The sequence below is a fragment of the Ursus americanus genome, chromosome 9, assembly GCF_024610735.1.
Source record: "Ursus americanus isolate L20-20 chromosome 9, mUrsAme1.1.p, whole genome shotgun sequence".
NCBI lineage: Eukaryota > Metazoa > Chordata > Mammalia > Carnivora > Ursidae > Ursus > Ursus americanus.
The window spans coordinates 13120406-13191764 of record NC_142135.1 but is presented as its reverse complement, the minus strand read 5'-3'; the positions used below and the strand labels follow the sequence as shown (position 1 = coordinate 13191764).

The window sequence follows — 71359 nt, the reverse complement described above, 5'->3', positions numbered from 1 at the left end:
CCCTGACCTTGGTCTCATGGTCCTTCATGAATCAGTATTCACTGTTGTTCTGTAGATATTTGTTAAATGCCTACTAAATATTGGGCTCTGACTTATGGGTTCAATATAGAAGTGAAAAGGACAGACAAGCCTCTGCCATTGCAAAGTTTATATTCTAATAGGGAAACAGACAACAAACACACAGATAAGATGACCGATCTTCAGTCAAAGGGCAAAGTTTGATGAGTATTGCTTTAATTCCAGGGTAGTCTCAATTCTGGAGAGATGAATTGGTCTCATATCCTGACCCTGGAGGAAGATCGGTTTCTGGGGAGATGATGTTCCAACCTCCTACCTGAGATAGTGAGATAGTGAATTTGTTTTCGCCTTTGAGCTCTGCCAGCCATTCCTTCTCATTATCCAAGAGAGCAGTGGGACACAACGGAAAGAACCCCAGGCCAGAACTTCATGGACCTGGCTGGATTGGAGTCCCAGCTCTGCCCCAGTAAGCCATCCCTCTACTGTCCTCGTTTCATAGTTTAACAATAGAATGAACTGGGAGAGCCTGGCCAGCTTAGTCAGGAGACCATGCAACCCTTGATCTCGGGTTCATGAGGCTGAGCCCCACGTGTGGTATAAAGTTTGCTTAAATTTAAAAAAAATTTTTTTTAAATAAAATAAAAACAACAGAATGAACTGGGCAAGACAACGCCTATGTTCTGCGACTCCAAGAGCAATGTAAGCCATTCCCTCGTAGAGGTCTATCACAATTCCTGGTTCATGGTACACACACACTAAATATTTGCTGAATGGGGGCGCCTGGGTGGCACAGCGGTTAAGCGTCTGCCTTCGGCTCAGGGCGTGATCCCGGCGTTATGGGATCGAGCCCCACATCAGGCTCCTCCACTAGGAGCCTGCTTCTTCCTCTCCCACTCCCCCTGCTTATGTTCCCTCTCTCGCTGGCTGTCTCTATCTCTGTCGAATAAATAAATAAAATCTTTTAACAAATAAATAAATAAATAAATAAATATTTGCTGAATTAATTCTTAACTGACTGAGATGCTTAGGAAGATTACAATTTAATACCTCCAACATGAGAACATGGATAACAGGGAAAACCAAAGTTATATACTTCTCTTCAAATTCTTTAACGGCTGGGTTAATTGTGTATCTCTCTCCTGGCAAATTTCCGCAGAGGTGTCTGGTTTGTGGCTGGGGCGCAGGGCCCAGAGGAGACTCTGGCATGCAGACGGTGCGGCACGAAAGGGAGGCATGTGTGAATTAATACTCTCGGAGTTTACAACGTGAGCCAAGGAAGGTTTTCAAAGGCAACAGCATTTGACCAGACCCTAAAAAGATTCTTAGAATTTCAAAAGTGACATTAGAACTCTGCTTACGCAGATCAATGTCCAGTGCAACGTTACAATGGATTGTTGACCAAAAGACTAAAGTTGGAAAACAGTCCAGGAAATAACTTGGAAAAGCCAAATTCAGAGGCGTGAATGCAATGAGGAAGTAGTATATAGCAGCTATCTACTGGGCAAACCACTCCAAAATGCAGTGTCTTAAAAATAAAAATAAAAAAAAAAGAGTAACTTGACAATGGAGAAAACTGGAAAACACTGCTCTAACATCACCAAATGACGTCAGGTGGATCTCACGTCCCCCCTGACATGATGTGATAAGAAGGACTCTTCACTTCACATCTGTGATCTTTCTTTCCCAAACGTGAAAACTCCAGTCTAATCGTGAAAAAAAATCAGGCAAACCCAAGGTGAAAGGCATGCTACAACATACCAGCCAGTCCTCCTACAGCTGTCAAAGTCACGAAAACAAGGAAGACTGAGAAACTCTCACAGATCCGAGGAGATGGAGGAAAGACAATAGCTAAATGCATTGTGGCATCTTGGATTGGATCCTGAAATAGAACAAAGGCATTATTCCAAATAATACCAGCAGGTTAGTTCCATAATACACCAATGCTGGTTTATTAGTTTTGACAAAGAAATGTGCACCACAATAGTATCAGATGATAATGTGAAAGGAAATTGAAACTGGGTGATGGAGATATCCAACGCTTTCACAAACTTCGAATTATTCCAAAAAAAATTGGAGTGCTGTACATTAGCTCACAACTGTGTGGGGTAGGAGGTTCAGGCTGGACTCTGCTGGGTGGTTCTAGTCTGGGCTGGGCTCACGCATGCATCTGCAGTCCACTGTACGTCAAGCTAGTTCTGTCTCTAGGACATGGCTGGCCTTGGGCTGGGGCACCTTGACTCTGCTTCACCTCATATCTCTTCCTCCAACATTCCAGCCTGTTTGTCTGCATGGCAGCTGGGTGGGTTTCTAAGAAAGAGCAAAAAAACACATAAAGCTTCTTGAGACCTAGACTTGGAACTGGGACACCATCCACTCTGTCTGATTTTAACGGCCAAAGCAGGTCACCAGACCAGCCCAGATCCATGGGAGAAGAAACAGGTATGGTCGCCTATGGAAGGACTGCAGAGGCATCTTGCAGGAGGGTATGAATTCTTGCCACTTCTGCAGTCTTCATGTAGTGTCCTTAATCCCATTCTTCCTGAACCTTCCAGCAGTTGTGAATGCCCCAGAGAAGTTCAGTGAAACAGATTCTTGCCATCCGTTGACAGCCACTGGCAGGGAGAGCTCGGGGTGGGGAGGTTGAGCCCCAGTAACTCCCCTTAGGACTCCCAGGATCCGAGAAGGTCACAGACATAGGTCTGAATCCCAGCTCCTCCACTTATGAGCTCTGTTGTCTTTGCCAAATTTTACCTCCCTGCACCTCAATGTCTTCCTTTACAAATGGGGAGAAGAATAAGAACATTAGAGCATTGTTATAAGGATAGGACGTGTGTAAGGCAGTGCCTGGGCTCCCCTTTCCACTGCCCAGCCTACACCTCACTGTCGGAGAATGAAAACACTATGGTGTGACGTCACTGAGACGTCACAGCTCTGTTAGAAAGGGCAACCCGAGCAGCTTCCAGTCCCTTGAAGGACCAGACCATCCTCTGTAGAGTCGGAATGGGACAACAGCTAACGAGGCGCCAGACTTCAGGCTGCACTTCTCTTTTCTTTCTTTTTTTCTAAAGATTTCTTTATTTGAGAGAGAGAGAGACAGCAGGGGAAGGGGCAGGGGGGAGGGAAAGGGACAAGCAGACTGGTGCTGAGCACAGAGCCCCACCTGGTGCTCCTTCTCACAACCCTGAGATCATGACCTGAGCCAAAATCAAAAGTCAGATGCTTAACCGACTGGGCCACTCAGGTGCCCCTCTTTTCTTTCTTAAGATACCAGTTTGGGGGGTGTTACCATTCCTGCTTTATGGAGAGCCAGGCATGGAGAGCTTGGGGTCCCATAGCCATGGTGGGAGAGAACAGAGATTAGAACCAAGCCTACACTGGCAACTACAGCATATTGTCCCCATCCCTAGCTATGTTATCCTCCACCACCCAGCCCCCCACTTAATAACGGGCTCAATTCCGAACACTGTATTGTCTTCGATTGAGACTGAGGTGCCCCAGGGACAAACTCTGAGCAGCATTTGGTCACCAAGATTCTAAATTAAAAACTCCGACTACCCTTCACCCTCCCCAGTGGAACTATTTCCAACACTATTATTCCAACCCCCTTTCCCCAAGAACTACGGCTATTTAGAAGCCAAGCATTAGGGAGTAAGATAATGAGACTTCAAAATTGCCAACATTATTCAACCCCAAAACTCAAATAGAAGCATTCACAGCTTCCCATCCTTCCCCCTGATAGCCGGAGTCTCCAATTCACCACTGAGGAGCCCAGAGAGGTGTGAAGATGCAAAACCCTACACTTCCGGAACTGGAAAGGGGTCCAAAGCTTTTAATTGCACAGATGTGGCATGTGAAGCCCAGAGACACAGTGACGTGTCCACAGCGCTAACTGGAAACATAACTCCAAAGTGGTTCTCTGCCCAGGATTGCATTTGACAAGGACATTGTGAAGCAGCAGGACACATTCGCCTGTTTTTACAGAAGAGAGGCTGAGGTAGCAGATCCAGGGCACCCAGAGTGTCTGGACAAAACTGGGGGTAGGACCGCCTTTTGACTCCTAGTGCGTCCCATCAGCGACCAAGACTTGTCTAGTCCCACTTTGACTCTTAAGTGTGTATCTTTAAGTCAATCGTGACGTTCCAGACCTCAGCCTTCTCATGTGTGAAATGTACATAGGGATGATCATAGCACAGGGCTGCTGAAAAACTTAAAATGAAATCATAGCAATCATGCTCCTTGATATTTATCCAAAACAACTGAAAGCTTACATCCCCACAAAAACCTACACACAGATTTTTTTAGCAGGTTCTCTTCATAATTGTCAAAACTGGGAAGCAACAAAATGTCCTGTAGATAAATTGATAGATAGACTGCAGTCCATCCAGACAATGGAATATTACTCGGGGCTAAAAAGAAATGAGCTAGCAAGCCATGAAAAGACATGGAGGAAGCTTACATGCATGGCATTGAGTGAAAGACATCGCTTGGAAAAGGCTACATGCTGTATGATTCCAACCATATGACATTCTGGGTAAAGCAAAACCATGAAGATAGTAAAAATATCAATGTTTCTGGACAGGGGTTGGGGTGGTGGTGAGGGAAGGACAAATAGATAATACAGAGTTTCTTTTTTTTTTTAATGTTTTTTTATTATATTATGTTTGTCACCATACAGTACATCCCCGGTTTCTGATGTAAAGTTCGATGATTCATTAGTTGTGTATAACACCCAGTGCACCATGCAATACGTGCCCTCCTTACTACCCATCACCGGTCTATCCCATTCCCCCACCCCCCTCCCCTCTGAGGTCCTCAGTTTGTTTCTCATAGTCCATAGTCTCTCATGTTTCATTCCCCCTTCTGATTACCCCCCCTTTCTTTATCCCTTTCTTCCCCTACCGATCTTCCTAGTTCTTATGTTCCATAGATGAGAGAAATCATATGATAATTGTCTTTCTCTGCTTGACTTATTTCACTTAGCATTATCTCCTCCAGTGCTGTCCATGTTGCGGCAAATGTTGAGAATTCATTCTTTCTGATAGCTGAGTAATATTCCATTGTATATATGGACCACAACTTTTTTTTTTTTAAAGATTTTATTTATTTATTCAACAGAGATAGAGACAGCCAGCGAGAGAGGGAACACAAGCAGGGGGAGTGGGAGAGGAAGAAGCAGGCTCATAGCAGAGGAGCCTGATGTGGGGCTCGATCCCATAACGCCGGGATCACGCCCTGAGCCAAAGGCAGACGCTTAACCGCTGTGCCACCCAGGCGCCCCCACAACTTCTTAATCCAGTCATCTGTTGAAGGGCATCTCGGCTCCTTCCACGATTTAGCTATTGTGGACATTGCTGCTATGAACATTGGGGTGCATATGGCCCTTCTCTTCACTACATCTGTATCTTTGGGGTAAACACCCAGTAGTGCAATGGCTGGGTCATAGGGTAGCTTAATTTTTAACTTTTTAAGAGACCTCCACACTGTTTTCCAGAGTGGCTGTACCAACTTGCATTCCCACCAACAATGTAGGAGGGATCCCCTTTCTCCACATCCTCTCCAGCAATCGTTGTTTCTTGCCTTGTCTATTTTTGCCATTCTAACTGGCGTAAGGTGGTATCTCAGTGTGGTTTTGATTTGAATTTCCCTGATGGCTAATGATTTTGAACATTTTTTCATGTGTCTGTTAGCCATTTGTATGTCTTAATTGGAAAAGTGTCTGTTCATATCTTCTGCCCATTTTTTGATTTGTTTATTTGTTTCTCATGGATAATACAGAGTTTCTAAGGCTTTGAAAAACCTAGATGATACTATAATGATGGATACATGTCACTATGCATTTGTCCAAACCCTAGAAACTACAATGCCGAGAGTGAACGCTCAGGTAAACTGCGAACTTTGGGAGATCGTGATGTGTCAATGTAGGGTCCTCCTTGGTGGAAACTGTACCATTCTGGTAAGTGTTGTAGATCCTGGGGGAAGCTGTGCATGTGTGGGACAGGGAATATATGCAAAATCCCATCCTCTCAATGATGCTGTGAACATAAAATTGCTAACCTAAAAAAATGAAGTCTTCGGAAATATTGTTTAATTAAAAAATATTAATAAAATGAAATCATGGCGCATCAGGCTCTTGATTTAGAATTTAGAATGTGGCCAATGCTGCAGGAATCATTGCTGTTTATAAGACGATTTCAGTTCCAAAGCCCAATTTTAAAAAAAAAAAAATTACTTGGTCCAAAGCCTTATTTGGAGTTTCAGAGGATTGTGATTGTCTCCCTGGGCTCCATTCAACTCTTTTCCTTTTTTTTTTTTTTTTGTTAAATAAAAAAAGTGATTCAAAGTGTCGATTTAGAGACACAGAACTTTTGTTTGAGCTCTGATGTAATTTTTAGATGATTTATTCACAGCGGGTGATCTGCAAATTCAGGCACCTTGGTTGATGGCCTGAATTCTTTCCAATTCATTCAACTCAGCTTTAGCTGATTTTGCAGAGACAAGGTCTAACGGTGCATTCTATGACAGAGATCATTATTTTGGTTTTGCTTTTGCTTTTTCTTTTTTTTTTAAAGATTTTTTTAAGTAATCTCTACCCCCAATGTGGGACTTGAACTTAGAGATCAAGAGTCACGTGCTCGGGGCGCCTGGGTGGCACAGCGGTTAAGCGTCTGCCTTCGGCTCAGGGCGTGATCCCGGCGTTATGGGATCGAGCCCCACGTCAGGCTCTTCCGCTATGAGCCTGCCTCTTCCTCTCCCACTCCCCCTGCTTGTGTTCCCTCTCTCGCTGGCTGTCTCTATCTCTGTCAACTAAATAAATAAAATCTTAAAAAAAAAAAAGAGTCACGTGCTCTACCAAGCGCCCCAGAGATCCCGATTTTGACCCTAAGTAATGGGGAAGCTCTAATTTTTCCCTTTTGTTTTATCTTGCTCATCCTTAGCAGCTCAAAGGAGCACAGCACACAACCCATGTCAAAAAAGCCGCAATCCTGGGCGTCTGGGCGGGGCGGGGCTCAGGCCATTAGGCAGCTGCCTTCGGCTCAGGTCATGATCCCAGGGTCCTGGGATTGAGCCCTGCGTCAGGGTCCCTGCTCAGCTGCTAGTCTGCTTCTCCCTTGCCCTCTGCCCCTCCCCTGCTTGTGCTCTCTCTCTCTCTCTCAAACAAATAATAAAATCTTTAAAAAAAAAAAAAAAAAGAAAAGAGAAGAAAAGAAAAAAAAAGGATGGCCTGACTTCTGGGTGCTTCTGAGTCTGTGCTCTCAGTAGACCATGTGGCCACACCCCTTGTCCTGATCCATTTCTATGCTTGGGTCAGTTATGAAGTCCTATTGCTCAAACATTCTTACCCATCAACACATTTCAAGGCAAGGGACTTCGTAGCTAAAATCTTTGGCCTCAGGACTTTGTCTTATCCCCCTCCTGGGTCATCCTAGACATTTCCACTAACCCAATGAGTACAGGTGAGGCTCAGCAAACACCTCCTGAAAGAGAGGATAACTGCACGTTAACTGTGAGCATTGTCTGAGCACTTGTGATGTACCAGACAAAAGAAGCAGGTTGTATGCATGGTCTCGTTTATTCCCCCCAAGGACCCGATGACGTTTATACCGTTATTATCCCCATTTCAAAGCTGAAAGGACCTTGGCTCAGAGAGTCATCTGGATTTATAGAGCATGGACAGCAGGCTTGGAACCTAAGGGCCTCTGTTCTCTATCCATTTCCTGCTTCATGAGTTACGAGTATGGGAACAAACAAGTAAACAGACTGTTAATAGGAATGTTCCATTTATTTCTTCAGGTCCTGACCCTCAAATGGCTACGTGGGGCTCTACTGGCCCTCCTTGACATCCATGTCTTCTGCTTACTTCAAATGCTGATTTCATAGACATCTTTCAGGAAGCCAAGCTTGGCTAACCCCATTTTCAATGAAAATTCAGGTTTTTTTAAAAGTCAGGGTGTCCACCCCTTGGGCCAGCTGGGTAGGCTCAGTTGGTTAAGCATCTGCCTTCAGCGTAAGTCATGATCTCAGGGCCCTGGGATCGAGCCCCTCGTCAGGGTCTGTGCTCAGCTGGGAGTCGGCTTGAGATTCTCTCCTTCTGCCCCTCCCACTCATACTTTCTCTCTCTCAAATAAATAAATAAATAATTTTTAAAAGTCAGGATATCTACCGCAATGGACCGCATTTTTCCAGTGTCTATCCACTTAATCATAGTTCGTACCCTCCAATTTCACAGTCTCTATCCTGCCCTCTTCAGACTGCCTGTGTTTGAAGCTCTGCTCCACCCCTTCCTCAGTGTTTGACTGTAGACAGATTATTTAACCTCCTTGTGCTGTGGTGACCTCCTCTACAGGACGTAAGTACCAACGGTATCCGTCTGATGAGGTTACGGTGAGGACTCAGTGATTACGACGTGTTAAGTGCTCAGAGGAAAGTCAAAGGACAGAAATCTCTCCATCCCATCACGTGTCCCTGGGATCGCATTGGCATCTCATCTGGAGACAAGGGCCAACATCTCGAGGCCCTTTGTGAATGACAGAGGGAACCAAATGGCCCTCCTCCATCCCCCTTCTGCTCTCCCCCACCCGGCTCCCATGTTGGGATTTCACACAGAAATGAACGATTCCACCGGTCAATTAAACTGAACTAAAATGCTTGAAAACGCTTCACCTCCTGATGTTGGCCCAGCCTCCTCCAGTTCCAACCTTCTGCATCTTTAGCTCTGTCCTCTACGCCGGGAGCTGTCTCGGGCAGCTCTTACTGTCCACCTGCAGCGAGCAAATCTCTTTATTGCACGGCCAGGTGTAGCTCATTTGCAGGGGAGCAGCAGGCCTCTGCGCTGATAAGGCAGAAGAAACGAGCTACGGAGTAAGAGTCCAGCCATATGTCCTTCTGCCTTATCAGCAAATCCCATTATCAGCACTTTTATTGAGGCTGTTCGGGCCACTTCATTCTCTTATCCTCACCAGCAAACGCTCTCGTTCAGTCTTTTTCAGGTCTCCTTCAGGAAACCACACCAATAATGTAGTATCTATTTTTTTTAATTGGCCTATCAGTTAAGATGCGCTTCCATTGTTTATGTAATTATTACATTTTTCCCCACTGTTCATCAAAGAAACGCCAAGCAAAGCTTTTTTTAGAAAGATAATAAACCCAGTGCTAACACTGTCATATGTGTTCGGGGCAGTCTAGTTCACTGTACCACCTCCCTGCAAGGGCTTTAGCAATGTGCATGAAGGGCCTTACAAATGCTTCGGACTCAATAATCCCGCTGCTGAGGCTCTCCCCTAAGGAAATAATCCTACAGATGAAAGCTTTATGCCCCAAGATGTTCATGTCAGTGTTCTTTACCATAGCAAAGCAATGATAAAAATTTAAACATTTTTAAAGGGAATGGTTAAGGGAGCTATTTTATAATCACTTCCAAGAATATTTTTATAGCCACGTAAAATTATGCTTTCAGTTACACCACTGATTTTGTTAATACAGTGTTAAACTTTTTAAAAATGGAATACAAATGAACAGAAATAGCATAATTACAAGTGTACAGAACAAAAACCTTTTGTTTCAAAGAAAGACAAGAACATAGAAAGACACTAACCAATGGATGTGATTATGGTCCGTCCAGAGTACTACAAGGGCAAACAAGTGCCCAGAATTGGACTGGATGGGGTCAGAGAAGCCTCTCAGAGACTCAAGAAGGTGATCAAAAGTTAGCCAGGGAAAGACGGCTCAAGGCAGAGGAACAGCACATGCAAAGGTCCTGAGAGAGGAAAAGCATGCTAAATAGGAATTACTGAAGCACAGACGTTCTTCTTTTGAGATTTACTCTCCTTTCCAGAACCAGGAACTAAAATTCCCTTTTGTATAATAAGGATTAATTTCATCCCCCCAAAAGAAAGCTTGCAACTGAAAGTCTGAGCTTGGCATGTGTTAGGAAACATGGTAATAATCGTACTTATCTGTCAAGGTTGTTGTGGTGCAAAGAATTAGTGCACTTACGTGCTTACAACAGTGCTGGCAAATGGCCAATACGCCCATGAAAAGATGCTCTGTGTTGCTGGCCACCAGGGAAATGCAAATCCAAACCACCATGAGATACCGCTGCACACCACCAGCAGGACTATAATAAAAAATGTAGATAAGAGCAAGTGTTGGCGAGACTGTGGAGAAACTGGAACCCTCGTGCACAGCTGGTGGGGTTCTAACATGGCTCCTCTGCTTCGGGACATGGTCTGGAAGTTCCCAGATGGTGAAACATAGAGTTACCCTGTGATCCAGAGTCTCCATTCTCATGTATATATTCTCATATACACGCGTAGACGCCTGTGTCTATATACACATACCCAAGAGAAAGTAAAGCCTGCATCCACACAAAATTTGCACAGGAATGTTCCTAACAGCATTAGTTATAATAGTAAATTGTGGAAACAACCCAAGTGTCCCTCAACAAATAGAGAGAGAAATCACGTGGGATATAGCCACACACTACCATGTTACTCAGCAATAAAAAAGTAAGGTACTGCTTAGAGGCTGCATGAATGGACCTTGAACACAATACACGAAGGGAAAGAGGCTGTCGCACAGGGCCAGATATGGTGTGATTCCACTGATAGGAGGTAGCCAAAATAAACAAATCCGTCGAGGCGGGAAGCAGAGTCGTGGTTGCCTAGCGCTGGGTGTTGGGGGGAGATAACGAGTAACTGCCAACAGGTACAGGGTTTCTTCTGAGGTGATGAAAACGTCCTAAACGTTGGGGCGCCTGGGTGGCTCAGTCAGTTAAGCATCCGATGCTTGGTTCAGCTCAGGTGATGATCTCAGTGTCCTGAGATTGAGCCCTGCATTGGGTTCTGTGTGGGGCGTGAAACCTGCTTAAGATTCTCGCTCTCCCTTCATCTGCCCCTTCCCACCCCCACGCTTACACCTAGGAGCACACGCGCGCTCTCTCTCTCTCTCACTCAAAAAATAAATAAATAAACAGTATGGTGTGTGAATTTTATTTCAATAAAGCTGTTATTAAAAAAAAAAAAAAAGCGGGACGTCCGGGTGGCTCAGTCAGTTAAACAGCTGCCTTCAGCTCAGGTCATGATGCCAGGGTCCTGGGATCGAGCCCGCATCAGGCTTCCTGCTCAGCCTCTCCCTCTGCCCCACCCCTGCTCATGCTCTCCTTCTCTCTCTCTCTCTTTCGTTTGCTCTCTCTCAAATAAATAAATAAAATATTTTTTAAAGAATAGGGACAGGCACATGGGAACACAGTGTGTGCTTCATATTACCTAGTAGCATTAGTATTCAATAAACATTTCTTGCATACCTCCTTTCTAAGGGTGAAATCTTCCCTTCTAATCAGAGCTGTAGATAGACTGGGAAATTTTCTAAATCAGAGGTGGCAAACTCAAAGGCCTGCGAGGACCAGGCAGACGCCACGAAGGGGCTGTGAGTAAGCTGGGTGGGCTCTGCATCAGCAGCGGGAGAGACTGAAGCCGCAACGCTCGAGGATCTTCTAAAGCGGCGTCCGCTACCTCAGCCTCCAGCCTGGCGGGAAGGCAAGCCCAGGATTAGCAAAGCTGGCTTCTCAAGGGAAGCAGAAATTCAGACTCGTATGTGATATCTATTGACTTTTAAGTGTTGGCACCCTATTTTAAAATGTCATAAATGCTGAGAAGGTCAAAATCTACATCTGAGCCAACACACGAGCAGGCAAGGGTCGGTCCTCAAGCCGGCTTGCTCTCTCTGCTCGCGGCAACTTAGCCTGATCCCCAAAATGACCTCCGAGCCTCCACCTCACCACCCCCCAAAGCGAGGTCTACCCCTCACCACCTCCGCCAGAATTCACCCAAGCTGCGAAGAGAGACGGAAGAATTCATACATAAATCCAGAGACCCCAAACATTCTCGTAGATGCCAAAGTAAGGGTAGGGTGGCATGGAGAGGGCTTGGGGCACACCGGTTTTGATTCCTAATCTAATTAGAGAACCCTATAACAGGGTCTTTGTTCAAAGACCAAATTTAATTTACAATTGAATGTCTCCCATGAAGCCAGTTTTTTTAATTTCCAGCACAACATCCAGATATACTGGCCAGAACTTCAAGATGTTCTTATTTAGTGTTTAATCCTCTAATGCATTAAAATTAATTATTTCAGTTTTATGGCAAACTGTCTGCAGCCAGCATCCAAGCTGGGCAGCCCAAGCCTCTCCTCCCACCCAGTCAGCTGGGGAGGTGTCAGTATAATTATTTAAGGGGTTGAAAGGTAAAGGGCACAGAATGGGAAGGGAAATGAGCCTGCGATTATGCAGTAACGCTTCAACAGGGAAGCAGATGGCATTCCTTGCATAAATTATTATTTATCCACGGAATTCCCCTCTGCCTGTTACCAAATCAGCCCTTTTAAGAAATTCTTTGTTGGGCCTGTGAAGTTCCCTGGCCAGTGTCCAGCCTCTACTTCCCTCCCCCCATCCCTCCCTGCAGAGGCAGAGTGAGGGTGACAATTCCAAGATGGCCCACAGACAGCAGCCGAGGGTTTCCAAAGGCACGGATGTTCCCAGTCCGTTGGGACTGAGGGGCACAGAGAGGAGTCTACTCTACCTTGCAGACGGGAGGCTGGGTGCAAGCCGAAAGTGAGGAGCCCAGTCACCAGCCTGGGCTTACCCCCAATCATAAGACCTACCGCACGAAGACGCCCATCAGGATGCTGGCGAAGGTGCACACTTGGCACTGACCCTGCGTTCCCTCCCAGGTCCCTCGACGAAGCCCCAGAGCTAGGCCATGGCATTCCGATCCGAGAGATCAGAGAAAATGAAGAAATCGGACGCTCTGAAGCAAAGAACGTTCTCATCTTAACAACAAAGCAGCTATCATTTCTGAGGGTGTGTATTCCCATTTCACCTTCGAGAAAATTCTAAGCGGCGGTTATCACTGCTACAGAAACTGGAGAAACTGAGGCTCGTTTCAGGGAAGTAATATTTCCAAGGCTCCACATCCAGAGTCAGTGCTGGCGTTCGACCCTAATCTAATAGGGAAGCATGGGACGGCCAGGGCTTAGAGGACTGCGGGGCCGCGTCCTCTCCCCTGTGTACCACCCCTGCCCTTCCTCTGCCCTCATCCCCTCAGCAACACAAAAGTCTGCTGCAAAAGCAAAAATGTTGCTCACCTGCCTTATAGAATTTTCCAGGCAGAAAGAGAGAGAAAGTGTGCTTTACCAAGCGCTTTGGAGGGCAAGGACTGGTCCATTTCTGTGAATTCATTGTCTTGACACTCATGTTCTCTTTGACCCTCAAATGTCTTTGCCATTATGCACCACGGAAAGGGGTAGCCGTAAGAGGGAAAGGGCTCTATTTGATGCCTCCTGCATTTCCCACAGGAAACTTGGCCCAGTCGGCAGCAACAGCAGCGGAGAAATAATAATGCCTGGTCCCAGTGTCTCCCCAACTTGACGGTAGAGCAGATCCGGGAGACGCTGTGGAATCAGAAGGACTTGGAACTGCATTCCATCTCTAGCACTCTCTGTGTGAATCTGAGCAAGTCTTTGTAACACCTCCGTTGCCCGTCCATACAACGGAATGCCAATCTACACCTCACAGCGTTCCTGCAGGGATTTAAGGAGCACTCGCAGTGGCTGTCTGACGTTGTTAACTCCCAGTTAGAGATGATGCAGTCTGCCTCATGACCAAGTTCATGCAGAGAGACAGAGAAACAGAGAGAGACAGAGAAATGGGGGGTCATGAAGCTATACTTAGTCTTCAATGGCTTTGCTATTTTCTGTGCTAGTCCCTTTCTGTGACAAATGTTGATCACTGCCAATGACATTGCTTTTATGACCCTGGAAAGGGTCATCACTTTCCATGGGAAAACTCTGACAGCAGGAGCTTCTCCCAGCCTGGTACCTATCGCCCAATTCCCATACCTCCCTCCTCTCTTCAATTCCTGTGGATTTTCCTCTGGATAGGTTTATAACATTGTAGAGGGGGTGGTGTTTAAAGCTGCTGTGAACTTTGATTAGGTTTTTATTTTATTGCTTTTGGTTTTTTTAGCCAGTGAGTCCATTCGACTTCTCTGGGCTGGCTCCTGTCTTCATCCCCCTCCCTCCAACCATCTCGGGGCTCACCTGTCATCCAGGACACCTGCCTGTCAGTGGAACTGAAGCAAGGAGGAATTCTCAAAGCTTTTCTCTCTTTTGAATAAAACTGGCCTGGGCTGGGTATGCCTTTTCTTGTAAGCTCCCTCCATTTGCCGAGGGCCTATCAAGCACCAAGCACTGGGCTAGCTAGACCCTGTAGACCCATGTGCTCTGTGAACGGCAGCCCCAGAACGGTAGTGCAACACACTGGCTTGCTTGGTAGGTGCACGTGTGAATAAACCACAATCTTCCTTGACCCCAGAAGCTTCTGGTCAAGGAGTCAGACATGAAAACCCACCAAAGGAGTAAACTATTAGATTCCGTATCACGAAAGAATGAGGGGATGGTTAAAACCTCAAGGGAAGGGGGAAACCATCAGGAAAAGCTCCTAGAAGAGCACATTACTAAAACCTAAAAGCAGAGATCCCAGACTGGCAGCTGGAGGGCTGAATCCATCCCACAGACACATTTTGTTTCTACACACAATTTTTAAAATTAGTTGCCAACATTTTAAAACCTGAATTCCTACCTTCCTTGAGAAACTGGAAGACCCATATTGAAGGGGTTGACTAGCAGGCTGTTGAAAAGCAGCTGGCAGCCTCCCACAGACAAACATTCTCCAGTTTGGCACAGTCCCCACCGCTCCCTATTGTGTTCCTAATTTATATTCTTTGCTGCAGCCCGCACCCCCCCGCCCGCCCCGTCCCCGTAAGCATCTGAGTTAGCCGTCCTTGAACTAAAATCTGATAGGAAGAAATGTGGGCTAGAAGTCAACAGTTTCTAAATCTGGATGTGGGTCGATGCTTCGAAGGCAAAGTTTTTCTAGTGTCCAGGCCAGCTCGCCAGGGCGCGAAAGCAGATGCAGGTCTCAGCACAAGCCTTAACGAGCCGGGGACCGAGCTACTCCCGAGGGCGCTGCGTCTTCCAGGACCACTCCCTGGTGGTCAGCCCCTGGACAGCCACTGGACAGAGGAATTCCGTCAAAGGAGGGAAATTCTCACACAATGCCTTGGTTTGTATTAAATAGGAACAACGCATAATTCTGCTTCCAGAACTTCCAGAATTTTGCTCTCTCTGGATGAACAGGTCTATAAAAGGGCATACGCTTGGCATAGTAAATCCTGTAGCCGTTGCAGATGGGAGATGGGTGGGTCAGGAATGAGCCACCACACATCAGGTAATCTCTTTGTGATGCCAGACGTCACTTTCTCCTCTGTCCGATGACAAGCTTGACTTAGACCACCATTTTTCATGCTTGATGAACTGATAGGAGATCCAGATGTTATGCAATTGTCTGTGGGGCACCATGCAATGGTGATGCAGTAAACTTAAAATAGCTCGATAAACAATTTTCTGCTAAATCAAGGACCCACACCAACAACATTCACGAAGTACAGGCCAGGCACGAGGCTCTGTGCTAAAGGCACCAGCTCCTTCAGTTCCTGCAGCATCTTCAAGGAGGTAGGCGCTACAGTTACGGTAGTCCCATTTTACAGATGAGAAAAGTGAGGTTGGGGAGGTCATGGCACTTGCCGGATTTAGCAAGCCAATTCTCCAGCCTCTGCTCATATACTAGATTCTCATAGAGCCAAAACATAATTGAACAAGTCTACCCGTTAGATTTCTTCCCCAGTGGCACGTGAGTGTGCATCCATTCTCTCTAAAAGGATTAACTGATCCCTCACTTTGGGGCCAGATTTGATCCCCGACTTGTGACATTTGTACTCTCGTAAAGAAGGAGAGAAGAGGGCCCTTCTCTGGTGTCTAGAAAATGCCACACGGAGCCCATTTTCGCCAGGCGTCCCCTGGATCCCACTCTGAGAACAAACGTTCGTGTTTCCAAACAACTTAACTAGAAATTCTCCAACACTGCTTCCGGCTCCAAACTTTCATGATTCTGTCTGGTGGTCACCGGCAAGGGTAGTAAGGGGAGACTCCACAGAGAAATAGGGCTTTCTCTGCATCCTGGAGGAAAGGTCGTTCTTAGATAAACCAAGAAGAGGCAAGTGAGACTGGAAGAAGTACCTGAACAGAAGTGCTGAGTTGGGGACTCGCGTGTCACTCGGAGTGACTCTACATCATCTGTTTCTCTGAAGTGCAGGATTGGTGGGAAAGAGAAGGCAGAGAGCAGATGCAGGAGGGCCTGGAATGCCGAGCCCAGGAAGAGGAGCCTCAAACTCGATTTCCGGCCGTTGGAAGCCACTGAAGACTTTCAATACCAAAGAGAATGAATCGACACGCAAGGAAAAATGCAGTGTTACGCTAGGAGCTATTAGGAGTCCAGGGCAAGATGATTCCAGCGGCTACATGCCACCACATGTAGGAGAAAGAGCACCAGGGGGTCAATGACCTCAGCACAGGTGGAGTTGTGCCAGGGACTCTCAGCCTGACACACCAGCCCGACACCTTTCTGTGGTCGGGCGGTCCTGGGCATCGGGGGACATTCAGGAGTAAGCCCCACCCCTTTGTAACAACTCAAAATGTCCCCAGACCTTGCCAAGTATCCCCTGGGGGGCAAAATCACCTCCAGTTAAGAAGCATCATTTTATGAGAACCAAAGGAGCAATCATCTCCAAAAGCCATCAGTTTCCCTTTAAAGCAGCAAAGTCGAGAGGGACAAGGAGAAAAAGGTCATTGGCTTTGGTGATCCGAGGTCACTAGGTACCTGAGAGAAAGCTCCTTCGAATGCAGTTAGGGAAGGAAGAGACAATCTAAAAAAGAGAACAACGAAGGGTGAGCTACCCACGGAAAGTCAGAAGCCTTGGTTTGGGATTTCTACGAGTCCATAAAAGGAACAGACTCCTATCCCTACTGGCTTCCAAAAGAAGGTCAGAGATTAAGAAGCTAACATCTCCCCCCGCTCAGGGGGGAGAGTGTCCTTTACAATCGCCTCCACTTCCAACCCAGCTAGGGTCCATCCTGAGGACAGATGTTGCCCAAAAGGACCATAGCAAAGATGGGCCAAGTGAGCGACAAAGTGTGGAGACTTCTGAGATTGGCTTGGGGTTGGCACTTACAGAACAATAAACCGAGCCTTTGAAGAAGCTAATCAAAGGAGCCATTTGTCTACTCCAGCGGCTACAAAGGGAGGCAGGCTCGCGGAGGACTGAGGAATAAAAGAATGCCAAGCTGGAGACGAGACTAACGTTTAGTGGGTCGAGCCCAGGACCCTCCGCCAGGATCTGAAGTCAGTGGGTAAGAGATCAACCAGATATACTCAATGCAACACAGGGAATGTAGGCTCTAGTGTTTTAAGTTAAAAACGTCTATTTTTTTTTCCCTTCTTGGTTGCTTTAAGTGATGCAGTGTAGGGATGGGAGAGGGAGACAGCATCTTAAAACCATGCATTTTTTTAAAATGCACCAAGATTTTCTTCACTGCCTTTTTTTGTTATCATTCCTATGAATGAACGACTGGCCAGATTTCATCCGCTCTTCTTCTGAAGAGCTTCCCAGTGCTCCTCTCACTGGGACACATGGTTGGCATGAAAAGGCTGATGAGATCTTCCCTGCCTTTAACATTCCCTGGCCAGCTTGGGTTTGAATCTCATGGCCCTTCTTTCAAAATGATCTTTTTGCTGGAGATACAGGTTTATCATTTTCCCCTCTCTCCTCCCTCCTTGCCAGGCCCCACATGACTTCAAGGGGTTTTGAAATTACAAGCCAGCCTTCTGGGGCCGGGGAGGGGGGGGGAGTTCTGTCTCACCCCCACGTTGGAGCTGGTTGGATCACTGGGGTCCAGTTTCTGTCTACATTAGTCACTGCTCTTATCTGTCAAAGATCAACTCACTCGGTAGGAAACTTTTGGAGGGGTGGGGGAAGAGATATTCAAAGAACAGGGGAGATGGCGACTGGTGCCATGTAAGTCACACATTCTGAATATCTCCTTTTACATCTCTGAAAAGAGTCAAGAAAGTTGGATCAAATTGCTCATTCTTTCTGCACACCTCTCCTTTTCCCTAAGCCTAAAAGTGGCACCCACAAAGTCATCGTGAGAATATGAGTTTGTGAGAATTCATGATTCTTATTTATACCATCCTGGAGGGAAGAATGTTCCCCGCAGTGACACAGTGTTCTCTTCCGGGAGGCAATCTCACTGGACTGTTTACCTGCAGTCCCGACCCTGGGGGTGATAACAGAGCGGACCTTCTGGAGCCCTGCCTCTTCTTAGAACCCCAACAACACCCTAAAAAAAGGAGAGACACAGCCTTAGAGTGTCCCTAGACCAGCAAACCAGGAATGCTTGGTCAACAGACACCTACTACTGACTTCCAAAAGGAGGCAGAAAGACCAAATTGTCGCTTAAACAGTGTCCTTAAAAGATAAACCCCAACTATTACCCAGCTATCTCTGGGTGATTAGGATTACAAACTCTTTCCATTCTCTGAATCCTTATTTTTCTATTTGACTATTTTCCTTTCACAATGGGCACGTTCCACTTCGGTCATCTGCGAAGACATTATTCGTTTTCATCTCCCCAGCCATGTTCAACCTGGCAAATGTCTATTCTAGGTCAAGTGGTTCTTAAAAATTTCAAAAAGACATTGGCATCCCTGAGCCTGGTGGAGATCTGATTTTCTATTTCCCTGGCTATAAAATGGGAGGGCCCCTACTTCATTTGGAGGCAAGAAATAACACCCAGCTGTTACTTGAAAGTAACACACCAGGTGATGTCACCAATCTGGGGGAGAGAGAGTTTGAGTCCTGAAGCCACAAGCAGCATATCTGTCTGGGGTTCACACATCCTCAACGGTCCCACATCAGGCTGGCATAATTCAGTTGTCGGACATTAAGGCAGGGCATCCGTGCCCTCTTCAACTGCTTTCAAAAACTCCCCTCTGAAGTCAAGCTAAACCTACTTTTGCTGTTGTTTGATTAGGTTGGATGGTTTGGGGTTTTGTTGTTTTTGTTTTTGTGTGTCCTGTGGAGTGGAGTCAGTTAGCTTCCAGCAGAGCAAAGCCCAAAGTGCCAGATTCCTGGGACACCACCCAAAGAGGCCTCTTGCAGGAAGGATCTCCTGTTGCCAAATTTCCTGAGGATAAACCTAGGTGATCAGACACTGTCAAGCAACCTTCTCTCCTAAAAAGACTACTTGAGATATTCGAACCCCTGAAACATGCAATGTCAACTCCCTTCACATTTACTGCAACCTTTACTGTCCAGTTGTTTCGGTATGAAAACTTTTTAACAAAATGTTCCTTTACACTCTTTTCCAGTGGAATTTCAGACGCCCCTCCCCCATCACTATCAAAACATCTGGCTATTGTTCATCAGCGCTGTTTTTGGGGAAAAAACGTTTTTTTAAAAATAATAACAACAAAACACAAATACCTGCCAGTCTGCACCCGCATCCCACACCCACGCCTCTCACTCCCCCTCCCCTTCCACAGCTCCTGGTCTTCCCCAATGAATCCAAGATCTTGCTTTAAAACTCTACGGTTAGGAGATGATGGGTTTCTAAGAGTGCAGGCTAAAGGTTTTCTTGCTGCTTCAGAGTTTCGTTGGACATTTTTTTTCGTGTCTGTACTTGTTAATTATTTCGTGTTTTCCATAAATAGCATCAGTTCTCCATGGGGTGATGTTCATTGTCGATAAGTAGCGATGGATTTATTTTCACCAGTTTTTGCAGTCGAATAGCCGCCTCCGAGCTATTTTCCTTCCAGTGATTCCTCTTCCTTCCTCTCCTTTGCGTTGGGCCTGAAGGAGTCGGTAAGGAGGGAGCTGGAAACTCATTTTAAGGAGCCGCCCCGTCCTTCGCCCCGCAGGAAACCCTGCGCTCCGGACACCCCTGCCCCCACCAACCTCCCTCCCTCAGTCGGCATCCGGGCGCAGTGATCTCGGCTGCCAGTAGAGGGCACACTTACTTTACTTTCGCAAGCCCCACCGCGGGTGCCGTCCCGGGAGGGGGCGGGGAAAGACGCTTTGCAGCAAAACCTTGACTAGGGCTCGGTCGCTTCCCAGCGTTTGCGGCAAAGGCCCAGAGGCCGGAGAAATTTGCAACCCTTAAAGCCGAATTGCGCTGTGCGCTTGATTTGGAGGAAGTTGCTACTCATTTAACAATTGAACGCTGAGCTGCAAACTCAACGGGTAATAATTTATCTCGAACACGCTCTGCAAGGTCTTCTCCTCCCCCCTCCCCGAATTTTCTTCTGTTTGGAATGGGGCGGGGGACGGGCCGGGGGGTGGGGGGGAGGAAAACTTTACTTAAAATGCTTTAGGGTGAGCGACCCCGGTGGGAAGATTGCCTTTGTTTTTAATGCCCTGGTGTAATGCAAAATAGCAAATCCCGAGGGAATATATATTGTATATTAAATATAGATTCACTTAGGGAGCGAATAAATCCTGTGTCGTGTTGGGCAACATTCTGGGTTGAATGTGTACAAGAAATGTATATAGATGTACCAGATTATACCTAAGGACTTTCACTGAACACTGGTGATGAGAAAAAAATTTAGTCAGTGAACTAGGAAATTAATGCTTGAAATTTGGCCAATGTTTAATTGGCCCAAGACCCACTAAAAAGGCACGGAAGTAATAGTTGACTCCTCTACTTTGATAAGAATTGATGTATTTTTTAAATTTTTATTTTATTTATTTTTTGTGCATGATCTCGATTCCAATATAAAGTGGAAAGAAGACCCAGAAAGGAAGTGAATGTCCGGTTTGCCCGAGGAGGGAAGAGTTAACGGTCTTCTTCACCAGAGTCTCTGCAAACTCGCGAGGCAGGGTCCTCCAGCTCGCCTCCTCCCCCGCTTTCTGGGAACTGCAGCCCCGAGGCTTGCGCCCCCCACCAAAAACTTCTCGCGTCTAGCGCCTTTGATTTTCCCCAAACCTGGGAACCCCAGACTGGTGCAAACCGGCGCCACGGGGCGCAAAGAGGATTTGTCTCTTTACTGAAACCTGGCTGCGGAATTGGGAACTCCGAGTGAGAGGCGTGGGGGTGGGATGCGGGTGCAGACTGGCAGAAAGCGGGCGGGGGACGGTCCCCCGCCGCGCGCACCCGCAACCACGCTCTTCCCTAACTCCAGTTCGGGAGCACGCAGGAAAGATCTCAGGGATTAGCGCGTCCTGGGGGAACAGCCGGCTCCCGCCGACCCCACTGTAGGTCTGCGTGGGAGGGGCGGGGGCGGGGGTGTCTGCTGCTTAGGCAGCAAATTGAGGGATTCATTTGGGGTGGAAGGTAACCCAATCGCAATAGATAGCTGTAGGCATATAAGGCATAACACCGCCGACAAATGCAATGGGTGTTTATTCGTAACGCGCTCTCCCAAGTATACGTGGCAGTGGGTTGCTGAGTTATTTTAATATTCCAGGCATCATTTTCCTCCTTATATCTCTTATCATTTATCCCCGTCGACACTAACACCCCACACACTCAGAGCGCGCGCCCATAAATACCCCTGCTTCCCTCCCGTCTTCATAGGACTGATTTTCCAAACGCTGCCCTGTCCCCAGCCTTCGGGAGGCGCCCGTCCGCCCGGGACGTGCGTGGCGGGGCGGTTGGGTACACGGTGTATTCTGTGTTGAAGGCTCAGCTGTTCCGCCTGCGATGATTTAAGCACGCAGGACAAGTATGCGGTTTGTCAAACCGAGCGCTGCGCCAGAGCAGCGGCGGAGAAAAGGAGAGGGTTTGAGCGCGAGCAAAAGAAAATGGTAGGCGCGCGCAGTTAATTCAAGCTGCGCTCTGACTGTTTACATCCGGTAGCTCGGCGCACTGGAGTGCCAGGCCGAAAGGGCTGAGTCTCCTCCCCGCTCCCCCACCCCCGTCCCTCCCAGAATCGCCCCTCCTCAGTTCCCAAAGCCGAGGGCGGGGGAGAGAGAAAAAAGATCCTCTCTCGCGAATCCCCGCCCACCAGCCCTTTATATGCGAGGATCTGTGCGGCCGAGGACCCCCGAGCTGCGCTTCTCCCCGCTGCAGCTGCTGCCGCCACCGCTGCGCCCCGAACGCCGCCTGGCTCCCAGCCGGCCGCGGGAAGGGCAGGGCTATTCAGAGCTTGGCGGGAAAAAGAGAACAGAGGGGGGCGGGATCGTGCCTAGCAATATAAAACCCGGTTTTCGGGCTTTATCCGACTCGCTGTAGTAATCCCAGCGAGAGACAGAGGGAGTGAGCGGGCGCGCCCGCTAGGGTGGAAGAGCCGAGCGAGCCGAGCGAGCCGAGTGGCGCTCCGGGCGCCCGGGGAAGGGAGATCCGGAGCGAAAGGGGGCTTCGCCTCCGGCCCAGCCGCCCCCACCCCACCCGGCCCGCCGACCCCTGCCAACGGGGCGCAACCCCCGGCGCCCCCACGAAACTTTGCCCGTTGCAGCGAGCGGACACTTTCCCCTGGAACTTACAAGACCCGAGGGAGAGCGCGACTCTCCGGACGCGGAGAGGCTGTTCTGCTTATTTGGGGAGACACTTCTCCCCGCCGCTGCCCGCGACCGGCTGCTCTGAAAGGCGCTCCTCGCCGCTTTTTGGACGCTGGATTTCCTTCGGCTAGTGGAAAACCCGGTAAGCACCCCGATTTATTTGCCTTTTCATTTATTTTCCCTACCGCCTTAATGCAATGCCGCGACGAGTCGAAGTCGAATGCCCGAACTGGGGTGTCGTCTCAGCCATTCCTGCGCTATTGACACTTTTCTCAGAGTAGTTGTGGTAGCTCGGGGTGGAGTGAGGACGAACCAGAACTGGATGGGGGAGAGTGGCTTGTCAAGATGGGAGGGGAGAAGGCAGAGGGACAACGGGTGCGTTTCTAAAACTCGTTTTTTGAGATTTTTCCTTATGTATATTGACGCGGCCCCCGACCAGCTGGACATTCCTGCTTTATTGCACTAACTGCTTTTGCTTTGGGGGGGGTGCTGTGGTTCACGGTGGGCAGAGAGCCCTGTCCATCCTGAGCTCCTGGGAGTAAGAATTACAAATTGCGTGTGGGAGCCAGAGAGCTCCGCAGCCGCTGACTTTTCCGCGTCTCGGAAAGGGCATTTAAATTTCGTCTTACCGCATTTCTGACAGCCGGAGACAGACACTGCGGCGCGTCCCGCCCGCCGATCCCCGCGGCGTTTCCCATTCGCCCCCTGCTCCTTTTAAGAAGTTGGCATTCGGCTTTTTAAAAGAATAGTAAAATTAGGGATCTTGGGCTTCCGAGGTACTGGTTGGGACTGGGTGTTGGGGAGGCGCAGGGACCAGGGAAAGGGAGGCTGGGCAGGGATGTGTCCGATTCTCCCGGAATCATGGACTTGGGGGAAACGAGGGCAAATCTCTGCACCCATCCTTGGCTCCCCCGCCGCCGCCCCTGGTGTCCCCTCGCCCCTGAGATGCGGAGGGGCGGCAAGGAGCGGGGCTCGGGCTTTTCCAGAACAGCTGCTACCCTCGGCGGGTGAGGGGAAGACGCCCGGCTCCAGGCGCGGAATCGCAGCAGGGGCTCTGGCGCAGTTGCGTCGCCGTATTGGGTGTTGAAGGGAGGTGCCCCTGTTATTATCTAACACCCCCTTTTATTTATGGGGGGAAGTGTTACGGCCGGCGGCTGGGCTCGCCCCACCAGCCGCCGAAAGACACGGAGAAAAGCCGGCGGAGGAAGAAAGGGGGGCGCGCTGGGGGTGGGGATGGAGGGGCGGCGGGGGAGCTGGGAGGGGCGGCGGCGCCCGCGGGGGAAGGAGCGCGGCGAGGGCGCGAGTGGGAACGGGCGCGGCGCGGAGGGGCCCGGCGCGGGAGGGGGCCGCGCGCAGCCGCTCCCGCCGCGGCGCCTCTCGCCTTCTCCTTCAGGTGGCGCAAAACAGCGTGTTGGGGTTTGGCAGATTGTGTTCCCCGCTGCCGCCTCCCCCGGCCGCTTAAGGAGGCCAAAGCCGATTTCGATCGCTCGGCGGCGGCGGGGCGGACTCCCCGGGCTTCGCGCTCCGGGGGGGAAACGCAAGCTCCGCGAGCGCTCCGCAGCTGCTTCACCAAGCGTGTGTCCCACATAGCAGGGGGCCACCTGGAGGGGGTGAGAGGGTGCCCTTCCCCGCCACCCGCCCCTTCTGGGGCTAGCGCTGGAAGGGGAGCAATTCGGCATCGGGGCGCGCGCCGCGCCGGGCTGCGGCACCCACCCAGACCTTCTTAACTCAAGACCGCCCCCCCCCTTTCGTGTGCCCCCCTCAGCAGGCTGCCGCGATGCCCCTGAACGTCAGCTTCGCCAACAGGAACTATGACCTCGACTACGACTCGGTACAGCCTTATTTCTACTGCGACGAGGAGGAGAACTTCTACCAGCAGCAGCAGCAGAGCGAGCTGCAGCCGCCGGCGCCCAGCGAGGATATCTGGAAGAAATTCGAGCTGCTGCCCACCCCGCCGCTGTCCCCGAGCCGCCGCTCGGGGCTCTGCTCGCCCTCCTACGTTGCAGTCGCGTCCTTCTCCCCCAGAGGGGACGACGACGGCGGCGGCGGCAGCTTTTCCACGGCCGACCAGTTGGAGATGGTGACCGAGCTGCTGGGAGGGGACATGGTGAACCAGAGCTTCATCTGCGACCCGGACGACGAGACCTTCATCAAAAACATCATCATCCAGGACTGCATGTGGAGCGGCTTCTCGGCCGCCGCCAAGCTCGTCTCCGAGAAGCTGGCCTCCTACCAGGCTGCGCGCAAAGACAGCAGCAGCCCGAGCCCCGCCCGCGGGCCCGGCGGCTGCTCCACCTCCAGCCTGTACCTACAGGACCTGAGCGCCGCCGCCTCCGAGTGCATCGACCCGTCCGTGGTCTTCCCCTACCCGCTCAACGACAGCAGCTCGCCCAAGCCCTGCGCCTCCCCGGACTCCACCGCCTTCTCCCCGTCCTCGGACTCTCTGCTCTCCTCGGCCGAGTCCTCCCCGCGGGCCAGCCCCGAGCCCCTGGCGCTCCACGAGGAGACACCGCCCACCACCAGCAGCGACTCGGGTAAGCGGAGCCCCTCCCGGCCTGTCAAAGGGGGCGACTGGGTCTCTTCACGATTTTTCCTCGGGCGGCTCATTCAACTGGCCACTTCAGTTGACCCAGCCTTTTTTCTTTTCTCAGATTTGGGAAGGGAAATGTTAGATTTGGAAGGATCTTGGGAGCTCATCATCCCGGAACACTGGGCTTTAGGATTCCCTTCCCATCCCTTCGAAGACTGCCCCGGTGGCCAGCCCCCTCCTCTCCCTCCCTCCCCTTAGGAATTTCATTTGGGTTTTTAAATCTTCTGGCTTATCTTGCAACTCAATCCACTCCCTCTTACTTTTCTGAAGCATTTTAATTGCCCCGGGGTGGGGGGTGGGGGTGTGTGTGAAGGGGGATAAGAGAGAATTGATCTCTGTGACAGTGAATGAATTGCCTCTCTCTTCCCTTCTGAGAGAGAAGCTGTTGGGATTTCGTGGACCACAGATCCACAAAAAAAGAGGAGCTTCCCCTCCGGGCCCCGGGAACTAGTGAAGGTGTCTTAGGAGCTGATGGCTTGAGGAGCTGGGATCTGTTCAGCCTGTGTTAAACACTTAAAAGCAAATCTTTGCCAAAATTGGACTTTTTTCCTTCCCTCACCCCTACAACTTTTGGCAAAGCCGCAAGAATTTTTTTTTTTCTTTTTGCACTTCCAGTAAAATAGGGAGTTGCTAAAGTCCTACCAAGAGATTTGGAGCTATCATTTGCAACACCTGAAGGTTCTTGGTAGAATCCCTTAAAAGTAGGAGGTGCTTGGGAATGTGCTTTGCTTTGGGTGTGTCCAAAGCCTCATTAAGTCTTAGGTAAGAATTGGCATCAACGTTTTATCCTGGTGAATTGTAATTTTCTTGTCTGTGCTGTAAACCTAGCTGTCATTCTCCCTTTCTGACTTGCCTTTGTGGCCAGAAGAGCAGGGTGGATTGGCCAGTTTGTTCTCTGGGGATAACTTGGTGCCAGGGCTCTTTCTCATATAATAATGCCTTATATTTACACAGCATTCATTTAATCTGGTCATTGATTGCTTTAAGGAAACGTGGCTAACCGGGTGGTTTTCTATTTCCTTTCTTAAAGAGGAAGAACAAGAGGACGAAGAAGAAATTGATGTCGTTTCTGTGGAAAAAAGGCAGCCCCCTGCCAAAAGGTCAGAATCGGGGTCACCGTCGTCGGGAAGCCACAGCAAACCACCTCATAGCCCGCTGGTCCTTAAAAGATGCCATGTGTCCACCCATCAGCACAATTACGCAGCGCCCCCCTCCACCAGGAAGGACTATCCGGCCGCCAAGAGGGCTAAGTTGGACAGTGGCAGGGTCCTGAAACAAATCAGCAACAACCGTAAATGCGCCAGCCCCAGGTCTTCGGACACAGAGGAGAACGACAAGAGGCGGACACACAACGTCTTAGAACGCCAGAGGAGAAACGAGCTGAAACGGAGCTTTTTTGCCCTGCGTGACCAGATCCCGGAGTTGGAAAACAATGAAAAGGCCCCCAAGGTTGTCATCCTTAAAAAAGCCACCGCGTACATCCTGTCCGTCCAAACAGAGGAGCAGAAGCTCATCTCAGAAAAGGACTTGTTGCGGAAGCGGCGAGAACAGTTGAAACACAAACTTGAACAGCTAAGGAACTCTGGTGCCTAAGTCCACCTATTGGAGGGAGGAACTGGAATTGGTCATGAATTCTCATTTGTTACTAAGAGAAAGTAAGGAAAAAGGTTCCTTCTGACAGAACTGTAGCAATTCCTCATATCTGAACTGTTTTCAAATGCATGTTCAAATGCAACCTCACAACCTAGGCTAGATCTTAGGATTGAAAGGTTTAGCCATGATGTAAACTGCCTCAAATAGAACTTTGGGCATAAAAGAACTTTTTTTTATGCTTGCCATCTTTTTTTTTTTTTCCTTTAACAGATTTGTATTTAAGAATTGTTTTTAAAAAATCGTAAAGTTTACCCCATTTTCCCATGTAAATATGGCCATTAAATGTAAATAGCTTTAATAAAACGTTTATAGCAGTTATACAAGAATTCAAACCATGTATTATAAACCATAATTTTTTTTATTTAAGTACATTTTCCTTTTTAAAGTTGATTTTTTCTATTGTTTTTAGAAAAAATAAAATACCTGGCAAATATATAATTGAGCCAAATCTTAAGTTGTGAGTGTTTTGTTTCTTTTCTTGCCTTTTTTTTTTTCCTTTCCATTCTGTTTTCATCAGTTCCGATTCACAGAATTTGGCCCTCAAGGGAATGCGTTTACAAAGATGGGAAAAGAAGTTATTTCAAAAAGGGCAAGGGCTTTTCTTTGTTAAAATGGGTCGGGGGCCTAAAGGTCTTTATTTTCTCGGGGTTATAAGATGCTTCCTGGAGATTTGTGATAGGGCCAGAGTCGCTACGTGAAAGAATGAACAGGCAGTAGGCTGGTGAGGAGGCAAAGGGACACCAGAGGTTAGAGATAAGTTAAGTATACAAAGGGGGTAAGGGCTGGGGGTGGGAGAAAGATGAAGAAGAAACTCTAGTTGGGTTAACCCATGCTACTCCCCTGCTGCTTGACTGCTATTACCAGGTGCTAGGCCCTTTACAAGGATTATCTCCCAAGTCTCAATGGTGCTCCAGGAGGCAAGTTACTAACCCTGTTTCACAAAAAATGAAATATAGAGGCTCAGGGCTTTCGTAACTTCTCTGGGATCACACAGTAAAAGGCTGAACCTAAGGTCCCTGTTCCATTGAAAAATACCTAACACTTTGCTGTCATGCCTTAGTTCCTCCTGGGTCTAAAGTGCTGAGGTCAGGAATACTTTCGGTTTGGGGTCTGATGGACCAACTCAATAACAATACGAACCCGTTTGTGTGTCAGGCATTCTTAGAAGCATTTTCCCTGTAATAATTCCACAGCAACCCGATGAAGGAAATCAGCCTAATGTTGATTTCCCTACAATAGAAGGGGAAACTGAGGCACAGAAAGACTCAGCCAGGTGCCCAAAGCCCTCTGATGATGAACAGTAGAGCCAGGATGCAAACCCAGGCAGTCCACTCAACCTGTACTAGAACGCCCTGCCAACAAGCCAGTGGGAATAAACTGGTCGCTCACAAACCAACCAATCTAGCAGGTTACTGCCGTAAATCTCAACATTTAAGCCCTGTAGGACATCAATTCCCCTTTTGTTTGTTTCATTTCATTTTGTTAAAATTTTGTTGTTCATTGTTTCACGTTTTCTTTCTCTTTGAGAAACCCACAAGTCATTGACTCCTACCTTAGCCATTTGTTAAATGCGATTCACGATTCACCCGGTTGCTCCTGGGAAGCAGCCAGTTCCGAAGGCTACTGCTTGGATCACTAAATAAAACATACTTACTCTTTGTCACATGAGTCATTATTTTGGAAACTACAAACTCCCCTTCCTTCCAACCTCTTTGACACATGGACACTCATGACACATGGTCATCATTAGAACATGAAAAGGCATTTTTGAATGTAGACATTAATTATAAGCCTTTGCAAACCCAGGGTCTGAACCGGAAAGGAGAACATTACACAGGCAAATGGAAGTTACTCTCACTGCTCTAATTATCTCATTGTTCCAGCCTCAGAGTAGATCTTCAGATCCGGTACCCTTTTTTAGAACTTTAATCCACCACCAACGCCAGCACCAACCATCACCCATACATCGATAAATAATTACTGTCTTTGGTCCTGAACTCTAGAATAATTTACTCAAGCCCTTAATGTCTTTTTCTGGATCCTTTATTTTGGATCTCATGTCCCACCCTAGTAGTTCCATGTAGTCACGCCCTATACCCTAAATTCAAAGGGAGATAGAATCCACAGAAGTTGAATAGTTCAAAGTGTTAAAAAGCGGGGGCGATCTTAAAAGATTCACTCTTTGCCCCTTTGTGGCTGGAGTGCGGCTCTGGAGTGACTCACTTGAGAACAAGGAAGGTGTTAATTTGATCACTAAGTCCAGGCAAGCCAGCAGAATAGGAGAGAGGGTTCCTCATTGGGAAAACAATTCCCCATTCCGAATAATCAGGAAACAACTTAGGGATGCAGGGCTTGGCTGTGGGGATGGAAGGGAGCCATTCCAACTACCAATTAGCCGCCCCCCCCCTCAGGTTTATGAAGCAAGAGTGAGGTCAGAAAACAGAGCAGATGCCAACTTCTTTCCAGAAAGTCAGGCTGATCTTGACCCCAACACAAATTGGCTCTCAGAGCCAACCCAGGGAGTCCCCAGGGTCTGTGCCATTGTTCGATCTACTTTGTAGATAACCATAATCAGGAATTGGAGATGGAGGGGAGGAGCTTGCAATTTGGTCAAGAACATACGGGAAGGAATGAACTACCACGGACTATGCCTCTTACCCAGGATGCTGTCCAGGAATTAATGACTAACCCCAGGGGGATCTGGGGATGATTTTGTGTAGGGACGGAATGTAAAAAGAGGAAGGAAGTGTGATTTCAATGCTGCCATTTGGAAGCAACAAAGGAGATCCACAATATAAAAACAATCACATTTTTAAATGAACAAAGTTTTCAAAATCCCAGCCTAAGTAGAGTTCTCTCTGCTGGTCTTTAAGACAAAATCTGGCACAAAGCTTGGGAAAGAGGACAACAAGAGTTAGGGGGTTTTCTGTGGCTTGTTTGTAATAGCTTATGATTGGCTCAGGCAATAATAATTTTTTAGCACACACACTAGGGGCCCCTGATGCATTTCCTCCCAACGTAAATAATCCTTAGGCTAATGTTGAAGGGTATCCCACAACACGATCAGAAGACTCCTCGTTTAAGGTTATAGACCATTACAGGCCTATTTCAAAGGAGAAGGAGGGTAAAAACAAGCTAATAGGATGAGAACAGAGACGCATTTAAAAAAAAAAACAAAACTAAGAAGACTTTACACCCACCACTAAGACTGTAGCAATAACCTTTCTCTGGTCTAGATTCTTCAGGAGAGAATTTAGACTAATTCCAAATTTAGAAGAAACCCCCCAAAATATTTGCTTTGCCTAAATGGTTGGAGGTGACTCTCAATGACTCTTGAGTTGATGTCACATTTTGGTTTTAATTTTATTTCTTTCAATATTAGTCTGCGCTAAGAAGACACAGTTGAGGGGCACCAGTGTTAATGGGATGTAGATCCTCTGAGGTTAAAAGGAATGTTCTTTGTTTTTAAACAATGCCTGGGAGCTCAGCCACAAACCCCAACACTTTCTTCCCATTGTCACCCCATCAGCCGATCAAGAGATAAAACAAGCCCAAGCCAGGGGTCTCTGGGGGTGGGGAAAGGGGGAGCTTGGGGAGAGAGAATTAACCTTTCTTACATACCTACTGTCTGCCAAACCCTCCATCTCACAGACCCTCACAACAGCCCAGCTGGAGAGTGATTGTCGAATGTGACAACACTGAAGTTTAGACAAGTTCAATACCTCTCCCAAAGGCACACAAGTACCAACAATAAATACAACAACAATAGTTAATGTTTACTGCGTGCCAAACACTTCACATGCATTACCTTACTTAGGAGATGAATTCTATTTCTAATCCCCACTTTATACCTCAAGAGATGAAAATTTTGAGAGATGAAGTAACTTGCCTTCAGTCACAAAACAGGCAAAATGGTGACAGCAGGAATTATTCATTTGTTCATCAATATTTATTAAGCACCTACTGTGTGCCCGCAGCACTGTGCCACTGGTGGGAAGAGATGCAGAGATAAGGTCCTGGCCCTGAGTCACCTGTGGGCTGGTAGAGAACAAAGAAAACTGGTAATCAGACTAAGTGATTGTACAAACACTTTTAGAGCAAGATGGAGTTGAAGCTCTCTGCTGAAGACCCCACCCCTTCCCGCCAGGGAAAATGGAAGCAAGGCTGGAGGTCAAGAAATGCTGAAAGAGGAACAAAGGAGAAGAGTCATCAGAGGAATGGAGGGAAGGTGGAGGAAAATGGTGTCAATGAAGCCAGGAGGAAGCCCTCTGTAAAAGCAGAAAGACATGCATTGGGATGTGCAGAGAATGGTCCATTAGACTTCGCAACATGGAGGCATCTTCTCGGCCACGTCTCCTCCCCAGGATCCTCCCCCTTCTTCATGCCCTTCATTCCATTGACCACTTCAAACAACTGCCCACTCCTTTCCCCCACATCCTGCCCTCCTGCAGTACCTTCTCCAGGAGTTCCCAAAGTGTGATGCCTAGACCATTGGTATCAACATCACCCATGAATTTGTTACCAGTGGAAACACGTAGCCCCCTGAATTAGCACCCCAGGAGACGGGCCCCAGGAAAGTGTGTGCTAACAAGCCTTCTGGGGCTTGAGAAAGTTGGAGAACCACTGCCTTCCCCGTCACTGCCACCCCAGTGATTTTTCAAAATCACAAATATGAATAGGCTTCTCCCCTGCTTAAACCCCCTCAGGGGGTTCCCGCGACTGTTCAGATGAAGTCCAAAGCTGTTTGACACCTACAAGGTCCTCCACACACTGGTATGGAGGACTCCTCATCACTCCGGTTTCCCTACGTCCTGTGAGGTTTTTCAGACACTTTGTCCCCTCTGCTCAAAACACTGGTGACCCACCACCCACCCAATCCTCCAAACCTGAGCCTACAGGGCTGATGTTTTACTCATCCTTCATTGCTCACCTTCTAGTATTCTCTGACCGCTGAGACAAGGTTCCTTAGGAGGCTTGGATTACATGTCCAAACAGTTCTCACTCTGCATGGTCATCACTTGTCCTGCTCCGAGAAATGGAACCACATGGGTTCACCAACAAATCCTCGCTCAGCGCCAACATAAACGTCTGGCATCAAACAGGGACTCAACAATTCCTTCACGAATGGCCGAATGAAGAGCCATGTTATTTATTTAATTTAAGATTTTATTTATTTGAGAGAGAGAGCAAGAGAGCACTAGCAGGTGGTAGGGGCAGAGGGAGAGAGAGACACAGACTCCCCGTTGAGCAGGGACCTCTCCCCAGGACCCTGAGATTATGACCTGAGCCCAAAGCAGACGCAAACCAACTGAGCCCCCCAGGGGCCCGTGAAGAGCCATTTTAAAGCAAAGGGGAAATGTTTCTCACTAACCTTTTCAAATGGGTAGCTGTGAGGATAAGGAAAGAGATGGCTATATCCTGAAGACAGGATTTGTATTTGGTTTGACCGGCTGGAGTGGCTTCCAACTTTATCTTATTGGAGGTGCAAGAGAGAATTCAGTTGTATGCTGATGGGGCAGAGCTGAAAGGGGGAGGGTTGAAGATACAGGAGGAAGGGGGATGAAGCCAGCCATTGCCACCTGAAGGGCCGCTTCCCTCTTTATCAGCGGATACCAATCGCCTGGAATTCCAAAGCCCCTCAGCCTTTGAATGCGGGGGAGCTAAGGTGAGGGGGATGCATTCCAGAGAGGGCCACTCCTGCAGACAGTGATTCCTTCAGGGAGCGGATGGCAGAGCCCAGCCCAGGTCTCCTCCTCCGGGCTCCCAGAGCTCTCCGCTCTTGCTCTCTCACAGGCCATGTTCACCTGGATTAGAAATCACCTGTTTCCTTCTCTTTCTTTCTTGCTAAGCTCTGAACTCCTAGAGAACGGGTCTCTGATGTTCTCCCCTATCATTGTACCCCGCACGGTAGGCACAGGTCTAATACATAAAATTGTGTTGAGTGAATGAGTGAGTGGATCGACACATGACTGAATGCAAGCATGCATTTGCTATACATTTTAAGTTTCTACTTCCTGGGGTCATCCATCTTTTTCACTCTGATCAACCCTATGCTTTGTGCTCAGCTCATACTAAATGGATTCTCCCTCTGAGGTCTACGTAATTCATTGTGGACAGCAGGAGCCTCAGCGATAGCTTCTCTGAGTCTATCAGTCGGGATCTCTATGTTACCAGCAGCATAAACCAGTAAGCTTCAATTGGCAAATGAAAAAAAATAATAAAGCAGAGCAAAGACAAAAAAGTACACATTAGCTTATGCAACTGAAAACGCCCAGGGGTGGCGGGATCTAGGGGCTCAAACAGTAGCTTAAGGGTTCTTTCCACACCCTCATCTCAGTCAGGAGCTCCCCACCCTACCTGGGGCAAGGATGGCTGCCAGCATCCTCGGAAGGGATTCTGACTGGTCTGCTGGGATCACATGCCCACCCTGAGGCTGGTGGATCAGCTTAGTTCCCAGCCCCCTTCCTGTGGTAGAGCTTTGACTGACAGCCCTATCCAGCAGGAGGAAAGGCAATCCCTAAAACGAAAAGACATCAGGCTCCTCGGCTAGGAGCCTGCTTCTTCCTCTCCCACTCCCCTGCTCGCGTTCCCTCTCTCACTGGCTGTCTCTCTGTCAAATAAATAAATAAAATCTTTAAAAAAAAAAAAAAAAGGAAAAGACAGGCCCACAGAAAGAGCAGGTGTTCCCCAGATTGACTCACGGGATAATTGCGGTGCTAAGCTCCTCGGACCTGCATGGAAGAGCCCAGGTGTTTTCAAAACCCCGACTGACTCTCAGAATTGAGTGAAGATCTTTTTTAAAAAATAAAGATTCCCAGAATCCATCTCAGAGCTACGAAACCAGAATGTCCAGAGTGGGGGGCCTAGGATCCCATATTTTTTTCTAAGTTCACAAGTGACAGGAAGGAACAAGTAGGTTTGGGGACTAATGTCAGAGCTGAAGGAACCTCGCTTCTGAAGTCTCCCAGACCTGAGTTTCAGTCTGGCTGTGCCACCAGCTGGCTGTGTGACCCAAGCCGGATGACTCTGCCACTCTGAGCCTGACTTTCCCAATTGTCAGGGGGAAAAGAAAATAAAGAGGTGGCCAGGGGTGTGTAGCCTCCCTGCCAAGGCTTTTGGGAGAATTAACAGAGGTACTTTATGAGAAACGGTGTAGCTCAGATTCAGTAAGGGAGAATGTCCTCTCCCTCTTCCCCTTTCTTATCCTCCATTTCAATGTGTCACCAGGTCCTTTAGATCCCGTCTCCGAAATACCTCTCGGCTCCTTGCGGCTGCTACCACCTTCTTTTCACCCACGATCATCCTTTGTCTGGGTCTCTAGTACTTCTCACCGCCTCTAGTCTGATCTCCTCAAAGGCCCAGGAATGGTCTTCCAAAGATGGCTGACCGGATCATTCTCCAACCTACAAGAATTTAGCGGCTCTTCTTACTCTGGCTGTAAATTTAGTGCAAGTAATTAAGTAAATAAATTTAAGCACCCAAAGCCGTGAGAAGAACAGAGTGTTAGGGGGTTGTCTAACAGCCTAGGGCTTCAGGGAACTTGTTCAGCCAAGACATGGAGGGTGGGAATGGGTTAGTCAGTCCAAATATTCTGGGACCCTACAGTGGGAGAGGGGAAGACATGCACAGGGAACCCAGAGCAAACTAGAACAGAAAGAGCAGATAGCACAAGGAGAACATGCTTGGATGAAGCCCAAGGGGTGGGTCCCAAGCCAGATCACCCAGGAGCCTCATGAAGGCACTTGTGGACTATTGTCTGTGGACAGACTGCAGTGGAGGAGTTCACATCATTCCCACCATGTTTGCTGGATCTTCTGGTCGTGGTGACACCATCCCCATAGCCTTGGGTCGTGGTCAAGTCATAGCACTGACTTTCTGTACCGCCATTATCTGTACCCTTCGTATTTCGTACCTTTGTCTGTAACACGGGTCAGTAAGCCTAGACCAGGTAACCATAAATATTAAGTTCTTTCCAACTGGGACATAACAATAATAACAAAAATAGTAACAACACTAACACTTATCAAGTATTTTCTATGAGCCCAGTACTGTGCAAAACACTATGCATGATTTTTCTTCTTGAATCTTCACAACCATGTGACTAGGAAACTAGGATTATTCCCATTTTACAGATGAGAAAAAAGACTCTGAGACAAATCAAATAAATCACTCAAGGGTCCCGAGTGACGAGGTGGAAGAGGGGACGTTCAAGCCCAGGTCTGCTCCACTCCCCGGCCCAGTTCCTCACCCACCATATCTCATTGCCACAATCCTTCAGAAAGTCCTAAGGCCTCAAAACCCACAATGGCCTGGGCCAGTCTATTTTTAAGGCTGTTTCAGGTGCTTTGAAGTTTTAACAAAGGTCCCCCTGTGACACCGGAAGGCTCCGAGATGAGCACTGCGGAGCCTTCCTCAAGGTGTGGGAGCAACCCCAAAGTCTATGGCACATAGTTGAACCTGAACTTTTCGTCTCATCCCCTGACCATCACCAGATTACACAGGCCAGACAGGCCTCCCGAGGTTGTCTGTCCAGGAGCCTGGCACCCCCCCCCCTCTTCTCAAGCTCACAATTCTCCCTCCCAAGCACCGAGACTGCTACCTCTTCCGAAGTAAATTAGAAAAATAGCTGTGCTTGCTCCAGAATTTAGCCCACAGTCTTCCTATCTGCGGTCAGCCCTTCAGAAACTGGTCTCTGACTAGTCGGTCACTCATGACCATCAGGGCAGAAGGTTTAAACATGAAGAGAAGGGTGATCCGAGCTGCTGGGGTCAGAGACTATTCTGGAAGGATAAGCCCCCAAATATCACGTGAGCTGACCGGATGAGAAAGTTGAGGTCCAGCCAGGAGAAGGGCTGTGGACAGAGCACACAGACATTCAGGAGCAGGTGGGGATGGCAGACTGAGTGTCTTAGGCCCACTTTTAAAAGCCCCTGTGGCATCCCCACCTCCTTTTGGAATCTCCTCTTACCCAATGTGGGCTGTCTTGGGAGTCTCAGGGGGAGAGGCAGGCTTCTCCTAGCCATAGAGGTGCCCAGGGGAGACCAGCCAGACTTTTTCTCCCTGGACCCTGCAGGACTTTGAGTCTTGACTGGAATGACCCAAGAAAAGAACGTAGAGGTGGGAGCCCATTCTTTCTGGTCGCTGTCCCTGGAGAGAACAAATTGTCTGGCTCTCTAGACTCTTGGCATTCCCCCAGCCAAGACTGTGTCAACCCTGTTTCCACGTCCCTGTCAGTCCTGGGAGCTCTCCAATGTCCTTCTGGAAAATTCTGTTTAGGATTCAGCTAGTCATTAGAATTTTTTGTTCCTTATAACTAAAAAGCTCTGAGTGACGGAGCATTCCTCAAATTTTCCCCACAATATTGTGCTGCCTTAATCTGGGCAAGACAACAATAACCTTCCAAAGAAAAGAAAAAAAGAAAAAGAAAATGGCAAAGAGGCAGCAAGCTGAAAGCCATAACAAGGTAGAAATAGAATCAAATCCCAGGCAGTAACATCTTCTGTGTCGCGTCTCATTGTCTCATCGGCTGCATATTTTGTTCTTCGATTATCTACAATTAGGGATAATTTGTACCGGGCTTTAGGTCTACGACACAGCTGATAGCTGGCCGTCTGGATATCGTGGCGTCTCTGCTCTGACTGTCTAGAAGTACTTCCTCCTATCAAACCCAAATAAACCCTGCACAACTAAAGCATAATTCTTAGATTTTTTTTTTAAACTCTCATTGAAAAAGAAAAAGAAAAAAAAAGCCCTCCCATTTAAGAAATCGTTGTTTTGTGACAGGTATTGTGCTAAGGGTTTTATATGTACCGTTTAATCAAACCAGCAATTCTATGGAGTATTGAGATCTATTGCACTATTATTAGTGCATATTACTATTAATATGTGCAATCATTAATTAGGGCAAAATATTATTAATATTTTTAATATTACAGTATAATTAGCTCCATTGCATTAAGGAAAAAACTGGCCCTCAGAGATGGGGGAGTAGGGCTGTGGTAAATGCATTGCCAAGGTCACATAGCTAGCAGGTCATTGGCCTTAGATACAAACCCACGTCAGTCCAGCTTCAGAGGTCTTGCTCTAAAGTCTTAGGCTGAATTGTCGGAAAAAAAACTCAGATACTCCCTGCTCAAGTGGTTCTCACTCAAGGAACCCTCACTCAGGTAGCAAAGCTAAGTATCAGAATCTCCGGGGAAATTGTTGCTTGAAAAGCATATGTAATGATACAATTTCACATTAGAAAAACAGAAAATAAAACCCATCCCGGTGCTCTTTTTTTTTTTTTTTTTAATACAAACCAGGACACCTTTGAGAGTGGGAGGGGCTGCTGTGAATGATCTGGTCTGGTGTTTGCAGGCACACTGGGGGGTAGGATCTCAGGTGAGAAAACAGAGCCTCAGGCAGACTGAGACCTCAGAGCAAATATGTGGTCCTGTCGGAATTGGAACCCTGGAAGAAAGCCTGGAGGCACCCATCATTTCCCCTGTGACATTTCTGAGGGCCCGTGTTCCTCCAGTCTTTCAAAACTGCAGCCAACACTTGCTCATAGCGGGAAGCCCTTCCTGATTTTTTTTTTTTAAGGACTTACATAGACTTTTTTTTTAAAGGGCTTTATTTATTTATTTGACAGCGAGAGAGCGAGCACAAGCAGGGGGAGCAGCAGAGGGAGAGGGAGAAAGCAGCCTCCTCGCTGAGCAGGGAGCTGATGTGGGGCCGATCCCAGGACCCCAGGATCATGACCCGAGCCGAAGGCAGAAGCTTCACCGACTGAGCCCCCCACGCGCCCCGAAGCCCTTCCTGACTAACCAAAGGTGGTTCGCAGCCTTGAGGTCTTCTGTTACTCACCGGGGGCTGTGCTTTATTCATTTTCTCTCTATTATAAACTGCTTGTGCCTTTGCAGGGGTGTGTGTGTGTGGGAGTTCTGCACAGGCTTGAGTGGTTCCATGTCAATTGGAACTAGAGGTCAGTCTGAACTGAAACCAGACATCAGTGAGCACTGAACACGTAAAGTGAGGGCCCGACCCTGATGTGCACAGGTTTCTATTGACAGGATGCCTTGCAAAAGGGGGAGTACCTACATTCTGATTTTCTCTTCCATCGTATATAATTTCCTTGGGCTGCTGTGGCCCCAAAAGGGTGGCTTACAACAACAGGGTTTTTTTCTCGCAGATGTCCACAGGGCCATGCTCCCTCTGACGGCTCCGTGGACGCCTCTTCTTCACCTCTTCCTAGTTCTAGTGAACACCGCCCATCCTTGGCATCCTTTGGCTTGTAGGTTCATCGTTCTGGTCTCTGGCTCTGTCTTCACACAGGCTTCTTCCCTGTATTTGTATATGTTTCTGCGTCTCCTCTCCTCTTATTATAAAGACACCAGTCATTTGATTTAAAGTCCACCCTAAAGCAGCAAGACCTCGTCCTCACTAAGCACGTCTGCAAAGACGTTATTTCCAAGCAGGGTCGCATCTGAGGTTCCCAGTGGACACGAATTCCAGGGAGACACTCTTCAGCCCAGTGCGGGTGAGTAGGCACCTCCAGGACCGGGTTCGGGGCACAGATCCACACCCCTCTCAGTGCCTAAACTGGGGAGTGCACGCAGTAGACCCTCATAATCCTGGTTGGACGCGGGGTAGCCATGAGCTCAACCCAAAAGAGGTGGTTTTCTCTCGACTCTGGCCTTCTAAACAGCAAACCACTCCCTAGCCCCCTTCCTTCCCTTTTTCAGGGCTGTCTTTTCAGGCTCCCCACCCACCCAAGCCTCCTTTCCTCTTTCCTTCCTCCTGCCAGCCACAAAGGGCTGGTGGGGGGAGGGGAGGCGTGTGTGATCGTGCGCGCACCCCTATTCCAGGGGTGAGGATCTCCAAGCTTCCTCACCCCACCCAGGCATTTCTCTATTCTGGCATTTAGGGTGCAATGCCATTAGCAGCGTCCAGAAAGCCACACTACATTTTCAGCCCTTAGTCAAATAGCCTTGGCTTTTGGCTACACACCCTTCCGATTTTTTTCTCCACAAGTCCCAAGTGAAAAGTTTCCCCATTGCAATCGCAGCCCGTGTCTTCCTCTTTCTTTAGTTTCTGGACGCTGGTTCACTTTTTCTGATTAAAAATTAACAGGCTGTTGTCACTTAATGGAGCTTTCACTGGCTGCCAGACGCGTGTGTTGCACACGGCACACGCATCAAGTCGCTCCTTCTTGACATGATACCCACTGGACAGAGGAGAACACTGAGGTCTTGAGCAACGACGTCGCTTCCCAGGGTCCTAAGTGACCTTAGGTATTTTATGCCTTCAAACTGCCTCCCAACCAAGCTTCCTGAAAATGTATGAGACCACGGAGCGTATCTGTTGTTTTCTTGAAGGAGTTAAACAGATTCTTCACAGTTTCCAGCTCCTCTGAAGTCACTAGGGGAGTGGGGTTGCTGGTAAAAGGGAACCCTACGGACAGAGTGACAGACTGCAGATCATTACCAAAGATTCTCTTGGAATCAGTTTTTCTCATAGCAGCTGCTTTGGGCTTCTGCGTGCAATAGCTTAAGCCCTAAAATGCAAACTTCTCACAGTTTGAAAAAAACTCCTTGTTGGCAGATTTCCACTGAGCTTGATTCAGCACGCTCCGTGGGCTGGGGACAAGAAGCCACAGCGTATCTTCAAATCAGAGTCAGCCGGCAGCCTCACATCCTGGACACTCGAATCCTGCTCAGAGACTTGCAGCTTTTTGAGTTGAACCTGCTCTCTCCCGCCCCTCTGCACCTGCTGTCCCTCTGTCGAAACATCCCCCTGAATACAACCGCTTGCTTGCCGGTGAATTTGTCCTTCAAGCTACCATAACAGCCAGGAAGGCATTTCCCCACCCCACCCACCCTAGAAGGAGGAGTCCTTGTCTGAACCCCAAAGCAGACCCAGATGGTTCCCTCTCATGGTAGCAGGGGAGGGCATGGTGGGGGGATGGGCTTTAACACCTGGGCTTTGCCTCCCGTCTACTAAGTTGGGGTCTCTAAGGTAGAACCTGGAAAGTATGAATCTTCACAACCTCTCCAGGCACTTGGGAAGATGTCCTAGGCCTGGCTTTCCAGAACTGAGTCATCACTTCATCCTCAAAATGTGTATCCGGTCCTTAAAAAAAAAAGAAAGAACAAACAGGTACACCTGGCTTATTATGTTCCAGGCACTGTGCGCATTTCACTTCGTCAGCTCACACGAGGGTCAGAACAATGTTAGTGAGCAGGATATAATTAGTACCCCTATTTTTCAGATAAGAAAACTGAGGCACAGAAAGGTTGAGGAACTGGTCTGAGGTTGCTCATCCAGGAAGGGGCAAAGCTGGCTTATCTGTAGATTTCTTTCTTTAAATCTTCTCATTTGTTACATTCAAATAATTTATTAGGATTTTTTTTAATTTTTTAAATTTATTTGGATTTAATATAAAATCTAGGGGGCCAGGGATTTTTAGCTGTTTGTTCATTTCTGGACACTCGGAGGCTAGAATGCCAGACGCAGAGTCACCATCACCACACACTTGTTGAATGAGCGAATGAAAACAGAAACATTTCACATGGGGTTGAGGTGTTGTTTATATTTCTTTCTCATATGAAAAATATATGGACATATTACCCCTGTTAAAAAGTGTCCACTGCCTAAAATCATACCACATTTCAATGCTGATGTCTCTGCCCCGGGTAGGGAAGCCCGGGGCTGAGCTGACCTTTCTCTGCACTGACCACAGTCAATTGTAGTTTTCGCTTCCAGATTTCAAGCTCCTGCAAACAGGGACTGGATTTATTCATCTTTGCATCCCTGTGCCTGAGGTAAAAGTCAACTACAGCATTCCTCATTCTTGCCAGAGAACGGATTTTAGAGCTGTTGAAATCTAAATCCTTGCAAAATGCTTGGAGATCTGGAAGGAGGCAACAGGATTAAATGCATGCCAAAGAATGAAGAAGCTGGGGGGACCTGGACGATTGCCCGCCAAAGGAGAGTCAGAGCGGCTGGGCGTCAGGAGGCCTGAACTCTCATTCTTCTGCCTGATCCTTCATAACAGTTAGCTTCTTTGAGATGATGGCCATTCTCAGGCTGTAAATACCTAGCAGACAAAGATTACATCCTTCTTGGGACGCCTGGGTGGCTCAGTTGGTTAAGTGCCTGTCTTCAGCTCAGATTGTGATCCTGGGGTCCCGAGATCGAGCCCTGAGTCAGACTCTCTGCTCAGTGGGGAGTCTGCTTCTCCCTCTGCCCCTCCCCCTGCTTGTGCACTCTCTCTCTCAAATAAATAAATAAATCTTTTTTAAAAAGATGATGTCCTTTTTAAAAAAATATTTATTTATTTGTTTGTTTTATTTGAGAGAGTGGAGGAGAGGAGCAGAGGGAGAGGGACAAGCAGACCCTGTTGGGCTCCATCTCATGCCCCTGAGATCACAACCTGAGCCAAAACCGAGAGTCGAATGCTCAATCAATTGAGTGAGCCAGGCACCCCAACGATCATGTCCTTCTTGTTGTTCCCCACTCTATCGTCAGCACCTGCTTAGTGCCTGGCATATACAAGATGCTCAATAAAAGCCATGGGAGGAATGAATGAATGAATGAATGAATGAATGAGAAATTTTTGAACACGTTCTAATGAAAAAAGTATAACCCACATGTTTTCCTGTTCCCACAGTCCCCCGTGGCTCTCATATTTCCATATAAAATGTGTTTGTGGGAGGTAATTTGGTTGGAAAGCCTGACTTCAAGCGGTCCGAGAAGAGCATTTTACATAAGCTGGAAAAATAATAATTAACCTCGTAAAAGGAAGGGACGATGAGGATCCACGGAGCACATTCTATATCCAGCCCCAACCTAGCAGGTACCTGAATTCCAGGCTCTCGGCCATCAAGTTCAGGGTGGGAGCAGTGACCTCACCAGCTGGCAGGAGCTCCAGCTCATTATTCAGGATATCGGCTCTGCTTCGGATGAGATGCCAACAAGAGTATCGCAAGCTAATGGCAGGGAGGCCGGCAGGCAGGAAGTCAGTGGTAATTAAACTTTCCTTGGTACGCAGCAGCCAAGCCCAAAGCACACAGGAAAGAGACAGGCAGAAGCTGCCAAGAGCTGAGTAGGGAGCAAAGCATGAAGAAGCAAACTCAGGAAAGCACTAAGGGTCCTATTTTTGCCTGGAATACCCGGTTTCCGAGACTATCCCGGTTGGTTGGTGAGAGAACCAGACCAGTGGGACGATGACCGGGAGGCTGATGGTCACATACCAGACCAGCAGATGGATTTGATGATACGTGAAGTCCTCCCCAGCCCTGAGAGTCTCCACAGAATGGCCGGTGCCCCCAACAGCTTTATCTAATAGCTGGCCAATGTCTTCACATGAAAACAGAGTCACCCTCTTCTAATATACCAAAGGGCCTTCACAGGTCAAGGGAGGAGGAAGGAGAGGACAGAGACAGCAAACAAGAAATGGAAGCTTAGGGGCACCTGGGTGGCTCAGTCGGTTATGCATCTGCCTTCAGCTCAGGTCATGATCTTGGGGTCCTGGGATAGAGTCCCAGGGTGTGTGGGCTCCCTGCTCAGTGGGGCATCTGCTTCTTCCTCTCCCTCTGCCTCTTCCCCGCTCTCTCTCTCTGTCTCTGTCTCAAATAAATAAATAAAATCTTAAAAAAAAAAAGAAAGAAATGGAGGCTTAGAGAGTGTTTACTACCGACCCAACCGGATATGTCCACATATATGATGGAATATTAAATTATATTCACCCATTGGGGTACATTCTCTTGCAATCGGCCTCTTACCTGTGAGGAAGTTTGGGCAGGTTGAATTGCATGTCCAAGGCCACCCAATAAGTGGGCGGTAAACCTCTAGGATTTTTGAGTTGTGTGTGCCACAGTATTACCTACTCTGCTTTGACTGATAAAACCCACGTTGTGTCTTTGACAAATGTAATTAACTCCAGTTGTAATTTAACTCAACCCTCAGTTCATCAACAGACCATGTTACCATTTTGCCCACCTGACTTATTAACAGTGTTTACATCTAAACCAAAATTTGCCCCTGCCAGGCTATGTCAATAAGATCGCTGATTCACCATAGTTGCCTTTTTAAGACTCCATAGGAGAAACTTCTCTTCTGTCTCAGGGCCAAGATAGATCTTCTTTTTGGAGACAAAGATTATAATCTTAATTTTAATATATCTATTTTCTTTTCAGCTCTGGGAGCATTAGGAAAAACTAACTGGTGCTATTTCTTTCCTTGCCTTGGCTGCTAGGAAGCTCAGAGCCAAATTAATGTCCATCTACAGCAAGTCTATAAGACTTAAAGCACTTACTTTCTGTACTAACCCTGTCCTTGCCTTCAATTGATTTTTCCTATCATTATTTTCTTTCTTATTTTTCTTACCCTGATTTCTTTACCTACTCTTTCCCTTGGTGTGATATATATCCAGAGGGTACTTCACACCCACTTTGAAACAAAGGAGGAAAATAATGAAAATACACACAGTGTAATTTGTGAACGTCAGCAACAGAACAGGCATATGCACTGGCATCTGAACAAAAAATCGGGGTTGCCAACCCACATTTGACCACTTAGTAACTATGTGACCTTGCCAGACTCACTGTGCCTCAGTTTACTCTTGATTTTTTTTTTTTTAGAAGGTTGGGGGCGGAAGGAGGCCTAATTATATTTCCCTTGAAACTCAGTGTTGAGGATCAGATTGGGAAAAGTACTTGACCCCTAATAAGTGCTCTTACCAAATTTTAGTTCCTTCCTTCCTCAACTCAAAACCCCTTCAGCAGCTATGTGCTCTTGGGCTTGCCCAATCGTGTTCCTGGGTGACCTGGTGAGCTCAGAAATATCTGCTGCGGAGGAAATGCATTTCAGCTGCATCAGGAGAATGTTAGGTCAGAAGGAAGCTGCAGAGAAAGTGCCAGACAAGAGGAAATCATGGCTGTCCTGTGCTTGCTAAGGAGCTTAGCTCATGAGCTCATGGAATCACAGCGGGAAAGAGAGGGTGGGCATTCAGGGTTGGGAGTCACTGCAGTGTGTCCTGAGAACAACAGTGGGGCTCCCTCTGATAACTTTCTGGAAGAAGAACCTTTTTAGTATGGTCCTGCTGGAAAGCGAGGGATGGGTTAAACCAGTGAATATGTTTTTTAAGATTTTATTTATTTATTTGACAGAGAGAGAGAGAGTACAACCAGGGGGAGTGGCAGGCAGAGGGAGAGGGAGAAGCAGGCTCCCCCACTGAGCAGGGAGCCCAATGTGGGGCTCTATCCCAGGACCCTGGGATTATGACTTGAACCAAAGGCAGATGCTTAACCGACTGAGCCACCCAGGTGCCCCCAAAACCAGTGAATATTTTAAAAATATTACCCACGTATGTAATTTTGTGTGGTCCATAGAATGCAGAGCCCCGTAGACATTTTAGGCCAGATAACCTCCGTCCTGTGTATTATAGGATGCTTTGCAGTGTCTCTGAGTTCTACCCATTAGATGGCACAGGTCATGACGGTCCAAAATGCCTCCAGACATGCCAAATGTCCCTTGAGGGGCAAATACACCCCCTCGGCCCTCTGAGAACCGCTGGTAGAGAAACAAAGCATCTGATATCTTTCAGTGTCTATGAAGTACCCCCAAAGAGTGTGGGAAGACAAAAATGCTTATGACATGGTGTCAGTCCTCACGCAACTCGTAACTCATGTTCCAGAAGGAACAATGGACATGTCCACGTATAATTGTCGCTAAGTGTGGCCAGCACAGAAACAGAGAAATGAATGAGGGACAAGGTACAGACTAGGCTCAAAGGGGGGTCATGACCAGCTCTTGTGAGAGTGGTGAGTAAGGGGATGTTTGGATGGAGCTTTGACCTGAAATCAGTGACCATCTCCCCAGGTGGCCTCCTGCCCCCAAACTCCTGCCATTGTGATTCTTTCATCAGCATATTTCCTTCATAGCAATGACTATAATTTGCATTTTTTTTGTTTCCTTGTGATTTTGTTTGTCTACCTCCTTCATAGGACATAAACACCATGAAGACAAGGACTGCTTCTGTCTTGTCCACCCTGAAACTCCTGGTCCCTGGCACCAGATGGAGCACCCAGCGGGGACTCCACAAGTGTTTACAGAAGGAAAGAAACTAGAAAGGAAGGAAAGGAAGAAGGAGAGAAAAACTATAGGGATTCCCCAGGCAGGTGGTGGTGGGGTGGAGGGGAAGCATTCCAAGCAAGGAACAGTTCGTGCAAAGGCCCAGAGGGGTCCACAGGACTGGCTATGTAATTTGGGGGGCCCAGCACAAAATGAAAATGCAGGGTCCCTCGATCAAACATGATTACACATTTCAGGACAGTGCCAGCAGAGCACTAAACCAAATGTGGGCTCTTCTGTGTGCAGGGTGCTGTGTGAACGCACTGGTCGCCTGCCCCAGAAGCGCATGCTGGCCGGCAAACTTCCTGAGCCATCTGTGCGTGGTAGGCGGAGCGTGTCTCTCTCTGGCCCCACACTGGTCTGATAAGGTCGTCCCTTGTGTCCAGTGCCACACCGCGTTTTCTAACAGTCAAAGCTGCTTTCCCAGAAGAGCAGGACAGAGCCTGTCGAAGTGTGTTCTCCCAAACCCGGCGTTGAGATCAGGAACTCTTGCATGATGAGGGAGCTCAGCACAGGTTCCCCAAAGCCGAGCTTGGCAGAAAGCTCCCGAAAACCCTCAGCAAGCCCCAAACAAGCGGCAGTGTGTGGAGTTTTGGACCGAGGCCTGCTGGCTGAGGGCAGAAGGTGGACTGCTTCTCCTTAACGAGGTTCATTCGGAGTCTAGTCCTCCTCGACGCTGGGCCTGGCCAACATGACAATTTGTCATTGGCCCACGGCACGAGCTTCGGAAAAAATGCTCTCGGATCTTGTTTTGGGTAAAACTGGTAATTTACAGGTTATCTTTGGGGATAACTTTAATTAAGACTTCCGTGCGATGTTTTACTTGCAGTTATGATTTCCTAAGTTGTTTGCCAGGATGCGTCTAAAGGGCATGGGTCCTGGGACAGGTTCTCGAGGGACATTCTGGCTGGTGACTACAGTGTGTGTGTGCATGTGTGTGTGTGTGTAGGCATGCACACACATGCCCTCTCACAAGATGTGCACATATACAAATATAAAAAGGATAATTATTTATTTTGTCTCTTTTAAGCCTAGAGAGAGCTGGTAATCCAAAAACCCTTGGAAAGTCCCTTTTCTCAGGGACCATAGACTATGACCCGGTCACAAAGGTCTCCTTCAGGAATGGAAAGAAAGAGGAAATGGGAATCTGTTTTACTAGGCACCTATCCACCACATGTCAGCCTCTTTCATGTACATGAGGTCCTGAAATCTTCACGAGAATCTGAGAAATAGGAACTAATATACTCATTTGATAGACGAGCAGACTAAACTCAGGGTTTCAGTGATATCCCCAATTGTGACACCACATCAGGATTATAACCCGGACTCTAAAACCTGTGTTCTTCCTATGAAACCCCACGCTGCCTCTCTCAGGGGGTGGGAAGGGATGGAAGAGAATAGAGAGTTAATTTCTTTTCCTTGGGGATAAAAAAAACACCACATTTTAATATTGTCCCATGACTATTAATCTAGACTCAGCTCCCTGCCTTGCTGGCACTAAATGCCCCATCTTTTTCTACCTGTCCAACCCCAGAGAGTCGGTAGGCATCATGGCTGGTATAATCCAGAGTAAAGAGAAATCCAAAAGAAGCACGATTTGGGCCGCGCATGATTTCAGAAGACAGCTCTCACTACTTCCTGATACTAGAATTCCAGTCATTTCCACTATTTCCAGGAAACTATTGATTCCACACTCTCCTTCAATTCTTGGAACTCTAATAGCTCTGCTCCCTTCTGCTCTTTGATTTTCAAGGGATAAGAAGAAATGCCAGGTCCCTCCTGGCGCCCAGCTCAGAGCAGGGAGCAAGGACAGAGGGGTCCAGCTTGAGAGACTGGGAGAGCCGTTTACTCTACTTTGAGGCTCTTCTTCTTCTTCTTTTTAAGATTTATTTATTTATTTTAGAGAGAGAGCACATGAGCAGAAGGAGGGAGAGAGAGAATCTCTAGCAGACTCTCCGCTGAGTGCGGAGCCCAACGCGGGGCTGCCACGACCCCGAGATCGTGCCTGTATTCGTCAGCTATCGCTGTATGACAAATTACACACGAACAGTGCCTTAAAACAACAATAAATACCTATTACTTCAAAAATTGTCCATGAGTCAAGATTTCAGGGACAACTCAGCTGAATAGTTTGGGCTCAGGATTTTTCAAGAAGTCTCCGTTATGTGCCGCAGAGGCAATCATCCAAAGGCTTAATTACTGCTGGCTCTTAACATCAGTCTCAGTTCCTGGTCATGTGGACCTCTCCACAGGGCTGCTGGAGTGTCCCCATGATGTGGCATCTGACTTCCCCCAGAGCGAGTATTCCAAGAGGGAGCGAGGCAGAAGCCGCAATGTCTTCCCGACCTAGCCTCAGAAATCACATGCATCCTTTCTGAATATCCTAGGAGTTACAGAGGCCAACTCTATTCAACATGGACGGGACCACATAAAGGTACGAATACAGGGAGGTGAAGATCACTGGGGGCCATTCTGGAGTCTGGCTACCCTAATTATATACATAAAGAGTTCCAAAAACTCTTGGGTACCATCCAAATGAGAGGGAGTCTTATATTTTGCCCTTTCTCTTCCCCACGGTGCATCCTGACAGTAATGTCTATGTTTTTGCTTACTTGATTGCTCATTGTTTCAGCCCTGGATCTTCGAAGAGCCTTTTCTCTGAAAAATTCTAAGTCACGTGTAGGGCAAAGCGGGGAGAAGGCCCTAAGAACTTACTGTCCATTCCTTTGCCTGTGAACCATCCATTTTGCAAATAGTGTCAGAATATTGTTTACAATCACTGGTCTCCTCCCCCCACCTGTCCACCTGCCCATAGATGTCCTGGAATGTCCCCAGAAGTAAAGAATGGAACCTGTACCGGGCTCAGTTAGCCAGCAATTCCTTCAGGTTAGTACTGCTCTTGTATTTTTCTCTGTAGCCAAGGGCTTGGCCCAGTCTTGGGTCAGCGGTTGCTAAGCAGTTACTTGTTGATTTGATTTTATTTTATTTTATTTTATTTTATTTTATTTTATTTTATATTTTATTTTATTTTATTTTATTTTATTTTATTTTATTTTATTTTTAAAGATTGTATTTATTTATTTGATAGAGAGAGAGACCACAAGCAAGGGGAGTGGCAGAAAGAGAAGGAGAAGCAGGCTCCCGGCTGAGCAGAGAGCCTGACTTGGGGCTCGATCCCGGGACCCCAGGATCATGACCTGAGCCAAAGGCACACGCTTAACCGACTCAGCCACCCAGGCACCCCAATTACTTGCAGACTTTAATGGACGTTAAACTATGATCTGAAAGGTAAGTCTGTTTCTGTGAACGAGTGAATGCAGCCAATGGCAAAAATAATCATTTGACCTCACCACGTCTCATTCCCAATGCGCTACCTGCTCTCGTCTTCTCCGCCCTACCTTTCTTAATTTCCCATCCTCCATTCTTTGTCTGAAGCCTGGCTGAGCTAGACAGTAGCTATTTGATTTTGTGCAAGTTACTTAATCTCTCTGAACCTCAGTTCCCAGATCTGTGAGACAAGGATAATACTTCCTCACAGAGTTCTTAGAAAGCCGAAATTAAAGAACAATACATACAGTGCCAGGAGCCTAGAAGAAGTTAAATGCATATGATTTTCCTCTGTTCTTGATCTTGACATGAGCACCAGTGCACATTTCATTTTGTGTTTTGCTTTTGTTGTTTAATATGATTTTGTGATCATTTTTGTAAGTTGTCACCTCATGTTCATAGTGAGAGATTTTATCGGCATACTATTTTATCAACTATTTCCGATTGTGAGACATTCAAGGTCTTGCAAAATTTTTGTGGTTACACGTGACATGTCCTCTTGGATTTCTTTTTTCCCACAAGATAACATACCAAGGTTGATGTTATCTGTCCACAGGCAGTCTGAGTTTGAATTTTTATTAATGCATAAAGTTTAGGTCCCGTTTCCCCAACTGGGGTTTATATTCCTTGGGAGCAGGGATTATATCTCATTCTCAATGGGCAGTAGTGTGTGGTAGGTAAGGGCACAAGTTCTGGAACCGGACAGCCCTGCGTCTGAATTCTGGCTTTGCCACTCCATGAAATTTATCATTCTCAACTGTGAAATAAAGATACCGAAACCTACGCTTTGGCATTAGTATCAGTTATGTGTTGCTGCATTACACACCATCTTAAAGCTGAATACCTTAAAACAGGCACAATCATTTCTTGGGTTGTTGTATCTACAATTGGGCAGCACTGAGCCGGGGCAGCTCATTTCTCCTCTATGCAGTGTGAGTTGAAATAGTTTAGGAGATCCAAAGTTTGGATCCATCCATTTGGACGGATGAGAGATCCATCCATTTCAAGATGGCACCCTCACAGGGCTGGTATGTGGGTTGGTGCCAGCTGGAAACTCACCTGGGGCTCTGGTCTGAGATTCTTGCCTCTCCTCCACATGGGTTTTGTCATAGGTTTCTTGGGTTTCTTCAAAATATGGTGGCTCGGTTCTAAGAGTGAGTGTCTCAAGAGCTCCAGGTGGAAGCTGTACTACCTTTTATGACCTAGCCCCGAGTCATATAGTGTCACGTCCACTATAGTTACAAGCCCACCTAGGTTCAAGCAGAGGGAACCTCCTGATACAAGGAATGCCAAGTTGTTCCTGGGGAAAAACTGATGAGATGGGAGATCTTGCTGAAGCCATTTTTGGAAAGCCATTTTGCTGTTGAGTTTTAAGATTTAAAAATTAAATGAATACTGTATGTTTAAATGCTCAGCAGAGTACGTGGCTCATAGTAGGTATTCAGTTCATTCAGTAGGTATTCACTGACATGGAACCAAGGGCAGTTGTGATCTCCGGGTACACCTTTAACAGTACTCAGGGTTGAACGATTTTCAGATTGTCTGGGTCACCTTTTCTCCTTTCACAAGAACAAATGAAGTGGGTGTCTGTCCTGATATTTTTGCTTTCCCCATTGTTCTTCTCTTTTATAAGTTCATAATCCACTTATTTGGTCAATCATAAGACTCAATAGAAACAAGCAACACTGTGTGGCATTGTTTAGCCGCAGCCCATTTGCCTTGTGGTTGGGTCTTTCCAAACTGTCCTGTATGGCTTGGCCCCAAAATAGTTTGTCTGCAATGTGTGAAAGAGGATGTTAGCGATAAGAGAGGATGTGAACCTGACCTACTGTCAGTCAAGCAGGAGGCTTTGGCATGGAATGTTCCTGAGCCATTCAGTCTCAGCTGCAGAGACGCCAGTAGTAGAGTAGAACTTGCCTCTCTCTAACTGGGTTAGGTGGGGCTAGAAAGAACCATCAAAAGGGGCCCAGGGACAGGATGGCACTTGCCCAAGGTCCAAGAGCAAGTTGATGTCAGAGTCATGGATGGATTAGAGAAGGGTTTCTTAACCTCAGCACTAGTGACATTTTGAACCAAACAATTCTTTGTTGTAAGAGGCTGTCCTGTTCAATGTGGTAAATTTAGAAGCATCCTTGGCCTCCATTCACCAAATGCCGGTAGAATCCTCTTCCTCAAGGCATTGCCAAATGTCTCCTACAGGGTAAAATTGCCCCTAGTGGAGAACCACTGGCCTAGAATTCAGGTCTCCCAGTTACCTGTGGGAGAAAAATTATCATTTTGATAGGTGCTGAGTTGACTTACAAAGACTAAATTCAGGCCGTTTGAACTAGGCTTTGTAGACTAGCAGGGCTTTTGCTAGAGAAAGAAAACCCCTTGCGAATAAAGGCAAATCTAGAATATACGATATTCTATGAAATAACTGGCCTGATCCCTTCAAAAAGTCAAAGTCATGAAAGAAAAGAGGTGAGGATGATTGTTACAGATGAAGAGACTCATGACCTTGTCCTTGATTGGATCTGTTACACACACACACACACACACACACACACACACACACGGAGTTGTAAAAGATATTTTAGGGACAATTGGGAAAACCTGAATATGCAATTATTATTTAATTATTTAGGTGTGAATATGGTATTGTGGTTAAGAAAATATCCTTGTTTGGAGATGCATGTTGAAACAGTTAGGGGTGGTGAAATGGGTCAGCCATCAAAAGTAGGCAAATACATCAAATGTTAATAACTGATAACTTGATATGATCTACACTATTCTTTCTCATTTTTCTGTATATTAAAACATTTTCTTAATTAAAATCATGGGGAAAATAAATGAGTGTAAAGGTGAAAAGAAAGGAAAATAATTGAAAAGTTTCCTAAAGAAACACTCACCCAAGTGCACAAAGATGTTCATTGCCACGTCGTGTACGATTGTGGGAAAAAAGGCAGCCACCTTCCTACTCATCCCTAAGCAGTGGCCAAGAAAGTTGTGATATCCCAGATGACGCAGAATACCATGCAACAGTACAAAGAGCAAGTACGACCCCGGATCTGCCCACGAAAGTGAAAATACTCTGAGTCAGTAATGACTGCCAGCAGTCCTGTATCCTGGGACATCGGTTCTCCCAGTGGTGGCTGTGACTCACTGGCTCTAACTCTTAGGCTGGTAATCAGAAGCCGAAGTGCAGCAGCCACGCAAGATGCTGAGTGATGCAGGGTAAGACCCCCCGCGATGCAGGTGTCAGTTTCAGTCCGATACCCACCCACTGTGCAAGCAATAGAACTTTCTTTATTTTCCTAAAACCTTGCATTTTAAACTCACATTCCACTGGGATGTTAAGAATTCCACCTGCGGCAATTGAGCATTCTCTTTTTTCTCTGGAATGGTGGCTAACTCTTGGAGAAGGTCTGGGGCCGAACCACCTGAAATGGCTTGTATTTTTAACCTTACAAATATCAGTCTTGTGTAGTCTCACCTAAAGCAGAAGGCTGGCTTTATTTGCATTGGGAAAGGGCCCAGGAGGGGGAGGATGGCACAGAGCTAGACGGCCTCACACGGATGGCTCTCCAAGACCATTCGGCGTGCGTGTGTGCGTGTGTGTGTTTTCGGTCCCTAATCTGGGGAATTCTTACCACCTCTATCTGCGCCCTCTCTGGTCTGAGTTAAGGTGCCTGCAGGATGGGTTCTGCCTTGGGCCTCTGGTACCCGTCCGTACAGCAACCAGAGGCACCCGTTTAAAAGCTGGGTCATAGCATATTACTCCTCACTCACCACGTCATGGTTTGCGTCTTACAAAATATTGTCTTGCATCTTCCTTACCATTGGCTGGGCCCTACACAATGTGCTGCTCCCTTACTTCCCTGATTTCAGCTCCTGGCTCTTCGGTCCCTTGGTCGTCTCTACCACTCACACCAGCATCTTTGCTCTTCTGCACACATGCTAGGCAAGCTCTTGTCTCAGGGCCTTTGCACTTGCTCTTCCTTCTGCCTGAAACATTCCTACCCCAGAGAGTCCCATGACTCGCTCCCTCATCATTTTTAAGACTTTCAATAATGTTCCGTCCTCTGTGAGGTCTTCTTCTATCATCCTAATTAAATGTGCCAGCCTTCTGTGTCCGTTTGCTGGGGCTGCTGTAACAGAGCTCCATAATTTATTGTCTCACAGCTCTGGAGGCTAGAAGTCTGAGATCAAGATGTTGGTGGGGCCGTGCTCTCTACAAGGCTTTAAAAGGTAATGCATCCCATGCCTTTGTCTTCTTAGCTTCTGGTATCACCGGTAATCCTTCACGTTTCCTGACTTACGGATACAACACCTCAATCTCTGTCTTTGTGTCCACATGGCCTCCTCTGCCTGTGTGTGTGTGTGGCCAAACGGCCCCTTTTTATAAGAACGCCAGTCATGTTGGATTAGGGCCTATCTGACTCCACCATGAGTTCATCTTAACTTAACTAATTACACCTGCAATTACTCTATTTCCTTTTCTTTTCTTTTTTTTTAAGATTTGATTTATTTATTTGACCGAGAGAGGGAGAGAGAGCACAAGCACGGGGAGGGGCACAGGGAGAAGCAGACTCCCCGCTGAGCAGGGAGCCTGTTGCGGCCTCGAACCCATGACCCTGGGATCATGACCTGAGACAAAGGCAGACGTTTCACCGACGGAGTCACCCAAGCGCCCCCGCAATTACTCTATTTCTAAATAACATCACATTTTAAGGTGCTAGAGATCAGGACTTCAACATGGGAATGGGGTAGAGGAGGGGCACGATTTAACTTATATTCTCTACTCTGCTTTGTTTTCCTCTCCGGTACTCATCACTTTCTAATGTACTCATTCACCTTCTTTGGGGTCTGCCCCCTGTACAGAACGGAAGCGCCACGCAGGCAGGCATGTGTGCCTGTTCTCTTCACTGCTAAGACCAAAGAACTGAGAGCCACGCTCCATGCAGAGTTGCTGAATGAATTCAAAGAAAGAAAGAAAAGTCAATTTCTCACCTCTTTCTTTGCAGCTTTGGACACATTGCTGAAGCTTGGTGCCAAAGGAATCCACAGACTCCCAGCCTATAAAAACTTTTAAAACATCGGTGATCACCTTGTGCGGTTCTCCCATTTCACTGTTAAGAAACTGAGGCCTGGAGGTGGCAAGCATCTATGCCAATGACATGGTCAGAGCAGGATCCAGGTGCCCTCTTTCCTGGCACTTTCTAACCACAACTGCTGTCTTTATCATATGTAATTTTCCCAGTAGCCAGGAAATTCTGTGATGATAATTTAAAAGCAATCACTTCTTTGTGTTTGACCAATGACAGACAGGCACATGGTTCTGTTTGCTCCAGATAAACCTAGCTGATCAAGACATCAAACACTCCGTACCTTGATGGGCCTGTCCAACCAGCCTAGGATATGTACAGCTAATGTCAATTCATTAAAAAAGATGATAAACCAACCCATTAATCTTGGCCATTTATAAGGAAATGCTTCTGTTTAAGAGAAGCTGGGCTTCTGGTTCTAGACCAAGAATTGCTCAATCTGGACCTCACAGAGGGACAAAAGCTCCCAAGATCTTCCATCTGGCTTGGATTACCTAGGACCCCAGAGGAAAGGGGACATCAGACTCTAGTTGGAGCTGGAAACACCTGGCATAAAGCTTGGCACCTAGAAGGCCCTTCAAAGATATCCGCTGAATCTAAGTTTAAAAAGAAAAACAACTAAAATGTTCTAAAATGTTTTGCTTCGTTTTCCGTATAATCTGGTGGTTACATCTATGGACGCCAGAACCAGCTAAGTGATCCTGAATGAACCACTGACGTTTTTGGTGCCTGAATTTCCTCTTCCATAAAATGAGAATAATCATAGTGTTTACCTTATAAGTGGTGAGACTTCATCCTGGTGACCCACGGACATCACTTAGAACAGTGTCTGGCACATCATAAGCTCCAGGTAAGTTCTGCTATCATTTCAACCTTACTGCACCCATCCCTTTATTCAACCACATAGTAACATGTACTAAGGACCTGTTTGGGGTTCTAAACTCTGTGCGAGGTATCAGGGATACAAAAGTGCACAGACGTGGTCCCTGTGCTCCTGCAGCCCACAGCCCAAGGCAGATATGGTTCACTGAGAATCCACAGACCCATGAGATTGTGAGCACCTGTCGCTGCATATGTGCACAGGTGCATTTTTCCAAAGGGGAGGACTTGTAGGTCTTCATTATTTGCTCAGAGGGACGCATGACCACCCCCCCCAAACAGATTTTTAAAAAGTACTGAAGAACTATTGTTGCTATAAATGGAGACAGACAGAAAATTCACTAGACAAACCTAATGTGACGTGGTAATTGCTAGACTGGAAGTCCGTCTGAGACACAAGACAACCCAGAGGACCGAAGCCTGGCTTTGACGGTCTGGCCCGGCTTCACAGAGGAGGTGTTTACCTTAAGCGCGTGGTGGCATCTTGGCACATTCGTTAAGGACCGGAGAACTGTAGACACACACGGGGAAGGTAGAGAAATGGGAACAAGAATATAATGACCCTCAGGGGCGCCTGGGTGGCTCAGTGGTTGAGCGTCTGCCTTCGGCTCAGGTCATGGTCCCAGCGTTCTGGGATCGAGCCCCGCATCGGGCTCCCTGCTCAACGGGAAGCTTGCTTCTCCCTCTCCCACTCCCCCTACTTGTGTTCCCTCTCTCGCTGCCTCTCTCTCTGTCAAATAAATAAATAAAGTCTTAAAAAAAAGAAGACTATAATGACCCTCAGACATATTTTTACTCCAGTTTCTGGGAAAAGAAACAATCTCACAAAGAAACTAAGTCCCTTGGGATCTGACTCTATAAGGAGAGGTGCAAGGAAAAGAACATGTGTTTTGGAGCAAAACAGTCTTCAAGTTGAGTTTTGACTGTTCCTTATCATCTGTTGAGAACTTGGACAAATAGGAATGTTTCTTTTTTTTTTCTTTTTTTTTTTTAAAGATTTTTTATTTATTTATTTGACAGAGAGAGAGAGAGAGAGCCAGCGAGAGAGGGAACACAGCAGGGGAGTGGGAGAGGAAGAAGCAGGCTCATAGCGGAAGAGCCTGATGTGGGGCTCGATCCCATAACGCCAGGATCACGCCCTGAGCTGAAGGCAGACGCTTAACCGCGGTGCCACCCAGGCGCCCCAATAGGAATGTTTCTGAGGCCGGTTTTCTCAAATACAAAATGGGATTGTGAAATAATATTTATTATATCTTGGGTGCAGAGCTTCTGGCTATGAGAGATTAATAGAGTGTAGTGTTTGCTCACCATTAGTCACTTTCTCGCCCTTCTTGCCCTGCCCCCTTCTCTATAGGTGGAATAGACTTTTGTGCCCATTGACTTTGGGCTTCGCCGTGTTAATTTGACCGACGGACTGTGGGGGAGTGCGATGTATGTCAAATCTAGCAGAATCTTAAACACATGAACAAAGTTGGGAAATGACTTCGCTCCTCTCATACTTTGCTGTGAGAGCAACGTGTCCTCTATTTGGGCTTGTCTGTGAGCTCAGATCCAGGAACGAGCAGATACCCCGAACCCAGGTGGGCACAGCCACAGTTAAATGGCACAACAGCAAGAAAAGAAATCGTCAGCTGTGATATCTAGGGGACATTTGTTCCTGCAGCCAAAGCTGACTAATTCCCTGACACGGGATTCACACTCAAGAACTGGTTTCTCTCCTTCGCGCTTGCCAAAAACAAAACAGTGAATTTGCAGTGAACTCCATCAAGATATTGAAGCTACAACATTGAAACTGTTGGAAAATACTTTACAAAGGCAGAAGAAGAGTCAGGTAGGGGTAGGATGGAGTTGATTGGAATGTGGACCCGAGACCAGCAATCGCACACCAAGCCCCTTTCCTCTTTCTCTGGACACATGATATGTCCCTGAGCTCTGGCAAAATGAATGTGGATGGAGGGGAAGCAAGCCATTTCCAGGTCCAGCCAAAGCTCATTCCCCCATCCTCCTTTCCCCTTTAGGCTGATTGGAATGGTGACCCCCAGGATCACATGGAAGCTGATATTAAAGATTCAGAGCTGCTGTCAGCATCGAGTCCTGAATGACCGTGTGAGTGGCTGCCTTGGACTGTTACAGCCAAAGATGAGCCCCAGCCGGGCACTAGTTACAGTGACACAGATTTTATCCAGTAGCTGCTGGCAGTAGAGGAAGAGCCAAACTTCATTCGGACTTGTGCACACATTTTATTTTATTTTATTTTATTTTATTTTATTTTATTTTATTTTATTTTATTTTATTTTATTTTATTATTTATTTTTTATGATGTAAAGTTCCATGATTCATTACTTGTGTATAACACCCAGTGCACCATGCAATACGTGCCCTCCTTACTACCCATCACCAGCCTATCCCATTCCCCCCCCCGAAGCCCTCAGTTTGTTTCCCAGAGTCCATAGTCTCTCATGCTTCATTCCCCCTTCTGATTACTCCCTCTTTCTTCTTCCCCTTCTTCTCCTACCGATCTTCCTACTTCTTATGTTCCATAAATGAGTGAAACCATATGATAATTGTCTTTCTCTGCTTGACTTATTTCACTTAGCATTATCTCCTCCAGTCCCGTCCATGTTGTAGCAAATGTAAAATCGTTCTTTCTGATGGCTGAGTAATATTCCATTGTATATATGGACCACATCTTCTTAATCCAGTCATCTGTTGAAGGGCATCTCGGCTCCTTCCACGATTTAGCTATTGTGGAAGATGCTGCTATGAACATTGGGGTGCATATGGCCCTTCTCTTCACTACGTCTGTATCTTTGGGGTAAATACCCAGTAGTGCAATTGCTGGATCATAGGGTAGCTCAATTTACACATTTTAAAGGGAGAATGAGGGAGTAGGAAGGAGGGGGGCAGGGGCTCAAGCAGAATCTGGAAGAGGAAAAATGTCAAAAAGTGGGAGGACATTGGTGATGTGAAACCCCTCTGGGTTTTGTAACTGGTACTTACTGAAGTTCGGCTTCTCCCTCCCGCAGAGGCTGGGAGACAGGGGCCCTCTCTTCAGGCTGAAATAGTTCATTCTCTTGGCAGCCTTGAATTTTCTCAGGCAGGCTCCGTAAGCAGAGCTAGGGTCATCCTAGGGAAGCATCCTTGACCTGTGAGAAACCCTCTTAGTGTTTGCTTTATAAGCCAAGGTTATGGGCAAGTGGAGGAGGGGACCCTGAGGAACCTGGCTAGAGTCTGGTCGAGGAGTGAATCTTTGTTATTCCCTCACTTGAGTTTGTTCCATTAATTTGCAAATGACACCCAAGAAATACTAATACAGCTAGGTACAGGGGGAGGGTGTGAGTACTGATAATGCTTAACAAATGTTTAGTAAGAGTTTATGATGTGCCAATCACTGTACCACAAACTACACCTGTGAAGCCTCATTCAGGCTGCTGTATAACTCTGTGAAATAGATGTGATCATTCCCTTTGCTATAAATAAATAAATAAATAAATAAATAAATAAATAAATAAATAAATAAAACAAGCTGAAGATTTGCATGGTCAATAACTTATTTTTGATCATGAGCCTGGAGAGTGATAGAAGTGGAATGGGACCAGATCATTTTGGCACCAAATTCAGCGTCATGACCACACAGCATTGATCTCTTGTGCTCAGCAAGTTTGGAAAGACATGGGTGCCAGGTAACCCTTTTTGACCTGAGACCCAAGTACAAAGACCTAGGCCACCGTAAAGAAAAGACTCTATTTCTGTAGGAATCTTTGGGCCTGACAGACCATATGTCTAGATGTAGGGATGGACAAAGTGTGAAAGAGCCAAGAAAGGCAGGAAGATAGTGACCCCAAGAATCAGGGCTGAACAGACAGCCAAGTAAGCTTGATGGAAAGTGACAACGTGTACCAAGAAGGGATTGGTTAATATTTAATCTTGAATCAAGCAGTAAGAGTTCACATGAGACCATTCATCTAACTGCCTTTGACTGTATGCATTGGAGTACCGCAAATTTCTCCCCAGAGAAGTGATACCTGTGCGTTGAAATGGGTGGAGAGCCAGTGGACAGATACAAGGCAGGGGCACAGCCAGAAAGATGAAGTATTCTGGAGACATAGACAGTAGAAAAAAGAGACATTGGGAGTTAAGAAATCTGGTCCTGGGGCACCTGGGTGGCACAGTGGTTAAGCGTCTGCCTTCGGCTCAGGGCGTGATCCCGGCGTTATGGGATCGAGCCCCACATCAGGCTCCTCCGCTGTGAGCCTACTTCTTCCTCTCCCACTCCCCCTGCTTGTGTTCCCTCTCTCGCTGGCTGTCTCTATCTCTGTCAAATAAATAAATAAAATCTTAAAAAAAAAAAAAAGAAAGAAATCTGGTCCTACTCCTGCCTGCTCCTGCAACTAGTGGCATGACCTTGGGCAGGTCAGTGTCACTTCTCAGAGCCCACGCACAAACAGGGGGTGGGTTGGAAAATTTCCGAGGTCTCTGTCAGCCATGACAGTCTGGTCATTGGCTGTCCTTCATCGAGGCCAGGTTCCGTGGAAGCAGATCTTTCTATGACGTGTCCTCTCTCCTGTGTCGGGAAGAGAAAGATAGAATGCGTGGTCTTCCTCATTAGAGAGACGGCAACTCATTTAGGATCACAAAGCTGCCAACTGAGACAGCTGAAGGGGTCACCTCCTTGGATCCTCTCATTTTACAGATGGGGAGACAGAACAGAGAGGGCAAGTCATTTTACTAAAGTCACACAGTTATATGCCATCAACGTTGAACGAACGTGGAACCCTGCCTTTGATGCTGAGTATGGGGCTCATTCCAAAAACAGCCCCACTGCCTAGGGCATTGGAAGAAGAATAAAAGGGAATGAGCCTTTACTAAACACTTACTATGTGTGAGAAACTACCCTACGCTCTGGACGTGATCTACAAATATTCAGCAAGTTTTATTGAGCACCTGCTGTGCTACATTCTGGGAATACGGAGATGAGCAAGACAGGCCAGGTCTCCCCTTGGAGTTCACATTCCAGCGAGGGGGAATGAGGATAGCCAATAGACATGAACAAACAAATAGGAAAACATCAAGTGGCACTATCAAGAAAATATCTGAATTAAGAATATTAAGGGCTGTTAAGAAAATTAAATTGCTGGGACGCCTGGGTGGCTCAGTCAGGGAAGCGGCTGCCTTAGCTTGGGTCGTGATCCTAGGATCCTGGGATGGAGCCCTGCATCGAGCCCCACATCGAGCCCCGCATCCCCGTCTCGCCCACTGGTGCTCTCTCTCTCAAATAAACAAATAAAATCTTTAAACACAATTTAAATTGCTATATCCAGGCTGGGCAGCTACATTACGTGAGGTGGACAGAGCCTTCCTCGCAGAATTTATTTATCATATTTTATTTAACATATTTATTTATCATATTTATTTATCATATTCCCACAAACATGCTGTGAAGTTGATATTTTCATTGTTCAAATGAGGAAACTGAGCCTCAGACTTACCCCAACTCACATAACTGGTGAGAGTTCATTGCAGATTCCAACTCAGCTCTCTCTGGCACAAAGCCCATGCTTTTTGCTTCACTGTATCTTGCATTGAGGGTTTTGTTTTTAAATGAAACATACACATAAAGTAAATACATATACACTGTAGCTGATTGTGATCAGGTGCCTGATAAATGGTAGCTGATTTTCTTCTTCCAGTCATTTCCAGTGTCTCAGACCCCAGTGTCTTCTTTGAAAACCCTCCCCTATGTGGGAAGCATCTGACTTGGTCCATGGGTAGAGGGCTACAGCTTTAAAACAGAAATTTCCCTATACTTGGAACTTGCTAACTTGTGTGTGAGAGGTTGGACCTTATAAGACTCAGGAGCCTGTGCACTCTGACCTGGGAAGCTAAATCACCCCGTCCAGGACAAAATTCAGCAGCAGAACTCCCTGAGTCCTTCTGACCTGATGGGTGAGAGCAGGGACAGTTTTTTCGGCACAGACTTCTGGACAGCAGTGGTCCAGACTATCCTGCAAGCTTCGCCGTGTCTATGTATGTTTTCGTATTCCAAGGTACTAGTGTGCTTCCTGTTCTCTCCTGCAAGGAAAGTTTCTGAATTCTAGAATCTAATAAAGTGAAATTTCAGATGCATGAAGGAGTTTGGGAGTCCAAAGGGAAACTGTTAAAACAACTGGAAGGAGAAAAAAAATCAGGTCTTCTATTGAAGATGCTTTCCAAACAACAGAAACCTCGACTCAAGCTGGCCGAGGCAAACACTGCTAGTTGGTTAACGCAACCCAATTCCTGATTCCTTCCTACTAGGCTGCCTTGGCTCCCGAGGTTGGAAAAACCCAATGCTTGCTTTCACAACTTCACTCGCCCTTCGCAGAAGCCATGTGACCGGTCCAGCCAATGAGACTAGAGGTCGAACAACAGCAGCTGGGAAGACATTTGCTTTTTCTGGTAAAAGGGCCAGACACGGCTGATGGTGCTCATTTCACGTTCCTCTGCTCGAGCCACACATGTGATGCCTAAGGCTGCCACAGCCACCTGAGAGCCACACGTGAGCCCCTGCGCCAACATCCAGTAGCCTCCAGACTACGGGTTAGTGGGAAATATAAACCCTGATTTGTTTAAACCACTGTTCGTGGATTTTCTGTACCTGCAGCTGAAAGCACTTCGGAGGGTAACCACTGTCTCAAACAACAAAGAAATGCATTCTTTTTCTTTTTAACCTAAGAAGAGAAATGGTATCTTCTTCCATCTCTTGCTTCAGGTTCCCTGTTCCCTGCAGTTACTCAATGCTCGCCTTTCACATGCTATTGTCTGGAATGAATCAGCCAATCCATTCCTGAATTGATCACCAGGAAGGGAAACAGAATGACAGGCTCAGACGGGAAGAGCCGAAGAGCTGGAACACACATTGAGACATCAACTCAAACACACCCTCCAGTTCTGAGCACGAGATAAGTAATGACTTTCTCAGCATAAAAACAATAGGAGCACATCACAAATTCAAGGACTAGTAGATACGAGCTTACTGAAATGAAAGACTATAAAACAACCTATTATTAACAAAAAGAAAAGGCAAATAAGAGATCATGGAGAATTCCTTGCGGCAAATGAAGTGTTAATATCCCACAAATCGCTTCTAAGAGTTTACTCTAAGGAAATCATTAAGGACACATGCAAAGATTTAGTCACAAGGATGTTTGCAGCATTACTGTGTTTAATAATGAAAATTTGCAAGTGAGATGAATTTCCAGCAATAAGGTACCAGTTAAGTAAAATAGGATACAAACTTACAATGGAATGCTACAGGATTATTAAAAAATAATGTTGCTGAAATGCTTGTACTATTGTGGAAAGCCAAGTGTGATATGTTATTAAGTGACGGAAATAGAATGCAAATGAGTTGTCCTTTGATTCTGTTTTCCTGAAAGAAAATGCAGGTGTGTGTGAGTGTGTGTGTGTGTGTGTGTGTGCCTAGGAAGGCTATGTATCCCAGAGATAACCATGGGTATTTCTGTTGGGTGATATATTTGCTGATTTTTTTAATAGTGAACTCCTTTTAAAGGGAAGGAAGGAAGGAAGGAAGGAAGGAAGGAAGGAAAGAGGGGAGGAAGGAAGGAAGGAAGGAAGGAAGGAAGGAAGGAAGGAAGGAAAAGAAACAAGGAAAGAAAGAAGGAGGTGGGAGCAAAAGAACTTAATTTTGAAAACAAATCCCAAAAAGTAAAAGAATACCTCAGCAAAAAAAGGGCAGTGGTTCTGAGAGAAATGTGCTCACGTGCAATGAGCTGGTAAACATATGTGAGTATTCATTCTTGGTAGTGATCCAACATACAGTAAGAACGAAAATGTGACACAACTCTTTCTTTCCTTCTTTCTTTCAATTTCTTTCTTTCTGTGTATTTTTTTATTTTTCATTAAACTGGAATGTTTCTCCCCCAAGAAAAGAGGATGCCTTGGTTGGTAGTGCCAGGGAGGAGGGGTGCAAGTTCAGAGGTAAAACCTTTCTGAAGAACAATTTCCCAGTGGACGGAGTTTCCAAAACCCTCATTCTCGCTGACCTCACAGGTCCACCTCAGTACATGGAACAGGTGGAACGGACTAGAGGGTCCCACCAGGACTCGTGTTTCAGGATTTCAACATTCGTTCTCTACATAATGAAGAATGGTTGGCTGGCAGTCTCGCCGGTCAGGGAGAGGGAAGCCGAGATACCTGTTATGCTGGTATAGGCACCCAGTCCATTATGAAGCAAGGATTTAAAAGTGTATTTAATCCAAAATATTGAATACTGTAGGGAGATGATCAGAAGATGAGTTTAAGCAGGTTACAAAGAAGCATAAAGGATATGCTGAATTTTGAAGAAATGAAACAAATTTATATTAGTATGCTCAAATTTGGCACGTATTTAAGAAAGATTGGAATAATATAAGTCAAAATGTTAATAGGTATCTCAGGTAGTGAGATCACGGACAACTTTGATGTTCTTCACATTTTTCAGTGCTTTCAAATGTTTTATAATAATAATCACTTGTGCATTACTAACCAGGAAAAAATCCAAACACTATAAAGATATTCAATGAGCCTGATGTGATGACCTGTGTTGAGATAACAAGCGCTAATGTTTTAGGGACCTACAAAGTGCCAGGCATGGTGGTATCTGTGAATTGTTTCATTTCATTTTCAACCATTCTGTGATGTAGGCACCCTTATCAGACCCATTTTACAGATGAGGAAATTGAAGCACTGAGACCTGAAGGGATTTGCCCAATGTCACGCAGCTAATAGATGTAAACTCAGGCTCATGACTCCAGAGCTCTTATTCTCAACCAACTCCTAACCACACTACTCTTCAGAAGGAAAATAAAAGCCCTCATTTCCTCCTCACTTTCATTGATTAGCTATTATCTCAAAATACAGCCAAAGAGTCTTCTGAAGGATTCAATTCCTATATAATCCTTCAGTGAAGTTTAGGAAAGAGGAAATTTTTTCCCATTGTGCATTTATTTTTATTTTTTATTTTTTTAAAAGATTTTATTTATTTACTTGAGAGAGAGCCCAAGCAGGCAGAGGGAGAGGGAGAAACAGACTCCCTACAGAGCAGGGAGCCCGACTCGGGGCTCCATCCCAGGACCCCGGGGTCATGACCTGAGCTGAAGGCAGATGCTTAATTGACTGAGCCACCCAGGCACCCCTCCCATTGTATATTTTAAATTGAGATATAATTTACATAAAACATTGTGTAAGTGTAAGGTGTACAATGTGTTGATTTGATACGCTTGTATATTGCAATACGGTTACCACCCTAGTGTTGGCTAACACCTCCATCAGGTCCGATAATTATCATTTCTTTTTTGTGGTAAGATTAAGTTCAAGATATAGTCTCTTAGCAACTTTCAAGTATGTGATACTGTATTGTTAATTACAATCACAAAGCTGTGCCTAAGATCCTCAGAACTTATTCATCTTCTAATTGTAGTTTGTACCCTTTGACCAACATTTCCCCAATTCTCCCACTCCCAGCTCCTGGTAACCCCCACTCTACTCTGAGTTTCTGTGAGCTCAGCTCTTTCAGATGCTTCTTGTAAGCGATATTATACAATATTTCTCTTTCTCTGTGTGACTTATCTCACTTGGAGTAATTGCCCTCATAGTTCATCCATTATTGTTGCAGATGTCAGAATTTCTTATTTCTCATGGCTGAATAATATTCCAGTGTGTGTGTGTGTTTGCGTGTGCGTGTGTGTGTGTGTGTGTGTGTGTGTGTGACATCTTCTTTATCCATTCATCCACTGATAGACCCTTAGGTTGTTTCCACATCTTAGCCATTATGAATAATGCTGTAATGAACACAAGGATGTGGATATCTCTTCAATATCCTGTTTTCATTTCCTTTGGATAAACACCTCAAAGTGGAATTACTGAATCATATAGTGGTTCTATTTTTAATTTTCTGAGAAACCTCATACTGTTTTCCAGAGAACAAATGTACATTCCTGCCATCAATGCACAAATGTTCTCTTTCCTCCACATCTTCGCCAGCATTTGTTATCTCTTGTCTTTTTGATGATAGCCATCCTAATGGGTGGTGAGGTGGTATCTCGTTGCAGTATCGATTTACATTTTTCTGATAGGAAAGGTTTTAAACTACTGAATTCAAATGCAGGTAAGTGGGCTATTTTGATCAAAGTTCGTAAGATTCTAAAGAAGTGTCTGGGTTTATTATAGCAGCAGATGCAGAGATCAATGTTGGTGTGACCGAGTCTTCAACCGTGATAGTTCTTTTCATGACACATAACGTGTAGAATAGTCTGTGAGTCCCCATTTTACTGATGAAAAACTGAGACTTTGTTTATTATTAGGAAAACATCAGATAAACCAAAATGAAATTCCGGACCAATAATCATCAACACTGCCAAGGTCATGAATAACAAGAAACATCTAAGAAACTGTCACAGACGGCAGGAGACGAAAGAGCAAATGTAGCGTGGTATTGTAGATGGGATACTTGAATTGGAAAAGCATATTAAAGGAAAAACTGTTGAAATTCACATAAAATCTGGAGTTTAGTTAATAGGAAGGTCACGGATGTTGTTTCCTTAGTTTTCACAAATGTACCATGATAATGTATAATGTTAATAATAATAGGGTGTGGGTGAGGGTTATACAAGAACTCTCTGTACTATTTCATAACTTTCCTGAAAATCTAGTATTATTCCAAAATAAAAGTTTATTTAAAACATCTGAACAGAATGGTGTTTCCTTAAAAAAAAAAAAACAATTAAAACCAGAACTGCCGGGGCGCCTGGGTGGCACAGTGGTTAAGCGTCTGCCTTCGGCTCAGGGCGTGATCCCGGCGTTATGGGATCGAGCCCCACATCGGGCTCCTCCGCTGGAAGCCTGCTTCTTCCTCTCCCACTCCCCCTGCTTGTGTTCCCTCTCTCGCTGGCTGTCTCTCTCTCTGTCAAATAAATAAATAAAATCTTTTAAAAAAACCCCAAAAAACAAACCAGAACTGCCATAGGATCCAGAACTTTTGGATAGATACCCAGAGAGTTGAAAGCAGGATCTTAAAGAGATATTTATACACCCACGTCATAGCAGCATTATATGACTTCACTTATATGAGACACTTAGAGTCGTCAAATTCAGAGAGAAAGTAGACCGGGGGTTGCCAGGGTTGGAGGGAGCAGGGAATGGGGACTTAGCGTTTGATGGCTACAGAGTTCCAGTCTTTCAAGAGCAAGAGTTTGGGAGATGCTGATGGTTTCACCACAATGTGAATGTGCTTAATGCCACTGAATGCACAATTAAAAAATGGTTAAAACAGTAAATTTTATGTCATGTCTATTGTACCGCAATTTAAAAAATAAGTTTGGGGGCATCTGGGTGGCTTAGTCACTTAAACGTCCAACTCTTGCTTTTGGCTCAGATCATGATCTCAAGGTCCTGGGATCAATGCCCATGTTGGGCTCCTCGCTCAGTGCAGAATCTGCTTGTCCCTCTCCCTCCCCCTCTGCTCCTTTCCCAGCTCTGGCATGTGCTCTCTTTCTCTCAAATACATAAATAAAATCTTTTTTAAAAATTTGTTTTTTTAAAAATCTGAGACTTTGATTAAATAAGTCTTCCAGAGTCACCTGGAAGCTACTGGGTTCAAACCAAGGTCTGTCTGGCCTCAAATTGCACATTCTTTCTAGAGCCCCATGTAGGGATGATCAGTGTGGTTCTGGAAGTGTTCATTCATTGAGAGTCTACATGCTTTGTCTCTGCTGCCTAAAACATAGCCAGTCCTGGCTTTGTTTCACCTGGGGGCAGGTGAGCTGTAGGAGACCCAGGTAAGCCCACTCAGTGTCCAATCCCGGCTCTGCCACTCGATGGTTGTCTGAGCGTAGGCACGACGATGAGCTTTCTGGGTCTCAGCTTGCTGGTCTGACCTGATGACTAGGGTTCTAACAAAGTCTCCGCCTGAGGGCTGTTCAGAATCTGAAGGGGGAGCTGAGGCCTCTTCGCTAACTACTGGGGGTTGCCAGTCAGGGCTGGTGCCAATGTAAGCGTGAGTCCTCCAAGAAGGAGATACAGCCTGGCATATTCTGTGAACTGCCTCGTGGAAGAGGCGAGACAGGGCCTAAGCCACAAAACACACAGCACAGCTGAGCTCTAAAGATGGATATCCTCGGAGAAAAGAAAAAGTTAAGGAAATGGGACAGTTAGATAGTAGGTGGCTGGGGCAGGGAAAGAGAAACCTGGTCTTCATAAGGCAACTGTGGAGACACTACTCAGAGCCTGTCAGTGCACAGAGATGTGAAGTCAGAGGGACCAGTTCAGTTGTAGAATCCAGAAGGGAGGGAGAAAAGCCTATTCCAGAGCAAAGACTATGAACAGGAAGGATGGGTGCGTGAACCCATAGACCCTAATCGCTGGGTAGACATGGAGAAGAGAACTCAGTGTCCTGGCGCCTCAGCAAAGGGGTGGGTCTGTCCCAACCACTGTGAGGGCTTGTGAGGTCAGGCAGAAAATGGAGGACTAAACCTCAAATCTTAGACTTACAGAGAACCTTCTGAATAGAAGCAGCCTCTGCTTCCTTCTATCCCATAAATACTCATTCCTCAGCGTTTGATCCCTGGCCCTTAAAACACACTTCCTGCCTGGGCGAGCTCATTCCTGTCCGGTGTACCAGCCGGTATTCTGTATGCTGGTGACTGCCAAATGTGCATCTCCTGCCAAGGCTCCTTCCATGAATATGGGACGCCTAGAGACCCCTGCCTCCTGGACTTCACTTGGAAGGCCTGAAGGTTTGTTTAAGCCAACCAGTCCACAATCAAGGGCATGCCAATTCCCCACTCACGTCCGCATCCTCTCCTTGTAGGCCTCATATGAATCAACGGACCATCAACCCCTCCATGCTGAACGCAGAAACCTTGGCCTCCCCCGTGATTCCTCCTTCCCTCTCCCTTCCCCCCAGACTGCTTCATCTAATGGGTTTATCTTCCCATATGGTTTTTGCATTTATCCCTTTCTCTCCATTCCCAAGGCCACTGCTCCAATCCAGGATTTTATCTTATTCTCAGCAGGATTTCTGCTGCCACCTCTTAAGTGGACTCCTTGCTTCTTGTTAGGTCCCCCCTGAAATCCGCTGTCTGCATGACAGCCAGTGCGGTCGGTCTTTCCACCCAGCAAGACAGTTGCTGTCTCAGCCCTGGTCAAAGGTCCTCAGGGGCTTCCCCTTTTCTTAAGGACAAAGGCTAAATAAAATGGAGCTCAAGGCCCCTCAGAATCTGGTCTACCCTTCTCTGTCCTCACTACCTTTTCACACTTTTCCAACAGTTTTTTTTTTTTTGTTGTTGTTGTTGTTTAGTTTTTTTTTTAGAGAGAGAGAGAGAGAAGGGGGATGGGGGGAGAAGGAGAGAGGGAGAGAAAAAATCTTAAGCAGGCTATGCACTTGCAGGGCTGGATCTCAGGACTCTGAGATCATGACCTGAGCCAAAATCAAGAGTTGGGCACTCAACCAACTGAGCCACCCAGGCGCCCCCCTCCAACAGTGATTTCATTCTCTAGCCATAGCCAATCGCTTATAGTTTGTCAAACCCTCAAGTGTACTTGTCTCTCCCTTTGCTCAAATACCCCCGTTCTCCTCCTCTTCTTGACTGGCAAACTCTAATCTGTTTTTCACGTTTCACCCCAGTCTCCACCTCCCTGGGGGAGCCTTCTCAGCCTGTGCCCAGTAGATGCCCCCCTCTGTGCTTCGGCTGCACCTGGCACTTTCCCCTCTTCTCCTATCACAAGATCCAGGATGGCCGCGCATGCATTCACTCTCCGGCTCTCCCTGTATTTACTGAGTGGGTGCTGGGGAGAGAAGGGTCAGGCTGAAGACACTTGACTCCCGACCCAATAGAAAAGGATGATTGCCACTGTTTGCCTGTCTGACTCGACAGCCTTTGTGGAATGATTGATGATCCTGTTTTCCTGTGGCTCCAGGCCTTTGCTCTTGCTCTTCCCCAGGCCAGAAGCACGCTCTCCAGTCCGCACAGCTGGCTTCTTGGTCAGATTAGTATCTAGACTCAATTCCCCTCCTCCCCTTGCCTCTGACCTTTCCCCTAGATTTTCTGTCTCAATAGCATTTATCACTGCTGGAACTATCTTGCTTATTGGCTTCTTTGTCCACCTCTTCTTACTGGAACCTAAGTCATTTGAGAGCAGGGACTTTGCGGTACAGTTTTGGGGACTACTGTGTGCCAGGCACACACTAGGGGGTCCATAATGTGTGATGAATGAGCGGATAATTTTGTAGACAAGGAAGCGGATGTGGAAAAGCCAAGGACTGGAATGAGCATGAAATTATTTAATTATAGACCCAAGACTAACCAACCATGGGAATCACAGTAACAGAATGGAGGGTGGCAATGGGATATCAGTAACCCAGATATAGGAGGTGAAGTCAGGGAGGTGGGAGGAAGTGTGTCCACTGACCGCCTGGAAGGTGTTGCCTGCTCTATAAAATGGAGAGACCTGGATCCACTCTTCTCATTTTTCACCATTGCTTTTCTGAAACTTTGTAGAATTATTTAGGAAACAACATCTCCCATGGGGTGAAGAAGTATTTAAAATGTACCAATAATTCTTTCAGCTTCCTGTCAGTTTCCCTTTCTTCTATTAAGAGAAAGTCAAATACCTTAAATTTGAAAACAGCAACTTTAAGGTGTTACTATTTTACAATAGATTTTTTTTTTGTTTGTTTATCTATTCTTCTGTCAACCCTGCTTTTATCCATGGACATGTACTCTCTCTCTCTCTCTCTCTCTCACACACACACACACACACACACACACAAAAGATAAATGTCTGGGATTTAGCTAATGTTCATGAAAGTTATTTCTACCTGTTAAAATTTTGGTTTCCTTTTATTTTCTGTATTTTCCTGCATCAATTTTAATTTTTTTTACAGCGCACATGTTTTGTATTACTTTTGCAAAAACAAATGATTAAAAAAAAAAACAATTGGGAGCAAATATACCAAAATGTAAAAGATAGTTAATTTTGTGGGTCTTGTCTGCAATTGATGAATCACTAAATTCCACCTCTGAAACTAATAATACAGGATATGTTAATTAAATTGAATTAAATAAAAAAATTTTAAAAAAGAGTTAATTTTTCAAGGTAGGACCCCTGAGATAAAGAAGAATTTTCAAAAAGGAAAATTGTGAATCTAAGATGAGTGCATTAGGGATCCAGAGAGGGCACGCAGAGTCAAGGTCAAGGTTGAATGAGTCCTAGGGCAAGGTGTCTTTTCAGCCTGGAGAGGCCCCAGGGCAGGCAGCTAACAGGAAGGATCTGGTAGCTAGGGTCACGACCCCGGGAAGGGAGATGAGGTTGCCATTAGAAGCTGGGCCTCCTGTAGCCTGGGGGCATCCAGCAGGCAGACACCGGCTTCCCCCAGGTGATGACCTTGGTTGCTGGGAGAACATTTAAATAACCAAAGTGCTAAGGTCCCATAGCTCCTACAGGCCAATGGATGGGGTGCAGAAGTTTGACTACGGCAGCCCAGACACGGGTCCAGCTCCCAAAGGAGCCAGGCCCCAAACAACTGCTCCGTGATTATAAACGAGTATATGTAGCAGACAGGATGCGAGCATCAACTGAAGATTTTCTTCTTTTTCAAGAGGGGAGAGCGATTCACGGATTCACGTCGGGAAGAAGCTATGCGAATAGGAGAAATTGAATATGACACAAGAGGGAGGGAGGAGTGGGTGGGTAGAAAAGATGGAGGGTGTAGGCATTCGGTGGGGGAGACAGGGGAGGAAGCCTTTGCTTCCATAACACCGAAGTCATCCACTTGCGTGTCCATCTTTTCACCGGTCTGTGCCCAACTCGTCTTTGAGACCCTCTCCGTCGCCTCGCAGGGCATCGCCTCCCGGTAGGTGCTCAATAAATGCTCAACTGAACGGAGACGGCTCCTTGCGTCGGCCCAGTCCAGGGATGACGGGGAGAAAGCAAGGAGGCGGGCGCTCTGGAGTTACTTCGGAGGGACTACTGGGCATTCAAGAGGGGGACTGTCATACTTTATGGTGGAGGGAGCGGTGCAGACAGCGGCTCTCTACACGGGTTTGCCAACCTCAGCCCTTGGGGACCGACAAAGATGTCGAAGAAGGTGAGAAGGTGCGTGCGCCCTTCTCACCAGGCCCGCGGATGCTGGGTGGTACCCACGGAGGCGCTCGGATCGTTAGGGATGGAGCTAAGTCAGGGGTCTTCGCTCCCATCTCAGAGCGTCTTGGTCCTTCTATTTCCCAGACCTCGTCTTCCCCATCCGGCAAGTGGGAAGACCCCCTGCTCCACGACACCGGGATGGGTAGGAGGGCTGGGAGAGGGAGTTCGGAAATCGCGGCGCTCCAGAGTGCGGGCATCCCCGCAGGGTCGCGCCGGTACGCTCCGGCCCCGGCGCCAGTGCAGCCGGGACCCCCGCCCGGTGCCAAGCGCTCCCCTCCCCCCCTCTCCCGGTGCCCAGCGCTCCGCTCCCCTCCCCCCGACCCGGCGTCTTCTGGGCCCTGGGCGGCCGAAGCGCTCCAGGCTGGCCCCGCCTCCTCGCGCAGCCCTTCGCCGCTCGGCGTCCCGCGCTGCCCAGGCGGCGGGCGGAGGGGCGCGCCGGGCAGCGAGGAGCCGGGGTTGGCGAGCGCGGGGCGCGCGGGGACTTAGGACGCACGCGGCCGGCCGGGCGGCGCGCGCTTCCCCCTCCCCCGCGGCCCGAGCGCGAGCCGCCGTGACGTCACGGGCCGCCCGCCAGCCCCGCGCTCCAGCGGGCAGAGCGCGTGCGGCCGCCGAGCACATGGGCCCGCGGGCCGGGCGGGCTCGGGGCGGCTTGGCCCCGGACGGGCAGCGAGGGGCCGCGCGCAGGGACCGGCCCCGGCACCCCCTGGGTCCCCCGAGCGGATTTCCACGCGGAGAGGATGTTGGCAGCCCCGGCGACCTGCCGAGACACAGCGGGATCCACCTTCCAGTAAGTTAGAATCTTGCCCTCTGCGTTTCTGGGAACTCGCAAGCCTCGGCCTTGCGGGTCGGGATGCGCAAAGAGTAGTTGGACAGAGGAAAGGGGCTTTCGGGTCCGACGTGTGCTTGTTAACCGTGCACTTTCCTCATCACCAGACTCGAGAGTGGCGGTGAGTTTGGGCGTTGGTGGGGGGACGGGAGGGGGGGAGACATCAAATGGGCCATACATGCATGAGATAATTCCGGGTTTGTGCACTTGATGGAAGGTACATTGTTAC

At 47.1% G+C, this 71359-nt stretch overlaps 1 protein-coding gene and 1 long non-coding RNA gene across 3 annotated transcripts; both read left to right on the top strand.

The window, feature by feature from the left end:
* Positions 1 to 22004: 22004 nt before the first annotated feature.
* On the top strand, positions 22005 to 27166 carry MYC (MYC proto-oncogene, bHLH transcription factor). Of its 2 annotated transcripts, none has more exons than XM_045812235.2 (3): positions 22005 to 22611; positions 24238 to 25003; positions 26090 to 27166. In XM_045812235.2, the coding sequence occupies exons 2-3, from the start codon at positions 24247 to 24249 to the stop codon at positions 26650 to 26652; spliced, it is 1320 nt and encodes a 439-aa protein (XP_045668191.1). In that variant the 5' UTR covers positions 22005 to 22611; positions 24238 to 24246; the 3' UTR covers positions 26653 to 27166. The 2 variants fall into 2 exon arrangements, with proteins under 2 accessions (XP_045668191.1, XP_045668190.1); XM_045812234.2 differs by having other exon boundaries at positions 24235 to 25003.
* A 33408-nt stretch (positions 27167 to 60574) lies between these two features.
* LOC123801884 (uncharacterized) lies at positions 60575 to 64752 on the top strand. Its single transcript, XR_006782359.2, has 3 exons — positions 60575 to 60701; positions 60874 to 61370; positions 64466 to 64752. It is a non-coding gene; the product is annotated as an uncharacterized LOC123801884 (long non-coding RNA).
* The last annotated feature ends 6607 nt before the right edge of the window (positions 64753 to 71359 follow it).

What these genes read in the sequence shown, in the direction of transcription:
- MYC (XM_045812235.2), top strand. Translation starts at nt 24,247, where the DNA reads ATGCCCCTGAACGTCAGCTTCGCCAACAGGAACTATGACCTCGACTAC. An exon ending in CACCACCAGCAGCGACTCGG is followed by an intron (nt 25,004 to 26,089) that starts GTAAGCGGAGCC and finishes CCTTTCTTAAAG; the next exon opens with AGGAAGAACAAGAGGACGAA.